General features: G+C 37.3%; 5 protein-coding genes across 5 annotated transcripts; 3 read left to right on the plus strand and 2 right to left on the minus strand.

Annotated features, from left to right (window-relative positions):
* The first annotated feature begins 2,844 nt into the window (after window positions 1-2,844).
* Window positions 2,845-6,645, plus strand: LOC114821366 (uncharacterized). Its single transcript, XM_070812858.1, has 8 exons — window positions 2,845-3,138; window positions 3,374-3,445; window positions 4,196-4,266; window positions 4,881-4,995; window positions 5,071-5,128; window positions 5,598-5,735; window positions 5,792-5,926; window positions 6,275-6,645. The coding sequence occupies exons 2-8, from the start codon at window positions 3,394-3,396 to the stop codon at window positions 6,351-6,353; spliced, it is 648 nt and encodes a 215-aa protein (XP_070668959.1). The 5' UTR covers window positions 2,845-3,138; window positions 3,374-3,393; the 3' UTR covers window positions 6,354-6,645.
* A 1,949-nt stretch (window positions 6,646-8,594) lies between these two features.
* Window positions 8,595-11,503, minus strand: LOC103407202 (probable xyloglucan endotransglucosylase/hydrolase protein 6). The gene is made up of 4 exons (XM_029093885.2): window positions 11,096-11,503; window positions 10,817-10,917; window positions 10,528-10,724; window positions 8,595-9,268 (listed from the first exon to the last, which is right to left on the minus strand). Exons 1-4 carry the CDS (start codon window positions 11,289-11,291, stop codon window positions 8,878-8,880), a joined length of 885 nt encoding a protein of 294 aa, XP_028949718.1. The 5' UTR covers window positions 11,292-11,503; the 3' UTR covers window positions 8,595-8,877.
* Window positions 11,504-22,706: 11,203 nt separating this feature from the next.
* LOC139191833 (uncharacterized) lies at window positions 22,707-25,588 on the plus strand. Its single transcript, XM_070812859.1, has 3 exons — window positions 22,707-23,062; window positions 23,567-24,192; window positions 24,834-25,588. Exons 1-3 carry the CDS (start codon window positions 22,707-22,709, stop codon window positions 25,586-25,588), a joined length of 1,737 nt encoding a protein of 578 aa, XP_070668960.1.
* A 15,831-nt stretch (window positions 25,589-41,419) lies between these two features.
* LOC139191834 (uncharacterized mitochondrial protein AtMg00810-like) lies at window positions 41,420-41,892 on the plus strand. The gene is made up of 2 exons (XM_070812860.1): window positions 41,420-41,549; window positions 41,660-41,892. Exons 1-2 carry the CDS (start codon window positions 41,420-41,422, stop codon window positions 41,890-41,892), a joined length of 363 nt encoding a protein of 120 aa, XP_070668961.1.
* A 12,195-nt stretch (window positions 41,893-54,087) lies between these two features.
* LOC114821687 (ubiquitin-conjugating enzyme E2 1-like) lies at window positions 54,088-56,727 on the minus strand. Its single transcript, XM_029094785.2, has 6 exons — window positions 56,406-56,727; window positions 56,244-56,328; window positions 56,046-56,138; window positions 54,577-54,665; window positions 54,394-54,479; window positions 54,088-54,298 (listed from the first exon to the last, which is right to left on the minus strand). Exons 1-6 carry the CDS (start codon window positions 56,469-56,471, stop codon window positions 54,256-54,258), a joined length of 462 nt encoding a protein of 153 aa, XP_028950618.1. The 5' UTR covers window positions 56,472-56,727; the 3' UTR covers window positions 54,088-54,255.
* Between the last annotated feature and the right edge of the window lie 15,362 nt (window positions 56,728-72,089).

Raw genomic sequence — 72,089 nt, forward strand, 5'->3', positions numbered from 1 at the left:
CCAAAGATCTTTGACAAAGTTTAGACACATAAATTTTGAAGGTCCAGCTACCCTACTATTACCCACAAGGGTAAAGGAACAGTACCACTGGTTGATAACTAGAAAGTCCCAATGTATGTCAACCTCCGTGCTCCGTGGTAAGGCAGACTGGCAAAAATGCCCAACCTTTACTCACATTTGAGAAAACACTCCCAACAAGATTGCTTGCTCAAAAATTGAAGAGGCACCACCCTCCGAATCTCAAGAGCCAGACTCCCAACAGGATTACTTTCTCAAAACTCGAAGAGACACTGCTCTCCGAATCTCAAGAGTCAGACTCCCAACAAGATTGCTTTCTCAAAAATCGAAGAGGCACCGCTCTCTGAATCTTGAGAGCCAAACTCCCAACAGGATTACGTGCTCAAAAATTCAAGAGGTACCGCCCTCCGAATCTCGAGAGCCAGAATCCCAACATGATTACTTTCTCAAAAATCGAAGAGACACTGCTCTCTGAATCTCGAGAGCCAGACTCCCAACATGATTGCTTTCTCAAAAATCGAAGAGGCACCGTTCTCTGAATCTAGAGAGCCAGATCCCCGACAGGATTGCTTGTTCAAAAATCAAAGAGGCACCGCTCTCCGAACTTCGAGAGCCAAATTTCCTTCGATAAAGCTTGTCTGCAATCTTCACACGCAACATCAGCTTTCCAGATACCACAAACCACTTTTTCAAAGTGCTATGACAAAGTTAAAACACGTGAAGCTTGCAGCTCCCATTACATTATTATGACCAAAAAGGGTAAAGGAATAGCACTACTACTTGTTGTTAGGGAGACTCCTATATATGTCGACCTTCATCCTCCACAGCCAGGCAGACCTGTAAATAAAAAAAATGCTCAACTTTTCTTCACATCCGAGAGGGCACTCTCAGCAAAGTCTCTCGAAATACTTAACTTCTTTTCCTCCCGATAATACCTCTGCAAACAAGCCACACCAGAGCAAAAGTATCTCATATCATCAGGGTTAAAAGTAAGAGTATCCCATATCATGCTTTTTCCCTGTCTTTTTCTTTGGCCTTGTTCTTACCTGCAAGACAATGAGAAAAAGAGCAATCAGTCAGCACTTGGAATCAAGCTTCCAGTCAGAAACTAACTGCCTGGAACCCCTTGCCTGATTACTTACCTGGCATTGCTCTCGAGTACTCATCTTCAACATCTTATGCTTCTAGAGAAGATACCACATCTGCCTGAGGAACAGATAGGGCAAGTGAGAAGGATACAAGGAAGCATGTGGAGACAAGCGTAACAGAACACGTGCCGATACATCCACTACTTTGTCAACAGCAAAAGTATCCCATATCATCATGGTCGAATGTACTCTAGATTTGATGGACTTGTTTTGACCCTCAAATTCTTGAGTCGGCTTTATACTCTGGAGGAAACCAGAAAACCCTCCAGCCCAGTTCAAGAATAAGCCTGTGGAAAGTTACTTCTTCAAAAGAAAAAGTATCTCATATCATCTCTTCTCCATTTGCTTCTCCTTATCCTTGGTGCTGTTTACGACACAAGGAGAATGAGAACAATCAACCGGAAGCCGAAGTCGAACCTCCGATCTAGGTTGCTTGCTTGGAAGTCTGATTGCTCACCTTGTTTGTTACCTCTTTCGGCAAATCTCCTAGCTTGGTGACTTAGGAGACTCCTACTATAGGGTTTGTATCGTACTTGACCAAGCCCGAAACTACAAGTAAGCTTCAAGTGAAATTGATACATTACCTTGTGCATCTTCATCAGTTAAAGATACCACCCTTGGATGGAAGAAAAGTACTTCCAGAGAAGATGCCACATCTACATATGAGACAGATAAGGCAAGTGAAAATGATACCACACTTTGGTACTTAGAAGTTTCATGATTACTCAATAGCTTGGATCTTGCAAGTCCCCAACCGAGGAGCTTCCCTCACTCGGGAACTTAGGGGAGCACTGTTTGTACCATACTTGACCAATCCTGAAACTACTGAGCACTGGTCAACGTTATACCGTCAATCACAGTGCGACACGTGTCAACATCAGAAGCCAATCATAGCGCGACACGTGTCAACATTAGAAACCAGTCACAACACGACACGTGTCAATGTCAGAATGAAACTAGAAACTCTCTTCTATAAATAGAGATCATTCTCTCACAATATTTCCGAATGTCATTTGTACTAAATCATTCACTTGTACTCACTAAAGGAGAGCTTGAACCTATGTACTTGTGTAAACCCTTCACAATTAATGAGAACTCCTTTACTCCGTGGACGTAGCCAATCTGGGTGAACCACGTACATCTTGTGCTTGCTTCCATGTCTCTATCCATTTACATACCTATCCACACTAGTGACCGGAACAATTTAGCGAAGGTTACAAACCTGACACTTTCTGTTGTACCAAAGTCCTCGCTGATTTTGTGCATTAACAATGACAATACTTTTAGTAACAGAAACACTTAACATCTAATTGAAGAATTTCAAGATCATAAACAAAGCATTTACATGTTTCATATCGGATGTTTAGAGATTGACTCATTGTTGAACATTCACATGTCACTACATAAACCTAAGCGATACACTCAATAACCTTGCCTTTGTGATGTAGTGTAGAATTACAGAAGTCAAAAGCCAATCCACTGACAACAATGACTGTTCTCAAGTCTAAGTATTAATTTATATTATTGCAACTAATGAGTCACTCGATTGACATGTCGATAGAACTTCATGCAAAGACTCATTGACTGTGTTCATTGTTATTAATCTCATGACCACCTATATATTTATCTTAATGTCATAACACTTATGGCAAGAGACACACCATTCACTGTCTAAAACAATATTAGTATATATCGATCCGTCCAGATTATAGATATCCATTCATATAATCATATTATCCGGAATTGTTTAGGATAAAACATAGCAATAAAGGCTCTATCACCTGGATTTCTAAGGCTTCTCCTCCTAACTAATTTGGGCTATCTCTATCTATGTTTGGGGTTATGCATGGACCCACTTTTCCATATAAATTTCTTAATCTACATTTAGTTCTTTGGTTAGCCTAAAAATTTCAACAATACATCAATTTGGTTGATGGGAACGCTTGGGCTATATCTCTCTCCGAACCAAATGGTACTTCTTCTCCATTTAGCTTACAAAAATGTATTTTAAAAAAAAAGAAGAAAGAATATGCTCACCAAGTGCTTGCTAAAATTCCCCAATGATAATGTTAAGAAATCCGAATTTAGGATAAATTATTCATCCGTTGAAGCCAATGTCCAGTATAACATGGATGCTGTACTGTATTTGTATATGGGTTTATCTGTCTATATATAAATGGATGTATCCCAAATGTTATTGAGCGCAGGAATGTGCTGAGCAAAGGAGATGCAGAGAGCTGGCCCAAGCATCAACCTTTTACCGTGCAGTGTACTCAGTGGTGAGTATGCTCCCTTTATCTCTTGCCGGTCATTTAGAAATTCCTTGAACGAAGAATATTTTATTTGCAGGATTATCACATCTTTTGCTAGACTTTTTTTTGAAGTAATTATGTTTTAAATGTTTGAAATTTCTAAAATATGTACTTTCTAAGGACCAAAAGTAAATTTAAAATGCTATTGGTGTTTGTGACTTGGAAAATGATTTTCGCACCTCATTATTATAGATGCACTCACCTTGTTAATTACTATCCATTGATTTATTCAATTTGAAAGCAATAAACAACGAGGAAAGGTTAGGGTGTGCGGAAATCACTTTTTTAACCCCAATTTAAAGGACAAACCTCTCCTTTTGGAGTAAAGGCTGGTTTCAGAGAGGCCAGGCACACACATTTCAGTTATTTTTTTTTTCATTGCTTCAACTTTTATTTCCTTTTATAAAAGTTTAATTTAATTTCCCATTGAAACTAGGAAAACACCAGCACTACGCATAAGAATCTGCTTGAAGTTTTGCTTGCAGCAGTTAATAATTATTATTTCTTCACATGAACCTGTATCTTGATGTTCTAACACTAGCAGCTATGTGAAAGCCGTTGTGGAATTTATTAGCAACGACTGGGTTTACATTCATTTTTAAATTTGGTTACGTATGAACTTTCGCTTCTTCATTGATATTCAGTGGCAGAATGGGTTTGTCACTATAATGTTGTTTGGTTACGATCCTTGACTTGATGGTGATCCTATAAATGCAGATAGAGGAGGTTGGATGGGAGAACCTGGCGAGGTTCAGTGGAGATCTAACATCTCCCAGCTTTTGGATATTGTAAGATATTCTTATTCACATTCATCATCCACAAAATTGTTTACTTGATTCATTTTGCTTATGCCAAAGTGGAAAAAGAATGTGTCAGCAGCACTTAAAAATTTCTACTTTGGATATGTTGAGAACTTATATACAAAGGTCAGGGCTATTTGGTTTCTAGTATTCCAGATAAATTATAGTGATTTGAATATAAGAAGGAAGTGGAGATGCGTAGTTGTCAGAACGAATTAGTGCTAGCAAACATGTTTGTGTTATGTCTCAATAAATTGTTTATGCTATAAACACATTACAGAATCCTATATTTATCAAAAGTTTGAAGATTATATGTATCCATGGACTAGAAAGCTGTAAAGAATAGTAAACGTGCTTTATCTAAAGAGAAGTGTTGGATACTATTTCCAGGCTACCGAGTTCAGAACTGTGTTAATCTTCATCCACAAGCTTTTTCTTCTTGATTTTGCCTCAACCTTTTTCCTTTCGTGATATCAAGGAAATTATAAAAGGAATATTGCATACTAAATGTTGCATCAGATATTGTCTATCTCAGTAGTCGAGTTATTTTATTGGGTTCGGACGCTTTCTAAAAGCTATCAACAATTGATCCTTGAACTCAGCATCTGGAGACGCTTCAGGCATTTTGGTCTACTTTGGATGATATCGACAGGTCCCTTTGGGTTGTTGATCCTAAACAAGCATCCCCTGATGTATCCTATTGCCAAATCATTATAGGTGAGTTCATACGTACTGATAATTCTTCTCCCCTTTGTTTCTTGTGTTAAATCTGTTGAGGTTTTTGTTTCTCAGGAAATGATTGCTGCATTGTGTTGTCCATTAATTCCGTTGATCCTAGAACTTTACCAGAGTGAGATTGCACCTCAATCAGTTACTAGAACTCCTACTTTCTATCATTTTCTTTTCATTCGATTGTGAGTATCAAGTTGTGTTAGATGTCATTTTATTGGTTCAGGCATTTGTGAACTTGTTGAGAAACAGATGGCGAAGAAATAGCAAAAGATGGTAAATCATTGTATCCCTTCCTTGTCCTTGAATCTGTATTCTGGCTTTGATACTTGTTTTGAAGGTAGCCCAAATATGAATTTTGTGGTGGTGTTACTTTTGAGTCATCCTTTTTGACGAATCTACGTATCAGTTTGTACACTTAAATTTGTATAACATCCCCTCTGCTTTTCTTCACCAGTGAACTCTGCATTAGCCTTAGACTAAAGGTTGGGAATCAAAAATAACTTTGCTATAATGGGAATATTGTTATAACACTGCTGTCTTTCGAATTTACGAGGAGAACACTGAAGAAAATAAAAGACGAACTGATAATGTATTTATCTATCAATTATGAATTATCTACTTGAATGTCTTCTGGAGACTCAACTGCCAACGCCCCCTGATGTCGAGAAGAATGACCAGATGGTTGAATGTGGAATTTGTTATGCTCAGAGTCTTCCCATCGGTAAGTCTTTGTATACATTCTTAGGTATTTACCGAGTTTTTTCAGTCATTGACTTGGCAGTTCTAATGTTGATGATGAGCTTAGAGATAAGAGTGGAACTGGAACTGACTATGCATTCGATAATACCCGCTGCAACAAGGCTTTCCACAGCATATGTCTTGTGGACTGGTTGCGCTCTATCACCACACGAAGGCAGTATGTTTAAGTTTCTTGCATCATGGTTAATCTTTTCTGTATGCATGAGTGTTGCTTTACTTGCCATTTGCAATATTTGATAATATAAATTTTCGGTTGACATTCTACATGGCATGTGCAAACATTTTCACTGTCAGATGATCAAAGAAAATACATGCACTTCCAGATTGAAACCATCCCATTAAAACGTTCTGTTACGAGGACAATAGCAATTGTTTTAATCATCGCAACGTTTTGGAATTCAGAATTGTTTGGGTTGTATCTGTCAGTCGTGAACTCTTTAGTGGCAAACGCGGCTTCCTTTTATGGTTACATGATTTGTGATGTCTGTGTATACTTGCATAACAGGTCATTTGATGTCTTATTTGGAAGCTGTCCATACTGTTCAGAACCAGTTGCGGTGAAAATCAACAGCGTTAAGAAGTAATCTTCGTCTTCTAGTCCTCCTAATCAAAGATCTGTTGATGCTCTCAGTTTCCCGGAGTGTTCTTCAAATGCGATGAAGTTCTCACCGGAAGAGCACAAATTTTGGATTAATGTTCATAGTAAATTTTGTAGCAGTGTGGAAATGTGAGTACTAACACACAGAAAGCTCTACTGTAAGCAACATCCGAATACGTTTGAGTCATATCACTTCTAGTACCATCCTTATCCCATCAGAGCTCAACACTCAATCATTTGTACTACCCATCAATTGTTGGAAAGTAGCTTCTTATCCATTGTGCTCTGTCTAACCCTTATCCATTGGTATGTTCACATGATAACTACGCGCCTGCTTGGTAACTTTTTCGGTTTTAGTTTTTTAATATTTTATTTTTCTTAGAGATAAAAGAAGAAATACGTGAAGTCAAATAGAAATGAATGCACGACTGAAGGAGAGTGAAAGATAATGAATAAAACAAAACCTTAAATTAAAAAACTTCAAATTATTTTCAATTTATAGGTTTTAATTTCTTCCGCCTCTCTCGTTTGAGAGACTTTTCAGTATGACTGTCACACGAAATGGTACATCACGTGTCATTACATAAATAGTGAGATATGTGTGTCAAAAAGTTAATAACTTAAAAAATAAATTTTTTTACTACTTACATAAAAACACGTGGTGTACCACCGTGTTCCCGTCACAATTAAAAAATTTTCATCTTCCTCCACCCTTCATCCCTCACTTTTCCCCATATATTGTCTAGTTTTTAATTTTCTTCCTTCACCCAACGAAGTTGAGTTACTGTGCAAACTCAACGTCTATAAAAAGTTTAAAAACTAATTAAGCGGAAGATTTTATTGAAACCAAAATATAAAAACTGAAAACGAAAAACAAAAAGGAGTACGAACTTTTGTTACCCTTCCGGTACATATTGCCTTATCAAATGGACTTTCTTGTTGCTAATTAATTCACCTTTTTATACCGACAGTCGGGCCATTGGGTTGAATTGAACCATCGTGGAATGCAAGGCAACCACGTCCTGCTTTTAGGTACTTTGTTTGGCACAATACTTGTGGACCTAAAATGCATGGTAACTAAATCAAAGGAGATGAGCCATGCCCGAAGCCAAAACATCATTTTACACCATGAATTCTGGACTCTCTTGCTTGGTTCATCATAGCAATGGTCCCTCTTTTTAATAGCTTAAGTTCAACGAGTCCCTTTTTAATGCCCTCTTATCGATACAATCGAGATCAGACATGTCCGTGTGACTAGGATAACACATCCGACTAACCATTTAGTCTAATAACATTCAGTTTTACTTTCTTGTTCCAACCTAAAAATTCGACGCAATTTGAAGTTTTGCCATAATCACTTAATTTGTCAAATTTCTATGTTCATATTGGACTTTAAAATTTGTTTTAGTTTACCAAAGAGTGACCATCGAAATGGCTAGTTCGTTCTACTTCGTTGATTTTGCTGAAGGGTTTATTCTTTGAGCATTCTAACATAAAAATTCAAGTTTCGCCTTATCACTTTAATTTGTCAATTTTCTGTCTTAATAATGGACTTTAAAATTTGTTTTAGTTTATTGACCAAAGAGAGACCATCCAAATGGCTAGTTGGGATTATCATTTGCGAGTGTAAAGTGATTGAGCTGCTTGTATATTCAGAAAGTAGACAATATTTCTCACAGTCTACAACCCTACATCTACATGGATCATAAATCTGACGTCCCAATGGTTACAATGCTCGTAATCGTGACATGTTTCAGGGCCATGCGTGCAACCACTGATTGTGACTCTGCTGATTAACCTGGGACCATCTCTGTGGTAGGTAATTATGGCTTATGCTAGCTAAGACCAAGGTGCATTACCCCACCTGAGACATTTCAGTCGAAGTCAGATCATACACTTACTGTCCTTAAACGTTAAACCGTTAAACACGTTCTTGGGCAGTAAGATACATGCACTCAGAAGTTTAAATGAAACTGGACGAGAGAAGTATAAGGATGGATGAACACCCGTTGCACAAGTTCTCGTGTTACATATATTCGATTCAGTCGGAAGAGTTGAAAACAGTAGTACTCAACGAAATCGACCGATCATTTTGTTTCCTTCCATTTTTTTCTTTGTCATATCGTGTCAGTATGGACCAATTGCTTCTTTCAACAGCACAAAACAAGCGAAGATTTTTTCTTCAATATTTCGAAAACTGATAGGGTTTAAATTAAACACATATCCCTTTCACAATAACGCAGGAGCTTTATTGGTACAATAATGCGAGCTGGATACACACACATACAGCCACTAATAGATATCGACATTCGCTCACTTCTAAAACAGACTCGGTCTTCCATCCACATATACACACTTACATTTGCACAAGAATTTCCCATATTTCCCAATATACCCTTTACTGTGCATGGCTCTTATTACAGTTAATGTACAAGGGCATGTTGGTGATAACAAGTATGATATATGGATGTACGTACAAACAATCATTGTTTTTGGCAATTGGAGGCCACTTAGAAGCCGGCGGTACACTCTGGTGGGGCTACTGGGTACCGGGATCTGTCGGTGCAGTAATCGTAGATCATGTGGTTGATACGAACCCACCTGTATCTTCGATACTCAAGGGCGTTGAGGGCTTGGTATGAAGCGCCTTCCCACCAGTTGTTGGTGCTTGAGGCACATGAGGCTGGTCCTGGCACAGGGCATCCCTCAATGTCAAAATCTTTGTAATATGAATAGAAAGGGGCTTTGCTCCAGTCGATCTTCTCAAGTCCTCCTCTGGTAGCCCAATCGTCGGCCTCCCACAATGTCGAAAACACCCCCATTGGTTGGAGCTTTGGGTATGGGATTCCTCTGGCTTCATTGTTCTTGTACACCCTTATAGGCACATCATCCACATAGAAGCTGCACCACCAACAATATAGACATTCACACCAAATTCTGACCACACGTTTAAATAAAGTAAAAATAATGTTTAATGTAGTGAAATATCTTCGAAGGAAAATGATGAACGTACACCCATTTTAGCTTTTTACACACTCATATTTAATCTTGGTCATTGTTTCAATTTGATTTATTCAATATGACAATAAAATAAAATAAAAAGATGTTTGAGAGGCTGAAACGGATGTGTGAAAAATCATCTTCCCTCCTCGAATAATATTATGTTGTCAGATGACTGTGAATAGAGATGGGCAAATACTCATTGGTTATGGGTAACCGCGGTTACTCGCCTATTTAAATTAAACGATTACGGTTATGGGTAACCGTTTAGATAAATAAACGGTTATGGGTATAACCGCTTACCCGCGAAATTTAAATGGGCGGTTATGGGTATTAACCAAGGTTATAAACGGGTAACCGTTTACCCATTTATTTTATATATGTAAAACTAACACAAATCATGTTCTCGATCCAATAATACTTAGTACCCAATAAATTAGCAAGGAATTCATCGGTCATTCTCTCAATAACACTACTACAGGAATGATGATTCTCATCATTAAGGAATTGGCCAAATTAATTTAAATTCCTTGCAGGTAACCGTGAAATTGACAGAAATGTCTTCTAAACAATTTTTGTAACCCAATAATACTTAGCAAATATCATATTTACCTTCATTGGTAAAAGTTAAAAATATCGTCCGTAAACTATTATTTCAGTTATTGAAATGGTATAAGAATTTAAAAAATTAAAATATGGAAATGTATGATGAATGTACCTATAATGGTGTTTAATTGTCAAAAAAAAAATTTATGACAATTTTTTCAAGTTGTTAAAAAACATGTAGACGGGTGAAAAAAGGGTAATGGTAAAAACAAAGATAAACGGGTTAAAAATGATGGGTAAATGGGTATTAAACGGTTACGGTTAAATGGGTATGCGGTTATGGATATGGTTAATCGTTTATAAACAGTTATGGGTATGGGTATAACCGTTTAGGCAATTACCCAACAGATAAACGGTTATGCAGGTATGAGCATAAACGGTTATGAATAAATTAACCGCGGTTACCTGCCCGCATAACCATTGCCTATCCCTAACTGTGAATCAAAACTGGTCAAATATATATGTGACTTATTCTTGTTTAACACAAGTAAAACTATCTGACATCACAACATGTTAGATATCTGGTGAGACAGACTATAAACTTGTCAGCTTACACAATATGGTGATGGTTCCAGAGGATAGTGTAAGTGTGGAAGTCTGCAGCAGGGTCAAACCAGAGATTAACCCTTTGCTCCCTATCGCCCTTCCCATGAGCATAGATATTGGTTTGGACTGTATAAGGCTGTCCGGTCCGGTTCCCCAAGAATTCAAAATCTAACTCGTCACGAACTGTATTGGTGTCGGAGTTCATCTGCCAAAGAATTTCAATGCAAATCAGATTAGCATTTCATAGAAATCAAGAAACCCAGAAATCTATTCAGGGTTTTGAAGCCGTAAAGTTACATAAAAAGCGGTGACGGTTCCAGCAGAGTCTCCAGGGATGAGCTTGATCTTCATGCTCACACGCCCAAACAAGTACTTGTGCTTGGAGGCAAACCCACATCCTGAAAAAATAATGTATCAAATTTAGCAAGCACTCATTACTTTGTCATATTTTGTGAAGACAAACAATACTCGGATCGAATCGAACCTTTTTTTTTATATTCTTTTTATATAAAAATAACTATATTATTAGTACTAAAAATACTAAAGTTGACCCCACGATCGAATAACTATGTTTACCAGAATTTTGGTCAAGAACGAGTTGGATGGCCCTCCCTCCATCGATTTGCCTGATATGAGAATCGGACCATGTGACTTGGAAGTCCTGAAGAAAAGTGGCTGGTCGTCCAAAAGCTGAGAGAGAAAACAAAGAAAGAAAACAAAAGCAGAAAGAAGCAACGACAGCCCTCCAACTCCAACTAAGGTAAAGGGCCATGACTTTGTCTATGGAATTAATAATTTGAATGTGATTTGGATGATGAGAAGATGTGGGCTATTTATACATATTTAGTTAGGGAAGGGAAAGAAGACTGGCTTCCCAATGGAAATTCCATCACAACTTTGCTTTCCATCCAGCTAATGGCAAGCTTTCAGTTAGGTCCTACCCAACAGTTTGTATTCATCTTTCGCGCTTCTTCTTTCTTAGTTAATCCCCGCGACGTAATTAAATACCATCACTCTCTTAATGAGAAATTTTTTAAAATGTCATATGAACTTATACACAATTTTTAATTGAGAACTTTAACGAAAAGCATCCGGTACTGTTCACTTTAATGAAAACCACATTTTTACACTAAAAAGTCAATCCTGATATTATTCACTTTACCCTTTATTTTGTCCTTATCATTAAAACTCAAAGTTTTCAAGCCCTTTTAATTAGTTTTTCTTTTTTAATTTTTCATATTAATTAAAATTTTAAACAATTTGTCATATCAACTACGTTAAGTTTTCCATAAAAAAAAAATTAAGTGCACATGACTTGTATTAAGGGTTATTGTAGACTTTTGAACTCCTTTCCACAAATTATTTACTTCTCTTTAGTACAAACTCTTTAATTTTGGCTAGTTAAAAGCGTGTTGTGTTCGTTTAAAAAGTTTAGTTATTGTGAACTACTGAAAAAATACGTTAAGCTCACTAATATAGAGTTGTGGCTAATTGCAAGCTTTTAAGTCCACAACATTTTCTTGATCCCAAAAACAATTTATTGGAGGACCTCAATGACTATCTTTAAGGAATTCTAGGTTTTTCTTTCTTTTTCTTTTTTTGTTTTGTTGGTGGAAGGCAACTTTAGAAAGGGAGTGAGGTGTTGACATGCCGAAAACAAACATGAACTTAAGTTATGTGCAAGACACATGCCTTATTTTGAATTGAAAACTTTACAAAGTTAGGATAAGATGACAGGTTAATGATTTTGAAAGTTGACATGATAATTGGCTTAAAATTTTAGTTCATATATGGCAAATTGAAAATTATGTATAGGTTCATATGACATTTCAAACATCTTTCCTTTTCTTCATCTTAATTTTCTACTATGCTAGTCACCCTTGGCCTCCCTTTTGAGTGGGGTGAAATTATTTTTTTATTTTTATTTTTTTTTCTATGGAGCTAAAAATATTTCAAAATTTTTTGGAGCTGACACATGGATTATCCTCAAGCATCATTACGATATTTCAACATCTTAAAGATATTTTTCTAATGCATCCAACAAATGACACATTCTGGCCAATCGGACCCCAACATGTAGCGTGAGCTTCCCTACACCCCATGGTCGGGTACTAGCTCCTACAAATACCCAATCATATATTCATTCTTTGGTAAGTTGTTTCTATACAATTCAATTCAAAATCTCCCTCTCTTCTCAAAGAAACTGATTTAGACATCAGAGGTTCATTGTTCAAACCCCACCCCTCTTACTAGGCAAGTGTCTTCAATAGTAACTAAAGATGTTTAATTTGTTTTGTAAGTACAATTTCGTCAAATTTGTAGTGGCATAATTTTGCTACCATAAATTAGTGCTTTCATTGAGAGCTTGATTCAAATCTCAAAGAAGCTCTTGCAATTCTTTTCGAATTTATACCTCTTTGAATTTTTCTAACACACCCAGTCTTAGAATTTTTTAATTCTTTGATTCACATGCCCTAGATAAAAGAAAACATGGTTGGAAATTCTGAAACCACGACGAACGACACTCCCTACGTGCCTGAATTTGGACCAAAGAATGGAACTAACGGGGAGGTCCCAACTCTGGCCTCACTCTTCCACTCCTTGTGGGGGAACACAAAGCCTGGGTGATTGCTTGGTACTGGTTCGATCCCACCCCATCTTCTTCTCCATTAAAGATTAACAATTTAACTCACTAGCGGTATCATTTGTCAAAAAAAAATCACTAGGGGTCGATATGGAGATCCACAAATGAAGCAGCATTTTGATTATGCAAAACGTGTTATTTATGTGTATTTCCCACATAATAGTAACAAGTAAAGCTTATAAGTTACAAGTATGGTAAATTACACAAAACGACCTCAACTATGGGTCTAACCACAATCTCATATCTCATCTTACGAATTTGTTACAATGTCAAACATCCGTCAGTTTTTTTGTTAATTTCTCTGTTAAATGCTTCATAGCCCAACTCCATTAAAAAATTAATTAAATATTAAAAAATAAATATTATATTATTTAAACATTTTTCCCAATAAATATGGGACCCACCCCTACAAACCTACAACCCTCACCCTTCTTCCCCAGTCCATCTATCTCCCCTAGTCCACCTGTCTCCCCAACCTTTATTCCTTCACCACCAAAACCAGAGCCCCTCCCAAACCTCCGCCCTTACCCGCCAATCACCACCTTCTCTCCCTGGACCACCCAGCTCGAATGGAGTCTCAGTGCACCACCCAGCTCGACCTCCTCTCTTACCTCTAATCCTAAATTGTCCCCTCCGCCGCTCCCGGACCCCAAACTCAACCCCACAAACCCGATCAAACCCATTCTCCCTTTGACCCCAGAACACCAGCGCATCCGCCTCCTGTCCCTTGAGGAAGATGAACACGAAGAAGACGAAGAAGCCTTAAAGCCCTTCCAAGCTTATCGCCACTCTAAGGGCTGGTTTGGTATTGCTGTGCTTTGAAAAAAAATTGCTTCTGCTGTGTTGTGAGAATAAGTAGCTGTGAAATAAAGCAGCAAAGTGTTTGGTAAACTTTTTCGTAAAAGTGCTTTTGAAAAAAAAAAAAAAGCAGTATTATAGTGTTTGGTAAATTTTTATGTAAAACAGATGTGAAAAAGCTGATTTTTCAAAGTTGGGTTTTGCAGCTTTGTGTTTTTGGCTTTTTTTCACCCAAAACTGTGAAAAAAAGCTGAAGCTGATTGTTTACCAAACACAAAAAAGCTGCCAGCTTTTTTTGATACCCACTTTTTTCAGAATCACCTCAGTACCAAACCAGGCCTAAGTCCCTGTGGGAGTTCGTTTCCTACTCTGAAACAGTAGCCCAAGAACATGCTCGCTGGTAAGGCTGGAAAAAAAATCTCAAAAATCCCAAACTGAACCGAAAAATTCCTGAAACCAAACCAAAAAAATCTCAAACCAAAATTCTAGAAAATTTCGGTACCCAATACCGAAACGATCCCGAAATTTCGGTACGGGAATCGGTCTCAAGTTTTTGGGATTTCGGTAATCCCAAACCGAACCGAAAAATATATATATTATTTAATTTTTAAATATATATTTAGAATTTTAATAGCCGTTGGATTCTGTTGAGATTTAATCTCAACCGTTGCATATAAATTGTGTATGATTTATCCTTCCTGGTGTGAATGTATATATGTGTGTCTGTGTGTGCATGGGAAACACGAAAAAGTTTGGCATTTGGCATTGTAAATGACTAGGACAGATAAGGAGGGAAGGAGGAGTGAAATGCACGCTAATGACTAATGGGAATTTTGATGCTCAGGTCCTCCATGAAATTTAATCTGTGCACAGATTAAGTTGTAAGTTACAGATTAAATTTATATTTATTGTAACAGATTGGTTTGGTTTTATACTTGTAACTTACAATGGCCTATGAAATTTATTAAGAAAATTTAGTCTGCAACAGATTAGCAGCCCAATATAAAAGGTTGAATTTTAGCCCAAAACATAATATGTCAAATTTTAGTCCAAAGGCCCAAAATTATTTCAGGATTCACGATTTGTCACGAAATCCCGAAATTATTTCGGGATTCCCGAAAATTGGGATTCCCAAAAAATTGGTTTGGGATCGGTATTGAATTTGGATTTTCCAAAAATTTTAGTTTGGGAATCGGGACACGGATTTCGGTTCGGTATCGCATACCGAACCACTACTACTCGCTGGAGCACCACCTCCATCAATTTCAAGATTTCCAAAGCCTTGCAGCAACAATCAGCCCCCAGCGTCATTGCCCAAGATGATGCTAGCTCTGAATTTGAATCTAAACCCGAATCCGACAAACATGTATGTTTCTTGTTGATTTTACTGAAAATTTTCATTCAATCAGTTCAATTTATATAAATTTATTTAAATTAATCGTTGTGGGTGTTGGTAATTTAGGAAGATTAGGAAGATTGTTGTTGTTGCCTAAGATATCCCCAGTGCCATTGCCCAAGATGATGCTAGCATGATTGTATGTGCAAAGACTGACAAACATGCCACCACGTGTTTGAAATAGAAGGGAAAGAAAAAGATGGATACACGTGGATTTGCTTGTGGCGGTGGCAGAGGTGTCAAAGGGGCGTAGCAACAGAGCCCACCTAGTTTGCAAAATTTCGGGATTTGATTTGTTTGAGTAAATTAACAATATTGGGGACCAAAATGGTAAAGTAATAGGTAGTTAAAAATTTGGGTTGAAGAGCAGGGAGAGAGGGTGGTGATTGGCGGGTGAGGGTGGCAAGGGAGTGGATTCTGGTTTTGGTGGTGAAGGAAGGAAGGTTCAACAAAGATGGATAGATTGAGGAAGAAGGGTGAGTTTGGAGTGGTGGGCTCCGCATTTTTTAATAAAAATATTAAAATATCAAAATGATTTTATTTTTTATTTTTTATTTTTTATTTTTTATTTTTTATTTTAATTAGGCTAGGAAGTGGATTCCGCCTCAAGCCATGTCAACATTTAACATAGAAATTAACAGAAAAAATGATGGAAGGTTGACATTACAATAAATTTGTAAGATGATGTATGACAGTATAATTTTTAAAATATGAGGTATAAAATTATATTTTGACTTATAATTGAAGTAGTTTTATGTAATTTACCCGTACAAGTAATATCTTTTATGTGAATGCAAATGCTGCCCAACTCACCCGGTTGTATCTATATATCCCATGAGATTCTAAAAGCATAGTAAGGTACTAAGGTTGGTGAGTGTGATTTTACAAGAGTGGAATATTGATATGATTTTACTTGCACCTAACTCCATGCCCTAAGATATCAGTGTTGTGTATAAAAAAAATTAAAAATACCACATGGCACCCTCTCTCTCTCTCTCTCTCTCTCTCTCACACACACAGAGTCAAGTGCTGCCACTAAAGTGAAAGCCGTCCAATGAAAATTCGGCCTTATAAGATATCAATGTTGGGAAAGAATCCTCTCTCCGGATCTCTCTCCAAAACTCAAAATTAAGTGATTCCGGTTTTTGAAATTTAATCCAACGACTAAAAATAGAGAAATTAATAAAAAAATTTAAAAACTATAATAATTTTTTGTTGTTGAATTAAATTTTAAATGCCCGGATTACTTGATCCCTGTACTTTGGAATGAGAGATTGGAAGATGGTCTCTTTCCGTTACAGCCAATATAAATGGATTGATATGGGATGAGTTCTACCGATGGACCCAATGATGTGGCTCTCACTTTACAGGCTGGGATTTTTGTCTTCAAACACATTTTAAGGTTATTGTTTATGGTGTCTATCCTCAATAGATTGTAATTATATCATTAGAGGCAATTATTTGTCATGTACATTACAAACCTAGCTCAAATGTTTATCATCGTATAATTGTGATGAGTTTTGGCTCAACTGGTAAATAACTTTTAAACATTCACAGCAAGAATCCGAATCTGGTCCTTCCTTTCCCTTGAATAACATTGAACTCTTTAAAATAATACTTTATAAAGAAATAACCTTCTTAAGGTCATAAAAAATTTCGGTCCCAACTTGAGATCAGTTATGTATAGGAATTCCACATTATAATAAGTTATAATTTTTCTTGATCTCATCTTAAGGAAACACACCCCACATAGTTATAATTTTTTTCTTAAATTGGATTTGATGCTGTCTTATAATTTTTTTCTTATAGTTGGGGTTTGATGCTTTCTTTTTGCACAACTCAACACGAATAGTTTCAGTTAACTGATTTTTCATATTCATCTTGGGTGGCATGGTTAATTTGATAGAGAAAAATGAAAGGTATCCAGCACCCTTTACATACACAACGAGGCCTTAGACATATTTGTTTTGAGCTTCAGAAAATTAACTTTTAAAGTTTGCAACGAAAAATTAATAGATTTGCATCAGTTGTATTTTATATAAAACTCATACTATTGATTAGGAAGAAACATTATAGTTGGACTGTATCGTACTGGTTTAAGTTTTCTTTAAGACTTATATGAAGAAAAGTAATGTTGAACAGACTAAATTTGTTGATAAAATTTGCAAAGTAAATGATATATCACCAATAAAAAATGAGTACGTATATTAATGTTTAAGTAATAATTCAATCATCAACTTTTATATAATTTATTTTACAAATTTTTTATGCAAATTTAATTTCTATAATATTTCTCTACCAGAATGCTATGTAATACTCCTATGACAAACTTACTAAAGCTAGTTGGCACTAGCACAAAATTGACGACTGGCTACATAGGCTCATAGCATAAATGACGATTTTGATTCATGCCACGTGGCTGATCCGACGCCAATCAAAAGCCTTGTCGTGTTTTGGATTATAGTGGTGTCGGGGCACATACATTGACAAGAAGGCTGTGGAAACGTAGGACCCAACAGAAACCTACCAATTTGACGATTTGAGTGAATGAGAACTACGGACTCAGATCCTCTCCTGAGCCGTTGCCAACAGGGCCTAGGGATCAATTGATCCCAGCCCTTCAAATTCATCCTGCGGCCAAGAACGGCCAAGCAGCTTTCAAATTTTTTTCACGCAACCCAAGGCAATTTTGTTTGCCTTCCCTACAATTCCCGCTCCCCTAACCCCTAATCTCCAGCTTCCTCAAATCCATATCTACTAATATTAACTACAAACAAATCAGCTACACACATGACTCTAATCCCATCTCTCATCACCGGAAACCCACCGTAATTCGCCGGATAATTTAGTCAAACTCGCCGGGCCAGATTTGCATGCTTCGACTCCCAACCCCGTCAACGACGATCTCTCTCACAAGGCTATTCTCAGCTTTTGCTTATCTTCTTCCACCTCTCACTGCCTCTCACTCTCTATCCCTCTCTCTCTCTCTCTCTCTCTCTCTCTCTCTCTCTCTCTCCAACCCTGTCTCCTATTTTGGCCGCATGATGAATTTGAAAAGCTGGGATCAATTGATCCCTAGGCCCCGTTGGCAACGGCTCAGGAGAGGATCTGTGGTCCGAGAACTACAAGACGAACAACTCCCTTTTCCTCTTGCCAGTTGGCACAGTGCAAGACTCCTTCTTGAGTTGGCTTTTGGAATTTAATTTCAGAAAATTTGACCAAATACTTTTCTTTTCTCTCACATTAACAAAAAAAATCACATTTTTATACTAAAAAGTCAATCATGGTACTATTTACTTTACTCTTTATTTTGGCCTTATCGTTAAAACTCAAAGTTTTCAAACATTTTTCATTAGTTTTTCTTTAAAGTCTTCTAAAATAAGACAATAGTAAGCTTTGGACAATACTTTCCTATTTATTGAGAAGGAGAAAATTCTTCATTTTCATGACATTATTTTACCGTAAAAATATTATGAATTAAAAAAAAAATCATTCATTCTTGTATAATTATCTGTTATTATAAATTTTTTTATTGGATTTGAAAATTGTTTAGTCATTCATGTGTATTGAACAAATCAACAGTTATAGAAATAAGTGACAAGCTATAAATTTATTGTTTCATATGGATAATTGAACAATTTCCAAATCAAATGAATTTTCTTTAGATGATGACAAATGAAATAAACGTTTTTTTTGCTATAATGAGTTTATGAATATATATTGATGAGACAACATATGAAATATAGTGTATAATAGTGTTCTTCAATGAAAGGTTGTTTCTTAAATTTTAATATTTTCGGATTTTATATGATTTTACAATATTTTTATCGTTCAAAGACGCCAATGGATGTTATTTAGGGTAACTTTATTTGAACTCATAAAAGTACTAAGTTAACCGAAAACCATTTTAATTCAAAGATACGAAGATCGATCCTTGTGTCACTGGAGATAGATCCTTGTGTATGGGAGCATGCACAATTACAGGGGATGTTTAAGTACCGATTCTTATAATACTGTTTGGGTAGTTGATAAGCTAATTCTATGAATGTCTATTTGCCGGGGTTGTCCACCTAAACCGGAGGCTGTTATAGATACTATAACAAAACTATTTAAAAAAAATTCACTAGAAAGAACAGAGTTCTAAGATTTCATGTTCTAATGAAAAACAGAGATAAGGTGCTCAGATTGTCGGAGGAATGAATGGTAGAGCTACAGAAATAAATTCCTCATCTACCAAATATGAAATCGAGCAGGGAGAGATCTGAACACCTTATCTCTGTCTTTAATGTGAAGGAATTAGAACATGAAATCTTAGAACACTGAACACCTCATCTACCAAATATGAAATCGAGCAGGGAGAGATCTGAACATTCATCGGAAACAATTGAATGGATAGGGTAATGTTAGCTTAAACCTAGTCTAAGCTGTTGTTAATGTGAAGGAATTAGCATTATTTTAGTCTACTAAGCTGTTGTTAAAGTTTTGGTGTGCAGCAGTGTTATTGTAGTGCAAAAATAGAGTTGCACATCAAAGAGATAACAACATAATATAAAATTTATATGGTTCGATTCTCATATTATTGAACTATATATTTTGTGATAAAGCTCAACACCTAGTAATAAGTGGTTAAGTTATGAACAATATCGGTGATGTTGGTTGATGGTTATGTTGGGCCTAAAAAGTTTATTATGGTATCAGAGTACGTTATTCTTCCGACACGACTTGAGTTCAATTTCTTGAGCTTGAATTGACTTCCTTAAGTTGAGATTTCAAAAAGTTGTGCTAGCTCCAGCTTAAGGGTATCGAATGAATACTTGGACCTTCAAAAATAAGTGTTGGCTCTGGTTAATGAATTATCACCGAGCCCTTGATAGTTTGTGGTAACTCTAGCCCAATAAATTAACCAGTTTCAGATGTGGGAATTGGCTTCCCGTGTGATCATATGTGGGATCACTCGTGAGGGGGTGTATTGGAGAATAGAGTCTCACATCGGGAATGATATATAACAAAGTAATATACAATTTATCTTCTAATATTGCCAAAGCTTTTGTGATAAATCCTACACCTATTAATGAGTGATTAAATTAAGATATCAATAATGTTAGTTGTGAATCACGTTGAGTCTGAAATGTTTATCATGTACAGATGCTAATTTATATTTTAGTTTACATTTACATTTACATTTCAAGTTGGAATCAACGTCTTTGAGAGGAATAATACAAAAACCAACAAAATAGAACTAAAAGTTCACTTAAATAGACCCAACTACCCTCAAAACTAAAACTTAATTAGCCCTAAAACCAAAACCTAATTCGCTCTCCAGTATCATTGCTTCCATATTGAGATCCAAAAGCAGCATCATAAACTTGCATAGATTTTGGATTTGAGTCGTCATATATATGATTCTCTTCACGTAAGAAGCCAATCACCATAAAATTGATTCAAAATATTCTCATCTTCGAACACACTTTTATGGAGTGATGCTGCAAATACCTTCCTCCGTCTCCAGCTTTTTCTTTTCATCTTTTACATATCCATATTAAAATTACTTCACTGGTTGTGCATATTATGCTCGATTTTATCACATAATTAAATGCCTAAATTGGGCAACCCTCTGTTTAAGAGCTCATGTGCAGAATCATGAGATCATATAATCGCAATTTTCAACAAAATGAATACTTGCATAATACTCTTAAAAAATATGCAGAAGTTATAGTTCTAATTTTTTTTTTAAATACCAATTAATTATGACACAAGATATTCAAAAGTTGTAGTTATGTGAAATTTTCATCATCTGGATTGTAGGCATGTAAATTAAGGAATGAAATTGATAATTTGAATGACTTAATTTCCATGAGAATAAATACATCTTCATGAAATGTTTAATTTTGTCATGCTCCTCTTTCTACCTTAAACCATTAAAATGAAAAAGAAGAAAGAAGAAAGAACATAAAGAAATTTTTTTTGGTGTTTTGTTTTCTGTTTTGAGGCTACTTCGATAAATCAACGTGAGGTTTTGGCTATAAATGATAATGATAATATTTTTCAATTTAAGAGTTAAATTTCGACTATAAAGGATAAATTCTTGTAACGAACATGGTCATTTTCAATATAATCGAATAGAACGCTTTGATTGTCCACATCCACTTGGGCCATATATCCAATAATTTGCGAATAATTTTGGGCTATCAGATTGTTGACATTTCACCTATGTAGCTGCTCCTGCATGAATGATTATTGGTCATGCATTAATTTCTTTTATCATTTTATTGAGCGAGGGAATGAAATGAATAACAATGGAGCAAAACTATAAAAATGTATTTCTTTTTCAATCATTTATTCAGGATGCAGATTTTGTCCTCCGAAAAAATAAATAAATAATCAATTTCTGCCAGTAAATTACAAATATTGTTGAAAGATCGAGAGTGCAATATCTTTCAGCTAGACATGCATCTGAATTTTATGATGTTCATTTGTTTGATATTTCATTTTAAAAGAGTCGAGTGAAAACATATGAACCATATGTGCTGAGGATTAAATTTTGTAAGAAAGCAGATTTTGGAGCCTCACACATAAAAGATACATTTGTACATGCAACTGTTTCGGTCCATAAAAGATACATTGTATATGTGCATTTGACAAGAAATTTTGGTATACTTTGATGCAAAAGCATGAAATTTTTATTTAGGGTTTACGGTTAGGGTTAGGGTTTATGTTACTCAATGCAAGCCATGCATGCATATACAGTACTCCACAACAAACTACGACATCTATAAAGGTAGACGGTTCACTATTGATATCTAAAGCCTTTCTAGATATAGTAAGGTCTCGATAAATTAATGTTCGATAAGGTAATATCTTTGGTTAAATAATAAAATCTTCTAGTCCTAACTCGGGCCAGTTACTAAAATAATAACGTCGCTAAATGCATAAGACATTAATTTTTTTTCTGAAAAATCCTTAGAGACCTATTGGAAGAAGTTATCTGTCACTTATCCTAGTTGGTAGGTAGCATGGGTGTATGCATGGGGTGTTGTCTAACAACTTGAGTATGACTGTCATTCTCACTAATTCAAGGGATTGCTGACCTTGCTTTAGTTGTTAGTCTAGTTGCTGCCCTTGCTTTAGTTGTTAGGTGATTAGGCGTAAATCAAGGAAGGAAGATTGTTTTTTGTTCCTTGTTTTTCTCTTCTTCCCACGCTCATATATATGAGCTATCTTTGTACTTTATTTCTTCATAATAAAATATACACCTTCAAATTCCAATATGGTATCAGAGCAGTGATCCTAATCGACTTGCTTCTGAGTAGTTTCTTGAGAGATCTGTGAGCTTTTCCTGATTCTCTATCATGGCTGAAGAAAATTCAGTGCATGGCGAAGAAGTTAGCTTGCATGCTGCGCCATCTTCATTTCATTTAGATGTTAATGTCAACCCAAATCAACGTCTCAATTCTGTCTTACTAAATGAGTTCAATTATCTCCCCTGGGAGAGAGCAGTCACTCTTGCCTTGGGAGGACGATCGAAACTTGGTTATGTTAATGGTGTTATTCCAGTGCCTGATGTGTCCTTATTAGATTACAATGATTGGTTGTGCAAGGACCAGTTGGTCATGTCATGGCTACTCAATTCTATGGATCAAAAGATTGCAGAAATTTTCAGCTACGCTGAATCCTCTTGCATCATTTGGAAAAATCTCAAAGAAATGTATGGGAATCAGAATAATGCAGCTCGAGTGTTCTAGTTAAAAAAGGATATTGCTGGTTTACAACAGGAAGGGAACTCATTTGTGCAGCACCTTGGGAAGTTAACCACCATGTGGAATGAGTTGAATGTCTATCGGCCACACACCATTGACGTTGCTGTGCTGACCAAGAGAGCTGATGAAGACAAAATATTTCAACTTCTTGCGAGTTTAAGTCCTAAATACGAAGATCTCAGGAGTCATGTCCTCATGAATCTTGATCTTCCCTCATTCTCAAGTGTGTGTGCCACGATTCAAAGGGAAGAAACTCGCAGAAAAATCATGATTGTGGAATTAAAGGAAAATATGCCAGAAGCTAGGGTATATCTCTCTAACCACAAAACTAGTGAAGAGAGGGGCTACAAAGGAAAGAAACCTATTGTAAAATGTAGCTAATGTGACACTGGTGGACATACACGAGATCATTGCTGGATTCTCCATCCTGAACTAAGGCCCAAATTTTCTAGGGACAACTACAAGGGTTTCCCTAAGGGTTCACACAACTCATCCTACAAGGCAAATCATACCGCCACCACTCATTATGAGGGAGCACAGAAGTTCACCTCCAATCCAGCCATCGTGATCAATGAATTTGCTGCCTTCCTCCATAAGAAACAAGGTCATAGAGACAATGAAGGATCAACTAGTCAAGGTGACAACAAACAAGCTGTTCAACTTGGGCAGTTTGCTGGTTTTTTGGCTGAAAATGAAGGTGTGACACAACAAGATATTCCAAGTATCTTACAATCCTTCTTAACTGCTCTCAAAGTAGGTAATGTGCATGATTATTGGATTATAGATTCAGGAGCTATTGATCATATGGCTAACAAGTCTACAAATCTGAATAATTTTGAAAAACTCTCTTGTCCATCTCAAGTGTCAGTTGCTAATGGCAAGGGTGCTATGGTTGTAGGGAGAGGGAAAACACATTTGATTTCTATTGATGTCGAGTCTGAGGCTCTTTATGTTCCCTCATTCCCTTTTCAGCTCTTATTTGTTGGAAAAATCATAAACTCATTGAACTGTCTTGCTATTTTCCCCCAAAAAACTGTGATTTTTCAGGATATCACCACCAAGAAGACGATTGGTGAAGGTTTTTTTTCTTAAATGGCCTCTACTACCTTTCCAAGCATGTCCAAATTCCCAAGGTTTTCCAAGTCACTTCAAGCCTGGTTCAAGAACAACAACTTTGGCACTAACGACTTGCACATCCTTCTGATAAAGTTCTATCTTTTTTGTTTCCAAACCTATGCAAAGTTACAAGTTCCTGTGATGTTTGTCACTTCTCTAAGTTCACTAGATTACCTTTCACTTCCTCCTTGTCTAGGGCTAGTAATCCTTTTGAAATCGTGCATTCTGATGTTTGGGGACTAGTCCTAGAGTCCTTTGACGGATACAAATATTTTGTAACTTTTGTGGATGATTTCACAAGGATCATTTGGTTGTATCTTTTGAAATTTAAAAGTGAAGTGCTGGAAGTTTTTCAAGATTTTCATAGACTTGTAAACACACAATTTTCTTCAAACATTCATGTCTTACAATCAGATAATGGCTTCGAATATATGTCCCATAACATGTCTCACTATCTAAGCACACATGGTATATTACATCAAACTAGTTGTGTTGGAACACCTCAACAAAACGGGGTAGCAGAAAGGAAGAATAGAGATCTACTTGAAAAAACTAGAGCTCTTATGTTTCACTCGAATGTGCCTTAAATTTTTTGGTCACAAGGTGTCCTTACTGCTGCATATCTCATCAATAGATTGCCTAGTAAGATATTGAACTTTAAATCACCTTATAAGGTCTTGAAAGATAGACAGATCAATCTATCCCATTCACGAGTTTTTGGATGTACTTGCTTCGTTCACATACAAGCACCAAATCGTGACAAACTAGATCCAAGGGCTGCCAAATGTGTTTTCCTAGGCTATTCATCCACTCAAAAGGGTTACAAATGTTACAATCCAACAACTAGGAAAATAGTTGTTTCAAGAGATGTGAAATTTGAAGAAACCATGCCTTACTTCACTCAACCTCTGAACTATTCTAGAGAGGGGGAGAATTTGCTTGATTTGTTCCCAATACCATATCCAAGTGAAGGAGATACAATAGATATTTCAAGGGACCAGGTATTGAATGAGGTTGATTCTCACAGCCTGCAAAATTCTCCACCTGTGGTTCTTGAAGAACCTATCTCATCAGAACCCTCAAGTAGTTCTTCCAACCAAGAAACTTCTCAATTGCCGGCAACTCAATCTCCCACAGTTCGTCAAAATCCTCCCTGTGAGAGGAAACTTCCATCCAAGGTACATGATTATGTAACTTACAATGCCAGGTATCCCTTGACTTCTGTTATTAATTACAGCAAAGTTTCATCCTCCTTTGCTACATTCCTCAGTGCAATTACTGAAACCTATGAACCAGAAAGCTTTCAAGAAGCTAATTTACACAGTGAGTGGAGAACTGTTATGGCAGAAGAGCTTTAAGCTCTTCATGAAAACAATACTTGGACTATAGTGAGACTTCCCAAAGGAAAGAGGGTTGTGGGAAGTCGTTAGGTATACAAGACCAAGTTCCATTCAGATGGCACGATTGAAAGGAACAAGGCTCATTTGGTTGCTCGAGGATTTACTCAAACCTATGGAGTGGATTACAAGGAGACATTTTCTCTAGTGGCAAAGATGAACAATGTGAAGGTGCTGTTATCTGTTGCCATTAACAATGCATGGCCTTTTTTTTCAAATGGATGTTAAAAATGCTTTTCTGCATGGTGAGCTTGAAGAATACGTTTTCATGAAATTGCCTCCAGGTCATCCTCAATCAAACAATCCAGAAATGGTGTGCAAACTTCATAAATCCATTTATGGTCTCAAGCAAAGTCCATGTGCATGGTATGCCAAGCTCAGTCATGTTCTAGAAAGAGTTGGTTTCTGTCGGAGCAATGCTGATTCTTCCTTATTTGTGCGTTCAAGCACATCGGGTAAACTTGTGGTGCTTATTTACGTTGATGATCTCATTGTGACAGGTGATAATATGTCAGAGATTAGTGCTCTTAAACAATATCTCAATCACAAGTTTGCTATCAAAGATCTCGGCATTCTTAAATATTTTCTAGGGATCAAGATGGCATATTCTCACAAGGGTTGTTTTCTAAATCAGCGCAAGTATGGTATTGATCTTCTTCATGAGGCCAACATGACAGATTGTAAACCTGCTCGCACACCTTTGAATAGTAACTTGAAGCTGCAATATCAGAGCTTGGTCGGCAAACTCATTTATCTAATTATCACTCGCCCTGATATAGCATATGCTGTGAGTCTTGTTAGCCAGTTTATGCATGCTCTAAGATGGACCACATGAAGATTGTTCATCGTGTGCTTCGATATCTGAAAGGATCCATTGGTAAAGGGATTCTCATGCGCAACAATAATCACACTCATATCTCAGGATATACAGATGCAGATTGGGCAGGGAACGCTCTCGATCGTAAGTCTATCACTGGTTTCTGCACTTTTGTAGGAGGTAACCTAGTCACCTGGAAGAGCAAGAAACAAAGCATGGTTGCGCGCTCTAGTGCAGAAGCAGAATACCGTGCTATGGCTTCGACTGCTTGTGAACTTATTTGGCTCAAAAATCTGTTATTGGACTTAGGGTTTCCTCATCAACAACCTATGTCTCTCTACTGTGATAATCAAGTTGCGATGCACATAGCATCGAATCCTGTCTTCTATGAGCGAACTAAACACATTGAAGTTGACTGCCATTATATTCAAAATCAAGTGCAGTCCAAGGTGATTGATACACACTTCATTCGTAGTTATGATCAACTTGCAAATATCTTCACAAAAGGATTACCGTTTGCTATTTTTCATCACCTCTTGTCCAAGCTTGGATCAATCGACCCATTTGATCCAGCTTGAGGGGGAGTATTAGAAGAAGTTATCTGTCACTTATCCTAGCTGGTAGGTAGCATGGGTGTATGCATGGGGTGTTGTCTAACAACTTGAGTATGGCTGTCATTCTCACTAATTCATGGGATTGCTGACCTTGCTTTAGTTGTTAGTCTAGTTGCTGCCCTTGCTTGAGTTGTTAGGTGATTAGGCGTAAATCAAGGAAGGAAGATTGTTTTTTGTTCCTTGTTTTTCTCTTCTTCCCACGCTCATATATATGAGCTATCTTTGTACTTTGTTTCTTCATAATAAAATATACACCTTCAAATTCCAATAAGACCTCGCAAATATATAAAATGATAATGAAATGCATCAAAGAAATAACACAAAATTCATGATGATACTTCAAAATTTTTTACTTGGCAACTTCTATTTATTCTATTCCGCTATTTCTCAAAATACAGTCGTTTGCATTTTCTTTGTACGTCCTAATCTGAACTGACCTTATCTCTATTTTTTTGCAATACAAACACATACATTTGGTATATTTTATTTCATTTGTAGCAAGTAGGTATTCAAGGTTACTACCGCTCGAAAGGCTCTTTTGAAGAAATACTTGATCTTTTACATTTGCTAGATTTACTTATCCCTTAAATTAGTATCCCAAATGTAATTCTTGATGAGTAACAATATGTGTTTGTAATTTGATTTTAGTTGTTCTTTATATATCCGCGTTGGATTTATTTGTTTCTCTCCTGGGTTGGGCTATTATTTCTGTTTGTTCATATTTTAGATTTCAATTTGGAGATCTAGGGTTTTGGGTTTTTACTCAACGCATTGGAAATCGGCAGGCAGGAAAATCTCCAGCACAAGGTGTTGGCGAGGTGTCGGAGTTGGCAACGAGGTTGATTTGGGCGACAATGCATTGCAGTTGCAGACGATCTAGGAGAGATGGGATTATAGGTGGTCTTAGCAATCCCATGGTGGAGCACGAGATCATAGTCCTGTGTTAGCAAGGACTCTAGTCTGAGTGAGTCCCATCTAATCTCATTTCCTTTAATCCAAACCCACACCAAACATGAGACTATTGTCTTACTTAAGCCAGTGCCACTTTAATAACACGTAACAAATGGAGCCTTTTAGTACTAAAGGGATTTAAGAAAGATCACAGGTCTTAAAACCCACTACATTAACTAGATTTAATTTACTTTCAAATGCAGTATTGCTAGCTCTGAAACACCTGAAATACATTTGCCTCTAATTAACTAAGTCAGAATGTTTTCTTCCGTTGAAGTCAATCTAGTTAATGAAAAAACAAGTTCTCTATAATTAAGCTTTGAGGAGCTGAGCTACGCTAATAATTCAAAGGACAAAAGTGGTAGTCCTATTTTTTCCAAATCAAATCACATCAAATATATTCAGGGTCGTTCCATTATTTTGATCTTTGGCTTTAGGTAGCCCAGCAGCATTTCGATAATTTTAGTTTTGCCGGTACTTAGGGTGGCGAGATTTGACTAACCAACAACGTTAAGACTTATGTAATAGGCTTCTAATAACAAAATTTCAACGAAAGCTGAGAACCATATATGTATATTTTTATAGGAGTGGTTGACATGATGTTCGAATTGAAAGGTTGGTGCTTGACTGAGTCCCAAAAAATGAATGGCTCTAATGAAGAAATGACCTTGTGGGGTGTGCTATTTAATGGGTGGTTAGCAAGTGCCATACTAACTTGCTAAAATTGGTTAACGTTCAATTACTCATGCATATTGGTGGTATATGCACATACATATATATGGCGAGCTATGTTCTTTTGCCATAGTTATATTATGAGACTTAGATTTCTGTTGAAAGAATTGTTCTCATGCTCAACCCTATTCACATGGGCCACATTCTTGCCTGTTTTCCTAACTCTTGGATTTAGTAACTAAATCGCAATTTAAGGGATAAAAAACGAAATAAGTGTAGGAGAAGAAAATGGGAGTGTGAACTCACTCACTCAAAAAAATCTCTCTTTCTATTTAGCTTAAAAGATATGGGCTTCCTTAGTAATGATTTCTGCACAATAATGTTATTTGATTGTAGAATCTGTGTACATTCGAAACTATCTTTTATTCTTTCAACTTATCAATTAAGATAACATATATATATATATATATCTATATATATATATATACATATATATTAACTATTAAGAAAGAATTCCATATTGATAGGAGGAAGAACTTTGCATGAAACTATAAGTAAGTCGGGCTAATCCTCAAATTGCCAATTAGTTTTATGGTGGAACCTCAACTTTCTTCATGGTATCAGAGCAGGTTGTCCCACGTGTAAAGCTCAACGACCACACATGTTCCACATCACTAGATTTGTGTTGTTCACGTGTTAGGCTTGAAAATTCGCCACACGTGATGATGCACGTTGAGAATGAATCCCACATTTATGAGAGAAGAGACCTTGCATGAGCTTATAAGTAAGTTGGCTACTCCTCATACTGCCAATTAATTTTATGATGAAATTTCCATTTTCTTCATCACCTTATGATTAAAATGGCAAAGTCCAATGATCACAGAAAGCGCAAGTAAATAGTTATGAAATATTGTACACATTTTAGAATTGCATGCCTACATTATAAGCCTCTCATGCATGTCTATTGGTAGTTAATTAGGAAAGGCTAAATAACCAAAATGGTCCCTGAGATTTGTATAACTCATCACTTTGGTCCCTAACATTTCAAATCGATAAAAGTGGTCCCTGAGATTGTCCACTATCTATCATTTTGGTCATTCCGTTAAAAACTCCGTTAAGTGTCCCGGAGCTCTTTGCCGGAATTTGGGCAATTTTCAAAGCTTCGTAACTCAATCATTTCTTAACCAAATTCGACCCATAATATATCAAAATGAAGATAGGAAAGTGTAGAATAAGATTATACCTATTTGGAAGCCCAATGGCTGCCAGAGATGACCGGAAAATAGCCTCAAAGTTGACTGGTCAGAAGGAAAACTGGAAAACTCGTTGGAAATTGGGTAAACTTTAAATGTTCATAATTTCTTCAATACTCAACGAAATCAAGTGATTCAAAAACGAAAATCATACTTCTATATGAGGCAAAGAGAATGGTACCTTTGTAGATGGATAAATCACTGTGGTTTGGCCGAAAAACGGCTCGAAAGTGGCTAACTTTAGACCAAGACAGCCACTTTCGAGCCGTTTTTCGGCCAAAACACGGTGAGTTAGCCATAGTAAAGGGTAGCATTCTCTTCATCTCGTTGAGAAGTATGATTTTGTTTTTGAATCACTTGATTTTGTTGAGTATTGAAGAAGTTATGAATGTTTAAAATTTACCCAGTTTCCAGCGAGTTTTCCAATTTTCCTTCATACCAGTCTACTTTGAGGCTATTTTTTTGCTATCTCTGGCAACCATTAGGCTTCTAAATAGGTATAATCTTATTCTACACTTTCCTATCTTCATTTTGATATATTATGGATCGAATTTGGTAAGAAATGATTGAGTTACGAAGCTTTGAAAATTGTCCAAACTTCCGGCCAAGAGCTCCGAGACACTTAACAGAGTTTTTAACGGAAGGACCAAAATGATGGATGGTGGAAAATCTCAGGGACCACTTTTATCGATTTGAAATGTTAGGGACCAAAGTGATGAGTTATGCAAATCTCAGGGACTATTTTGGCTATTTAGCGATTAGGAAATCAACTGGCTCTTAGCTAATAGTACTTTCTTCATTCACGTTAGAAGAAGTATCGAGTTCCAATACTCTCCTTGATATCTACCAAAACAAATAAAAATAAAAAACATGACAACTATGGAATCGTGCAAAAAATCAACACATACACATAGCTAACTAATGGAATTAACATGACTATTCAATGAAGGAGGAGTTTCTCCTCAAGATGCATCTTTGCTGATTCATAGAACTCTTTGAAGAGATAATCTTTACAAAATGATTTATAATATGAATAGTTCTGATCATAACAAGAAATTTTGTAAATCGGTCAGAAAGTTAAGGAGGAACTCCTCCTCAATCTTAAGAAGCCAATCTTTCATCCTAACTAATCTGTCTAAACGCTCTCACGCATGTTCTCAATTGAATTATCCTCTTTATATATAGGAATGTCGGGTAAGAATTATTGTGAGTATCAATAACTTGTCAATTAAATCTTGATTATGTTGCAGTTTTATTAGATTAGGAATGTGATTGTGTAAATCCTAGTAGATATGAGAATGTATCTTATATTCCTATTAAGAGTAGATTACCTATTAAATGTTGTAATCCTAAAGGGAAAGGTTTTTACCTATCCTACTACTATAAATAAAGGCACAATAGGGTGGAATAACGCACACCCACAATTACACATCTCTCTCTTTCTCTCTATCTATGCTGCACCCCTCTCTCTCTGATGTGAAAGTTAACTTGACACACAAATTAAACCCTATTGATGACAATTGTAGTAAAGATGTACGTAGGGATCATTCTAGACCGGGGATTAACTAGGGATGCTAATCAACACAAATAAGACTTAAAAACACTAAACTAGACTCTATAGACTCAAAACAGCAACAAACGATAAAAAACACTCAATTCTAGACCTAACAAGTGATTTGGACGAAAATAAAACTTAACTTGACTCCAAAGACTAAAAGAAAACAGATTATGACTCAACTAACAAGACTTAATGAAAGGGGGATTGTTTTTGACTAATTTTAAACTTAAAACAGAAACTTTGCATAAAACACTTTAATAAAACGAATTTGATGAATTGACAAGGGTAAAAGGCAGTTAGAGGGTCATTCTCCACACATGACATATGCAAACATAAACCAATTTCCAGTATTGTTCCTTTAAACCATGAATGATAACACCCCAAGTTAACCATGACAGCACAAATTAACCATCAGATTTTCCTTATTTCATTGAATTGGACGGGATACGCATCGCAACCAAATTATCCTTCTCAAGTCCCCTAACTATGAAAAGCATGATAGAAAACATATCAAAGGTCATTAAGTTCTTTGAAAATCATAAGTATTGACGAAGCATTCGTAATTATGAAAAGCATGATACTCCTGCCAAGGATTTACTTAACACGATTGTGACTAGCAACCTCCACTACTTATGAATATAAGTTCATAACGATTAGGTGAAACTCCCTTATACTCTAGCATCAAATTCATGCATGCAAATTAAGTGTCGACCCTCAATTAACACACATAAACAAGTTTTAATAACTCATATAAGCAAATCACATTCAAGACTCAAGAAACAATAACTGGATGTAATCAATTCATATAAAGCATATAATCATGGCTTCGAATTCACCTCTAACTAAAAGAAATTAGTTCCTCATGTCTTTGAAAACAAAAAACCAAATTAAAACAAACATTGAACTAAAACTAAGGATAGAATACACCTAGAAATGTCCAGCAATCCAAGCTTGAATGGCAAGGCACGACTCCAAGGGTCTCCTCTCTTTCCTTCCTTGCAAATCTACTCACAAATATGTATTTTCTGATGTTTTGGCTCTTGTATGTGTGGTGCACGAAATTGTGGTGGATGGTGGGGTGATTTGATGGTAAAGGGTGGTGTATTATGAGTGCTGCAACTTTGTATTTATAGGGAGAGAGAAGGCACAACAAAAAGGGTTGAATTAGAACTCCAAATCAGCAAAGAACAAGGACAATTCTCATCAGATTCCAAGGATGAAAAGGAGTAGGAAATTCGTCAGATTTCTAAGGGGAAGAAGGATCAGGTTATTTGCATTATTTTAGGGCTTTTAGAATCAGATATTAGGCATTCTAATGTGATAAGGAGTCCCCCTTGCAACTGGATTTAAGGCATGATAAGATTGGGATAGGATAAGATAAGATAAGGTTGGATAAGGTTTTGGATAATGTTCTTCCTTTTGGCTGATTCCTTATTTTCTTTATCTTGGATTTACTTCTTCACTCTTTTCAGCATATTCCTAGCCTCTTGAACTTCAAATTCGTCCATCCATCTTGCTCCACTCATAAGCTATCCATTTGGTGCCCAAAACTGCCTCAAAATGCTCCAAATTGCACTTTCTTGCCAACTTTGTCATATGGACCTACAAACACACGAAAATAGCTTAAAACACTATAATAAACACAAACTAACTATGAAAATACACGAAAATAAGCTAACTAAGTCGCATAAATATGCATCTATCACTCTCTGGCCTCCATAATTGTTCAGTAAATTATGCCTACAACACGTTATCAGCACGCTCTTGAAGCTGCGCTAACAAGAGAATTTATTCTTTAATCAGGGGAGTATTACGTTTTAATAATTCTTTTTATGATTAATTTATTTTATTAAATTGATCTACATGTTATTGATTCAATTTAATTTTTCTGTGTTAAACATGATACAACGCATTGGAGATGCAATTTCGGCTTTCCAAGAAGGAACTTCTACAAATTCAAAGGCTTTTGTTGTTTTCTGCCAATCAGGTACGCTTAAAATAAAGTAAGATATTTGAAACGACCATGAAGCATGAAAACATTCCCCATGATGCATGAACCCCCTACATTTATATTTACCTTCCGATATATATATTGTATATGTTCATATATTTGTCAATATATATATTTGTTTCATGCATTATGCAAGTATGCTATGTGGAATTTGAGAGTCAAAGAATTAAAATAAATTAGTAGCATATTTAGGGTTTTTCCTAAACCCTAAGGGATTTTGAAAAAAAAAAAAAACAAGGGAATAGGATGTGGTGCGGCATTCCACCGCACCACCACTGTGCATGCCATCATCAAGCCTCGGCCTGGGATCAGTTTGGGGGGCCTGAAGCCCTAAACTCGTTTGTACCCTAAACCTGTGGCCTGCTGCTATTTCTATTAAACACGTGATTAGGTAGGAATGTGGGAAAGTTTGGTGTATGTTTTACTTATGGATAATCTTATTGATATTGTCCTCGAATATGAGTTTAATACATGTGACCGTTTCAATTAAACACGTGATTAGGTAGGAATGTGGGAAAGTTAGTTGTCTGGATGAATGCGTACTACGCACACTAACTTTACACCTAAATCACATCTCTAACAACGACTTCAGGTCTATCCAACCTGATTAAGAGCATTGGCACGCTCCTCATTATATGAATGGTATTGAATCACCATTTAAGGGACCTTAAATTCTCCTTGACATTGAGTTTTTAAGGATATTCAAGATGATAATGATCATAAATGAAACCACTGAAGAAAATAGAGTGAAATATCTTTGCACCACCTCCAACAATGAGCCTGAAGCTTTGATTTGGGGCTAATGGGTTGTATCCTAACTGGGGCACACGACACATATGGCCGGCCTGTAGCTGAGTGATTGAGCAGTTTACTTGCTTTGGCATGACCTTTTGGGACACTTAGGTCGAACAATGATGCTATAACGCATCTCTTGACCCGAAGTAAGGATCTTGTGCCTACAAGCACACTTTGCGAAGCTTGCTCATTCGAAAAATTGATTTTCTATATCATTCCTTGCAAAGATACAAAATCACCCTTTTTTCATAAGTGGATTCAAGGGAATATATGTGGACTAATCCAACCAAAATGCAGACCATATAACTACTTATGGTTTTGGTTGATTAATCGATAAACTGGTCACATGTTTGTCCATAAACATTATTGCTACACCTCATGGCCGATTAAGGGTTCACCACCCTACTTATCCCTTAAGGTCCGGGATACTGGATAATGCCGGATAGTTTATATCGACAGTTTTTGATAAAGTATTGCATGTATTTTGGGTTTATAATTGAACATCGAATTCCCATGTTCACCCCAAACAGCCTCGCCTAGCGATAATAAAGCGCAATTTACATGATCGCCCGATTTTTGGTAAATGTACCACGTTTTTGGTTTCTGCCTAGGGCTATGCAATCCTTGTACGCAGTTATGTTGGTCCGCCTTGAGGTCTATTGCCATCCAACCTATATGATGTTACAGTTGGTTAATGGGTACGAACCTAACGATTTTCATATTTACGCATTTAGGTGTGCATTCCATGTGCCAAGTTGTGCTGCTGCAATGTACCACCATGGGTCCTCAAAGAAGGATGTGTATCTTTTGTCGATCATGATTCTCTTTCACACTAGCTATTTTCGAGCCCTTGCATGTGATCTCTTTACCGCTCATTTGAGGGTTTTCACTTTACTGAGACAGTCTTCCCGCCGTTAGGGGGAGATAATAATGTCAACGTTCCTGGAGAACGACACGAATTTACGTGGACGTTACCCACTATGTCTCATCTCGATTCCCATATAGCACAAGTGTGATAAGCAAGTGCCATGAATTCTAGCTTTCAGAATGTTGCTTCAAACGCATTCCTCTGATCTAGCTAAAGTGACAAGATCATATACTAGCTGCAAACATGTCTGCAATGATAGACGTACTTAACGAACGTCGAGTTAACATCCGTGGAGGGTGTTTCCCCCTTGTTGGACGGTTTGGACGCCCCTGTTGGACGGTCCGGTACACCGGCGGATAGCCAATCAATCTATCTTGGCCTGGAGCACGATAGATCATTCGGTTCGTAGGATTCACTTCCCTAGAAGGGGAAGATACGGCACAACAATGAATCTAAACTTGATCGCTGTCTCAAATCATTTCCATCTCATGAGATTAATCTGAATTTCTTCCGAGACATAAAGTTCTTGGTCCAATATACTAGTTTGGATGAGCTAAATGGAATTGAAGTGAGATTATCATCAATGATGTTTTAACTTATATGGTAGCTATCGATATAAATGAGAAGTGACGATATCGAACCGTGTTTCGTTGACTAAGTAACAACGTAGAACTGATTGGACAACCGAAATTACAATCCAGGTCAAATTCCTTACCAAGTGTGTATTGGACCAGTCGTTCCTACACTGTCCAAGATAACCATATTGTGTTACAAGTGGGAAAGGAAGCGTTATGCGATGAATGAAATAATGCAATATGATGCACGCCGTACAGCGCAAGGTTTCTCTCAAATGTCTTGTGATTGCTAGCAACATTATGAAATGTGGTTAGTGTTTTCTCCATGGGGATATAGATAGGAGATTTACAGGTAAGTTCCTGAAGAATTACATGGACTGTTTCAAATAGTTCCAAAACCACGAAACACCCTCTTAACTTATTTTGAGGTGTTCACTTATGGATTGAAAAATCCGACGGATGTGGTATACCCTTCTACATGATTATTTGATCAGTCAGGGATATGAATCATGCCCTTGCATGTTAAACTATGAAGTCTTATTCCAAATTGCTAGAGTTACAGTTTATGTCGTTAACACGAATCTCACTAAGACTCCAGAAGAGCTTGAGGAAAACTGCCTCGCACCTGAAGATGGAATTTGAGATGAAGGATCTTAGGAAAACTCGTTTATGCCTTAACCCGAAGTTGAAGCATTGTTCTGATGGTATTTTGGTCTACTAGTCGAACTACACCCTGAATGTGTCATCTTTGAGTATACCCTTGATCGTACATACATTATATGCAAATGAGACCCTTAAAGAGGTTATGGAATCCGAAATTCCATATCTAAAGATAACTTTACGCTTCGTTGTACTTAGCTTATTGTATTTAGACAGGACATCTCTTTCGTTGTTGATCTTGGTAAAGATGTAGCATCGCGCCTACACGCAACCACTAAATTGGTATTAAAAACTACCCTGAAGGTACTACATAGGCAAATCCCAACGCATCTTAGCGGATCCAATCCCCCTGATCCTCGAAAAGATGCTTGCCTTGTTTGTTATGCTAACACAGGTTACTTATCAAACCCGCACAAGGTAAAATCCCCAAATGGTTATGTCTTTACCGTTAGGGATATCGCAATATCTTGGAAGTCCACGATATGACCTTACTTGAGAAATCTTCGAATCATTCCAAGACTAACCTCACTTCACTACGCCACAAATGAGGCATGGTTAGGAGTTATTGTTGAGCATATTCGAAGTACTTGCTGTGTTTTCATCCATCGTTGAGTCCCTATGACGATCCATGAAGATTATGCCGCATGTATCAACCTGACCAAGCCATGATACATCAACAAAGTCAACACTAAGACATATTGCGTCTACATCTACATCAGTAAAGCATCAGGAGATTGAGGTCATGCAAGCCGATCCTAGACAACCTTACAGACCTCTACACGACGTCCCTGCCGAAGTCAACCTTCTAGAAGCTTGTCCAAGGAATTGGTATGCCTAACTATTCATATGCAATGCTTGTAGTTCTCATTTGGAATTTATGTCAAACTCAGGGGGAGTATCCCGAAGTATACTCACTTGATCTTAATGTACTCTTTTTCCCTACGATTAGGAGCATTTTTTCCACTGGATTTTTGCTACCTAACTAGGTTTTAATGAGGCACCCATCTTGGGCTGATCATACCCTTGTGAGCTATTCTACTTGCATCCAAAAGACGTATAGTTTTGACTTAATGCAACTTCTCACATTTCTTCTTAGACTATCGGTTTTTCCCTACCTTGGGTTTTACCATAGTGAGGTTTTGTAAGTTTTACTTTTTATGCATTCTTCAGTTGATCTGAGACTCGCATTCGCACATTGTGCCGACGACTTCATCAACTATACTTGCTTCATCACTGAAGACTTGATGCGCCATTTACTTGAGTATTTACACATTCAAGGGGAAGTGTTGCAGTCCTATTAGATTAGGAATGTGATTATATAAATCCTAGTAGATATGGGAATGTATCTTATATTCCTATTAGGAGTAGATTACCTATTAAATGTTGTAATCCTAAAGGGAAAGGTTTTTACCTATCCTACTACTATAAATAAAGGCACAATGGGGTGGAATAATGCACACTCACAATTACACATCTCTCTCTTTCTCTCTATTTATGCCGCACTCATCTCTCTCTCTGGCCTCCATAATTTTTCAGTAAATTATGCCTACAACAGAGTACTTATTATTTGACTTGGTATTTTAGTGATATTGCAGCCTAATATGGCTAGAATAATAGTCTTAACTCGATTAACAAATTGTGTAATCCCTATTTGGTGAGATTTGATATGGTAGGACAACAATTTGATATAATATTAGTGATTTGGTGTATCTCTCTATTCACTATAACAGGTGATTTCCTAATCACTGTGTACATGATTGGCCATGCTCTCACATATGTGTTCTAAGTTCTAACATGTGTTACAAGAAGATATAGTTTGGAAATACTAGTAAACATTCTTATGCATGCGCTGATTTCTCTTCTACAGATAAATTAATTGTAATTGGTTTACTAAATTTGTGATCCTAATGTCTTATTGTTACTATGATTTCAAAATATATCTTACATGTCAAACATGCTTATTACAATATTATACCAGTAAGAACAATAGTACTAAATTAGGTAGTAACTAGAAACAATTGTGAAATGCAGGGCATTGATTCTAACATCTTGTCGTGGGGTCTGGAATTTGAGCTATGAAAGTGCAGATTTAATTAGCATCTGACCCTAAGTCATTGTATTTTTCCAGATTTTCGATGAGCATGGACAACCCCACATGCTCATGTCTTTTTTTTTAGACGTAAGGAATTATCAAATTTGAAAGAAATATACCAGCCATTTGTTTTCGTTGTGAGGCTGCAGCTGAACCTGTGTTAATTGCATGTTTTGATATTTCCATGTATGAATGGATAAGATGGCAAGGTTACCTAGCTAGAGCTGGCTTGACAAGTTCTATCGATTTTGCATCATTGTGATGCTTATGGAATAATCACCTTAGTTATAGTTATAAGCTTTTATTTGGATGGTTTTTGATAAACCTATTATTCCTACATGTACTCCAAGTCAGCAATCCAGATCCCTGCAGTTTGAATTACTTAAGTCCCGCTCACCAAGTCAAAGTCATACAATCCTTGCATTTTGAATTCACATGGGGAAGATGTTTTTCCACGGCCAGAGTAGAAATGGATTCTACCCCTTCTCCACTGATTCGTCATGCAATAAAGGAGTCTCTACATTCATAGGTACTAAAGTGTCCAACTCTATTTGGCACTCTAGATTAGGTCATCCATCTTCCTATGTTTTGAAAAGTTTAATTTCTAGGAATAAGTTGCCAATCAATGGCGTTGGAACCACTGATTTTTGTCAGTCATGCCCCATGGGCAAGAGTCACAAGTTACCTTTTAGTTTGTCTATTTCAAAATTGTCTTTTCCTTTACAATTGATTTATTCGGATGTATGGACTTCTCCTTCTATTTCTATTAATGGATTTAAATATTATGTCGTCTTTGTTGATGATTTTTCTCGATATTCATGGTTGTATCCCTTAAAATTGAAATTGGATGTATTTTCTACATTTGTTGATTTTAAGAAATTGGTTGAAAATATGTTTAACACCACCATCAAATCATTTCAAACTGACGGAGAAGGTGAGTATCTTAATAACAATCTCAAGGCTTTCTTGACTCATCATGGTATTAATCATCGTTTAACATGCCCACATCATCCCGAACGAAATGGAATTTCTGAATGCAATAACGGACATATTGTTGAAACTGGCCTTACTCTTCTTGCACATTCATCGTTACCCACATCTTTTTGGGATGAAGCATTTCATAAGGCAAATTATTTGATAAATCGTTTACCTACTAAAGTCTTAAATGATGAGTCACCACTTCAAAAACTTTTTCACAAACCTCCTCAATATGATTTTCTAAATGTTTTTGGGTGTGCATGTTTTCCATATCTTTGACCATACAATACTAATAAACTTCAATTTAGATACAAATGTTGTGTTTTTCTTGGCTACTCCTTAAATTAACAAGGTTATAGATGTCTAGACAAATGTACATGAAGAATTTTTTTGTCTCATCATGTTGTATTTGATGAAAACTCATTTCCATATAAAGAATCGATTTCTACTGTGTCCTTATCATCCCCTATTTCCTCATCCAATATGATATTAGATATAGGTCCATCCCACCCATACTGTCACACCCCAAAACATGAGGTGTGATAATTTGGTATTAGAGCCAATCCCTGGCCGGATGTGTGCTAACGAGGATGTCGGACCCCTAAGGAGGGTGGATTGTAACATCCCACATTGCCCAGGGGAGTGGATCCTGTAAGCCTTATATGTATATTCTCATCTCTACTTAGCACGAGGCCTTTTGGGAGCTTACTGGCTTCAGGTTCCATCAGAACTTCGAAGTTAAGCTAGTTCGCGCGAGAGCAATCCCATGATGGGTGACCCACTGGGAAGTTCTCGTGTGAGTTCCCAGAAACAAAACCGTGAGGGCGTGGTCGGGGCCTAAAGTGGACAATATCGTGCTACGGTGGAGTCGAGCCCGGGATGTGGTGGGGGTCCGGGCCGGGACGTGACAGGCGATATGGGATGTTACACATACCGCACACCATCTCCTACTCTTATCCTACCACAACTTCTTGCCACCAATCCCATCCTTCGCAACAACGCCAACCCTCCCTCGCTAAACCTTACTTCATTAGCCTAACCATCTTCTGCCCATGCCTCACCTACCCCTCCCTTAGTTTTACCTATCCCTAATCCTACCCTTCCCACTATTCCTCTAGGACCCACGGATGCAAGTCAAGTTGCTTTTACATCATCTTCATCTCAGAGGACAATTCAACCTACTCACTTTATGATAACATGTGCTAAATAAGGGATCCACAAACCTAATCCCAAATATGCGTTTATTTCCACTGTAACTAATGATGTGGTTGAGCCTATTTGTTTTACATAGGCTAACAAATATCCCGAATGGCGACAGGCAATGGGAGAAGAGTTTAATGCTCTTTTGCGTACTGGCACATGGTTCTTGGTTCAATTTCTTCCATCCATGAATGTTCTTCCAAATAAATAGGTATATCGGATCAAACGGCATTTTGATGGTTCTATACAGTGGTATAAGGCTCGACTAGTCGCAAATGACTTTCACCACCAAGAAGGTATAGATTACAGCGAGATGTTCAGTCCGGTTGTCACTCTTGCAACAATCAGACTCATTCTCTCCATTGCACTTCACTATAATTGGCCTATCCGACAACTTGATGTTCAGAATGCTTTCTTACATGGTTATAACTTATTTGGCAGAAAAAGTTTATATGCGATAACCTTCAGGTTTTGTGGATCCTCAGTTTCCATCACATGTTTGTAGATTGCATTATATGGTTTGAAACAAGTACCTCGTTCCTGGTTTCAATGTTTCTCCCAACATTTTGAAGAACTTGGGTTTCAAGCCTTAGTAGCAGATTCTTCGCTGTTCACCTTCTTTAATGGATCCACAATTATCTACTTGTTAATATATGTCGACGACATCCTTGTTATGGGAATGGAAATTCAATAGCTTGGCCAAAAGTTTTCTATGAAGGATCTAGGTCATTTGCATTATTTTTTGGGAATGGAAATTACATGGACATCCACTGCCATGTATCTTTCTCAATCTAAGTACATCCTGGACCTTCTCAAGAAGACCAAAATGTCTGATGCAAAGCCTCTCACCACTTCCACTGCAACTGGCCATAAGTTGAGTATATATGAAGGAGAACCTTTGTCAGATGACACTAATTTTTGAAGTATAGTTGGTGCTCTCCAATATCTTCTTTTCATGAGACCTGATATAGCTTTCACTGTTAATCAGGTTTGTCAATATATGCATCACCCACTATTGCTCATTGGGCTGCTGTCAAACGCATGCTCCGATACTTGAAGGCCATTCATGATCAGGGCATTGTCTATAAACATAGTCCTCTCATCCTCACTGCATTTGCCGATGCAAACTATGCTAGAGATCCTGATGATTGGCGCTTCACTAGGGGCTATTGCATTTTCTTTGGAGATAATCTCGTTTCTTGGAGCTCCAAGAAATGGTGATGGGTGTCTCGCTCAAACACTGAGGTCGAGTATAGACAAATGGCTTGTATGGTAGCCACTTTATCTTGGTTTCGCCATATCTTTCATGACATGCACCTTTCTCTTTCTCCACCAAGGTTATGGTGCGATAATATTAGTGCACTTGCAGTAGCTTCTAATCCTGTTTATCAGGCAAGGATGAGACACTTTGAAGTTGACTATCACTATGTGCGAGAAAAGGTTGTTCGCAAAGAAATTCAAGTTGGTTATGCGCCACTACTCGCTTAGCTTACGGGGGCGTGATAAACCTATTATTCCTACATGTACTCTAGGTCAGCAATCCACATCCCTGCAGTTTGAATTACCTAAGTTCTGCTCACCAAGTCAAAGTCATAGTTTGGATAACTCAATGACTTTTCACCAGATAGAGAACCAACACATTCCTATCTCTTCTTAGACTCTAACAGTTTATATTTGTAATTTGAATTCACTTGTAATCCACCATATGTTTATACTGTAACAAACTTATCTTGTAATCTCTATATAATGAAGTCAAAACCTCACTCATCATTAACTGAATTGAGCTTATGCAATCAGTTTTTACAACCCTAGCTTAAATTCTTTTAGTTTTGGTTTGAAGCTTTCTCCATTTTTTAATCAAAACTCTCTAAGTATGGTTAATATTTAGCTGTAAGTGTACTTGCATTGCACGTCATGATAACTAATAAGAAAGCTTTAACTTAGCCAACCCAGTCTTCCCTCCACTAGAGAGAGAGGCTAGAGTTTTTATTTTTATTTTTTTTTGTCAAAGCTGAAACTTCATTAGCAACATAGCGAATTACACAAACGAATGCCCATAAACAAAGGCAGTACAAAGCATAAAATGGGCCTCAAAAGCTAAACAAGCCCAAACCAATACAGGGAATAGGGCCCAAAACAATAAAATACACAACCGAAAACCCTACCAGTTGAAACCCTATTCTGCTGCCAGAGCACAAACCAACCAACACGACCTCGCACCTCTTAACGACACTAGAGATCAATACACATAAAGCCCCAAGAGTGAAAATGAAGATAGCTCCACCATCCATTAACACCACCCACAAAGATCCATACCAGAACTCCAAAGAAGCCAGTGAGAATAGACATCCCACTAGCAACAGCGCCAACATCGGCAAGCACAAACAAAGAACCAAAGAAGCACATGAGAAGAAAACTCCCACAAGCAACATCGTCGACAAGGGCGAACACCGGGTAGGACTAACAAAGGCCAACAAAGGTGGTAGTACGAGCACCTGAGCGAAGCTTTACTCACCCTTCTGTAGATCTGCGACAAACCACGATTAAGGGAGCCGAAATGGATCTGATAGTGAGCCAAGGGATGATGGAACCAAAAGAAGGATAAGAAATGATAAAGGATGGAGGACATAAAGGGATGAAAAATCCCACAGACGGCGCCAAATGTTGATGCACAAAACCGGAGCGGTCTTGGAACAACGTAAATCCGACCGTGAATCTGCACAAACGCTCAAGAACACGAAGAACACAAAGAACACAAGGATTTTATCGTGGTTCACCCCAATGTTTGGGCTACGTCCACACTGTAGTTGATTCTGTTTCTCTGTAAGTGTATGGATACAAGTGTTTGGGGGAAGTCCCCCAAAGAAAGAAGAGAAGGGAGAGGAGAGCCTCGGTGGTGTGAGGTCTCTCCTGAATGTAATGAGAGCTTCTCTTAGCCTTCTTAGGCTTGGCTCTTTGCCTCTCTTAGAATGAGGGGAGAAGTCCCCTTTTATAGAATAAGGGGCTCCTCCTCTTTTACAAAGTATGGGCTTTAGTGTGAGGCCCAAATACAAGGCCCAAGGCCCAAATATACGAGGCCCAATATATGGTACCAACAAAGTAAAAAAAAAAGAGTGGAGAAAATGAGAGGGGCAATCGGAGTAGAGGGTTTTCTGATCTAGGGCGAAAAAGGAAAGGATAGGTGTAAGAGAAAATTAAGCTGGAGAATAAGGAGAAAACACAGAGAAACCAAAAAAAAAAAAAAAACTGGGGTTGTCACCGACCCTTGCCAAAGTAAAGGCTGGTGGCAGAACAATTTCGTTAATCTGAAGACTCACACATACACACAGTGAAAAGAGCTCTCACAAGGACAGAAAAACTCTCAGGAGGAGAGAAAGCTATGATCGAGACAGGCTAGAGATTTATAGGCAAAATGCACGTCACAGATGATGATTAATAAATTATGAGGATAGATAATATAATATGACAATTAACGTAATATCTATATTATTATTGAGAAAATTCTCTTTGTCAACCAAAAAGGACCAATTACTATTATGTCCATTTTAAGTTAAAGTTTAATAAGATATTTAATACTTAAGGGTGATATTGTAATTCTAAAGAAATATAATAGCTGAATTTCTTCTTGTTATTGATAGAACTAGGGTTACAACATTATATAGGGTTGCACACTAATTTGGATCCTATACCAAAGCCTATAAACAAGGTAGTCAAGATACAAAACAAGTAAGTAAATAACTAATTAACAATTTACAATATTTACTTAATCAATTATGTGATTCCTTCCTTAACACTCCCCCTCAAGTTGGAGTGTATGTTAATCACACCCAACTTGCTAAGTAGTGTTTCAAACTGTGTTGAACTCAATGCCTTGGTAAAAATGTCAGCTGGTTGATCCGATGTCTGTATGTAGACTGTACGAACCATTCCTCCTTGAATCTTCTCTCTTACCAAATGACAATCAATTTCTATGTGTTTCGTCCATTCATGAAATACTAGATTCGAAGCAATGTACATGGCTGCTTGATTGTCACAAGACAAAGTGACTGGTTGTGGATGATTCACCTTCAAATCTTTTAAAATGTTCTTCAACCATGTAATCTCACATCATGTAGTGGCCATGGAACGGTATTCTGCCTCTGCACTGGAGTGAGATACAGTAGTTTGTTTCTTTGTTTTCCAAGAAATCGGTGCTTGACCAAGCTGAATGCAGTAACCCGTTATTGATCTCCTCGTATCCTTGCATCTAGCCCAATCAGCATCACAAAATGCCTTTAATTGCAATGATCCTGTAGAGGGTAGGAAAATACCTTGTCCCGGTGCATTTTTGATATACTTGAGAACTTTGTGTGCTGCTTCAAGATGTGGTTGTCTAGGCTTTTCCATGAATTGACTTAGCATGTGGACGACATATGCTAGGTCCGGCCTTGTTATAGTCAAGTAGATTAATCTTCCTATAAGCCTTCTGTATGGTGATGCATCAACTAACAGCTTTCCTTCTGTCTGTGTGAGAGAAATGTTTTGCTCTACAGGAAATCTTGAAGGTTTGGCACCTAAAAATCCCGCATCATCTAATATATCCAATGCATATTTTCTTTGGCACAAGGTTATGCCATGCTTGGACCGCGCAACCTCTATCCCCAAGAAATATTTGTGTTTGCCCAAGTCTTTCAATTTAAATTGTTGCGAGAGAAACTGCTTTGTGTCCTCAATTTCTTGCAAATTATTTCCGACTAGTATTACATCATCAACATAAACTAGCAAAGCAATGAAGTTACCTTGACGATTTCGGACGAATAGTGAGTAGTCAGACCATGACTGGTGAAACCCAGCAGCCTTAAGAGCATTGAAAGTTTAAGGAACCATTGCCTCGAAGCTTATTTTAAGCCATATAAGGATTTATTTAACTTGCATACTCGAGTCTCCCTATTTCGTCCGAAACCAGGAGGCAAGCGCATGTAAACTTCTTCATCGAGGTCACCATGTAAAAAGGCTTTATTAACGTCGAGTTGATGTAAGTGCCATCCACGAACAGTAGCCACACTAAGTAGGACACAAACAGTGGTCAATATGGCAACATGAGCAAAGGTTTCTTTGTAATCTACACCTTCGATCTGACTGTAACCTTTCGTAACCAAGTGTTCTTTATAGCGCTCGATGGTCCCATCAGGTTTCAATTTCACTCTATAGACCCATTTGCAACCGATTGGTCGTTTGTGGTAGGGTATAGGGACGAAAGACCAAGTGTTGTTGGCCTGAAGAGCCTCAATTTCGTGCTTCATGGCAGCACACCAATGTGGATTTTGGACAGCCTGCAAAAAGGTGGTAGGTTCTTAGATGGCTGTGATGTTAGCAACAAAAGCTCTGTGGGTGGAAGAGAGACGGTGGTAAGATAAGAAGTGAAAGAGAGGGTGAGAGGTACTTGATGACTTGACCACATTCGTTGAAGATGAAGGAGCAGGTCTGGACAGGAGAGAGTTCTCAACGTGAAAATCCTGCAAAAAGGTGGAGGTTTTGGTAAGGCGTGTGCCGCGTCGTGGTGCAGGTGGTATAGCAGCCACGTGGCAAATGAGGTTACGGTAGATAGGTGGTATTGGTGACGGGGTGCTGTTGTCCAAAGGGTGAGAGGACAGTGGTAGTGTAGTGGATGGTGAGTCGGTGGAAAGTGGGGTATCGGTGGAAAATGGGGTAGCGGTGGAATTAGGATGATGCATGGGAGTTATGGTGGAGTCGGTGGGCGGTGCAGTAGGCATATCATGTGAAGGGGTCAGGATAGGAGACGTGTCATAAGACAAAGATGGAGGTGGGACATCCATATCAAACTGTGACGGTGGAGAAGGCAGTTTGGGCAAAGAACTAGGTGCAGCAAAAATAGTGAAGGTGTGGTAGGGAAAATGGTCCTCAAAGAATGTGACATCCCGTGACATAAAAACCTTTTGAAGTGTGATATCAAACAACTTATAACCCTTTTGTGCATAAGGATAACCAAGAAAGATACACCGACGTGCACGAGGGTCAAATTTTGAAGGTTTTTGTGCATGGGTGGACGCAAAACACAAACAACCAAAAACACATAGGTGTGTGTAAGTTGGTTCTTTGTGAAACAATTTTTAATATGGTGTTTGCCCTTGAAGGAGAGGAGTAGATGTGCGATTGATGAGATAGGTCGAAGTAAGGATGGCGTCCCCCCAAAATCGTTTAGGAAGGTTGGCTTGAAAGAGTAGGGATCGAGCAACATTAAGTAAGTGGCGATGCTTGCATTCAACGACACCATTTTGTTGTGGTGTGTTGACGCAACTGGTTTGGTGAATGATGCCTTTGAGAGTGTAAAATGTGTTTAGTTTGAACTCGGGACCATTGTCACTTCGAACAATTTTGACCTTAGTGTTGAATTGATTTTCTACCATGTGAATGAATAGAACAAGGAGATTTTGGGTGTCAGACTTGTGTTTCATCAAATAAACCCATGTGCATCGGGTATAATCATCTACAATGGTGAGAAAGTATTTGGCACCAGAAATAGACGTAACTTGATAACCACCCCAAATATCAACATGAACTAATTCAAAACATGACTGAGTAGAGATAGAACTTAAGGAAAAATATGATCTTGTTTGTTTGTCCAAAGGGCAAATGAAACATTTATTTGAATCACAACATTTATTGAGCAAAAAGGGAAATAACATGGACACTTTGTGCAATGGGTGCCCAAGGCGTTGGTGCTAAAATGTAGAAGGTAAGGTGGTAACGGTGTTGCATGTTCCTTTCTTTGGTGGGTCGAGATAATAGAGTCCCTCCCGTTCAAATCCGGTCCCAATCATCTTCCCCGAGCGTAGGTCCTGTATGACACAAAATTGTTTTAGAAAAATGGTAATGTACAGGGAATCATAGGCTAATTTGCTAATGGTTATCAAATTTATCTTAAAGAATGGTACACATAAAACATTATCAAGAACAAGATTGGGAGAGAAAACAACTTGTCCAACATGAGTGACCGTAGCAAGGGATCCATTGGGTAACTCAACAGTACGGTTTTCAACAGGTTTCGAGGATGTAAGAAAGGTAGGACTACATACTATGTGGTCTGTGGCTCCACTATCCAAAATCTAAACGGTTTTCTGTTCATTACGTACAAAGGAGAAGGCTTTACCTGAAAGTTTTTCATGGTTTGAAGAATTACCCACTTGGTTGACGAATGAGGAGGATTTGCTCTTGTTTAACAATTGTAGAATCTGCTTACAATCCTCTTGGGAAAAAGGAAAGTTTGGCAACATGTCTCTTTTATCATTTGCCATGACTTGGTTGCCTTTGGAAGGACGACCTTGTTCAACCTCAGCAGCCGCTTTTCGTTTACGACAAAAATCAAAGGTGTGACCCTTCCATCCACAAAATGTGCACTTGAGATGCGCCCGACAATTTTTGGTGGTGTGGTTTGTTTTATTGCACTTCCTGCATCAAGTCCCATGATCTTCATACTCGGCTTCCCGATTTGTAGTTTTCACGGCAAACACTGCTGCCTCTGGTTGGGCAGCACCTTTCCCATTAGAGACTTCCAGTTGACTCTCATGACGAAGAACCAAGGAATAAGCTTTGTTCACCGTGGGCAGTGGCTCGAGTAGAAGGGTATTGCTACGAACAGTGGCATATGAGTTATTCAAACCCATGAAGAATTTCATGGTTTTTTGAGTCTCCACATAACAAGCAATCTTCTTCTTCGTTTCAACTACAAGCTGGGATTGAGCATAGAACATCTCGTTCGTCCCAAAGACTTTTCAGTTTGGTGAAATAAGAACTCACGGTCATGGTTCCTTGCACACAATTGTGGATTTCATTCTCTAAATGGAAAAGTTGTACGATATTCACATGAGAAAATCTTTCTTGCAAGTCAAGCCACATTTGTCGAGCATCCTTACAATTGATAACACTTCCTGAATTGTTGCATCAATTCCATTGTTGCAACTCTTCGTGTTTGTCCTCACTTGGTTTCTTGATTGTGCCATCAACAAGTCCAAGTTTGTTCTTGACCGTTAAGGCCATTGTCATGGACTGAACTCATGTACCATAATTATCTTCCACTAATGGTTGCGGTACGAGAACTGCACCAGGCTGGTCCGAATGGTGAAGATAGAGTGGGTGGTTTGGATTTTCCCACTTTAGATGTAAGGCTATGCCTGAAGAAGTTATTTGTGTTTCTGGTTTGTCACCCATGGCTGTGTCGGCTTGGGTGGCTTTTTATGTTTTGCTGTGTTTCCTAGATCAACTCTCTGGTACCATCTAAAGAAATGTAATAGCTGAATTTCTTCTTATTATTGATAGAACTAGGGTTACAACATTATATAGGGTCGCACACTAATTTGGATCCTATACTAAAGCCTATAAACAAGGCAGCCAAGATACAAAACAAGTAAGTAAATAACTAATTAACAATTTACAATATTTACTTAATCAATTCTGTGATTCCTTCCTTCACAGTAATTTAACTTACTTACTTTATCTCTCCTCACACCTTTTTAATCCCTCTTTTTCATCTACAATAACTTTCATCTCACGTGCATAGCATGTGCAATAGTTACTAGTATACATAATGTGATATGAAATTGAAACCCCTTTAACATTATTAGTACATTTTTTTAACTTTAAAGCCATAAATAAACATTGAAATTTACTAAGATTGTTATATCACAAATATAATAACCACTCAGAAGACTTGAAAATTTTGTCAACCTACATTCCATTGCTTACACAACTACTTTTTTTTTTTTTTTTTTTTTGAACAAACGATAGTTTACATTAAAGGGGTGGGGGAGTGAGATAAGCCTTACACTACGCCAGCCATAATAATGTGGTTCAACTTCACCTCTGACGAGAATCGAACCTAAGACCTCTCACTTATTAGTAAAGAGAAATACTACTAGACCGTAGTGCTAAGTGTGTACACATTTTTAGGCTGTTAGATTTAGATGCCATGTTACACTATTGTTTTCAGATTAAACATATATGTTATAGATATTATGTTAAAATGTGATTGTGTAAATTGTAGATAAATTTGGTTACTAGTTATTTATTCCCTACTAGAATTATATTGACTTGGAGGACAAGGAATTTCCCTCATCTTTACTACCATAAATAAAGGCACTGTGTAGGAGGAATACCACATCTCATACACACAGAGAAATCCCTACACTTTCTCCACACACACACACACACACTCTCTCTCTCTCTCTCTCTCTCTCTCTCTCTCTCTCTCTCATCTTTACTACCATAAATAGGTCATAACATGTTATCAGCACACTCTTTTACTGCGCTAAAGAATCTGGTTGGAACTTTCTGCTACAAACCGTTCATCAATATCATCACGAAACAAGTTCTTCCAAAACAACGATTTCAATATTTTTTTAGCCCTGATAGCATGAACATTTACCATACTGCATGATCCAACTTTACATTTAAGCCTTGATAGCATGAATATTTTCCATAATGCATGACCCAACTTTACATTTACGAATTTTAGATTCTACATAAATTGTCTATGCATTATATTAATTGATGAATTTTGTGAATTGATATTGTGATCATGCATTGAATTATATATACTCATTATGCAAGAAATTTAAAAAAAAAATTATTAGGGTTTCCTTTTTTGAAACCTAGTGAGCAGTGGCTTCGAGCCTCGCCGCTGAGCCTTGAGACGCTAGCACCAGGCTAGCGGCTTGTGTGGCTAGGCCGAGCCTTAAACCCAAGCTAGAGCACAGACGATCCCTTGGAATTGAGAACCCATGACGTCGTTTCGACATTATCCACCCCTAAATTAATGCATGCATGGCCTATAGCCATACCCAGCCACCACAACTGCGATCCCCGACGACCAGATGTCGTCCCCGTCATGATCTTGGTCAAGATTCATACAAATCTCATTGGATTTCGAAAATCCTAACTTTAATCCGAGGGTTTCTTGAATTGTGAATGTCGAGATTTAACTGTTTGTCACCCAAAAAAAAAGGTTCTATGTTGCACCATGACTCGCCACAAGGTCCCCGACCTAAAAACACAACCCCTAGAAATGGCGGCACTGGTCTTTTCTCCAAGGAGCGCACCCTGCAACAGCTGGAGTGTTTTTGGTCCACCCAAGCCCCATTGGGCTCGAAGTCTGATAAACTAATTAATTAATTTAATTTAATTACACTTGTAGTTCTAAATGCTTTTATATATTGCATGTTTTCTGTATATATTGCGTTTGCATGCAGGAACCCATGAACATGAAGTTCATATACTTTTCAAAACCTGAAGTTTCTGAAAAATATGCCTTGAAAACCCGAAGTTTTCTTAAAACATGACACTCATGAAAACCTAAAATTTTCATGAAAATTTAAACCAATATATGTCTAATAAAACATGAATGTTCTACTCCTATTTGATAGATTGATTTTGTCTCCATTGCATAAACCATAGTCTTGTCCAATTACCTTGTGATAGAGATATGTTGAATTTGAACAAACTCGACTTTAGGTCTTCGGAAGAAACTACCTCAAGCGGGTTCAAGATGTGAAGCTCCATCTCACCACTAAGAATTTTAGAGCATCCATAGAAGCTGAGATGGATAACCTGGTTGGTGAAGCTGAGAAAGCCACTACCATGATCTTCATTTGAAGACACATGCATGATGCATTGCAAATTGAGTACCTCACTGAGGAAGATCCACAAGCTTTATGCATCGCTTTGGCAGATCGTTTCAATCATCAAAAAGGCATCTTCTTGCTTGAAGCAAGATACAACTAACAACATTTGCAAATCCAAGACTTTAAGTTTGAGAATGAATACAATTATGAAGTTTGTTGAATCTGATCATTTCTTAGGTTCTGTAACGAGGACTTGACTGAAGATGATCTCCTAGAGAAGACATATTCAACCTTCTCTATGACCAATAATGTCATGTAACAATAATATAGGGCTTAGAAGTTCACAAAGTTTTTGAATTTGATCTTTGTTTTACTTCTTACTGAAAAGAAAAATCAATTGTTAATGAAAAATAATCAAACTCGACCTATTGGTGCTACCGTTGTGCCTGAAGCACACAATAGAATGCTACACATATCTCACATAAGTAAAGGTTTCCATCTACACCCAGTACAAAATTACATAAAATCAAGGTTCTAAAAGGCGCTAGGCGCTAGTTGGGCGGTGGGTAAGAGCTTAGCACTTAAGCGTCTAGGTAGGGACCTAGGCAATTTTTTTCAATTTTATTTAAAATTATTACATTATATATAAATAAATGTTTACTTATACTTCAAAAAAATATATAATTATAGTGGGATACATAAATTGCAAAATAAAATGACATACAGATTATAAAGCTTTAGAACATATTGAAAACACGGGGAACAAGCATATAATGAATGTTCATCCAAGTACTCCAACAGTCTCTTACAATTTGTTGAAAAAATAAAATGCAAAAAAGAAAGTTATCTATTTTCTGCCTAAGTGACAGTCACTATCTAGACAGGTGTCTAACGGGTCCTGGCAGTTTAGGCCCATTTTCTTATTTTTCAAAAGCTTAGAGATTAATCAGAGTAGTCCCAGCCGCTTAGCTCCTAGGCAGGGTCTAAACGACGTTAGGTGAGGATTTTTAGATCAACACAAGTAATGAAGAGAAATACACAGAGATCTAGATAAGCTTCCAACACCCTAGTTGCCACAAATTTCTCAACCAAAAGCAAATACACAAAAGAAAAATTTAATGCCTCGAACCAAGTAGAACCGAGAAAGGTCAAGTAGTGTAAACATCTAGTCAAGGAGATCATCGACTTTTGTATGGGTGGTAACATATAGTCGTCTAAGTTCAAAGAGGTGCCTGGGTACTACGGTGAATCGATGTCGAGATGAGACCTGTCAAATCTAGAAAGGATGGTAGTGATGTGTGAAAGGGTGGATGATTGATTTGACAATGTGAGAGTATGAGCGAAAATCCTCAAAGTAGAGGGATAAATGAGAGGTGTTAGGTTCGATTCTCGTCAAAGGTAAGAACTCCATTATTGCTAGCCCATTGTGAGATTAAGCCCATTTCCCTCCCCGTTGGTGTAAAAAAATATAGTTTGTTAAAAAAAATTAATAGACATAAATCCTATGTGGAAGACTAAGCTCCATCCACACCACCCATAAAGGGTGAGTTACTCTTGATAGAGTAAACCCTAGTTGGCTTTTTAGCCAAAATAGTCCTTGAGATTTGCATAACACATCACTTTGGTCTTTGAGATTGAAAATCAATAGAAATCGTCCCTGAGATTGTCCACCATCCATTATTTTGGTCATTTTGTTAAAAACTCTGTTAAGTGTCTCGGAGCTCTTGGCCAGAAGTTTGGGCAATTTTCAAAGCTTCGTAACTCAATTGTTTCTTAACCAAATTCGACCCATAATTTATTAAAATGAAGATAGGAAAGTGTAGAACAAGATTATACCTATTTAGAAGCCCAATGGTTGCCGGAGATGGCCTGAAAGTAGCCTGAAATGAGACTAGTCTGCGGGAAAACTGAAAAACTCGCCAGAAATTGGTAAACTTTAAACGTTCATAACTTTTTCAATACTCAACGAATTCGAGTGATTCAAAAATGAAAACCATACTTCTCAACGAGACGAAGAGAATGGTACTTTTCTCGATGGCTAATTCGCCGTGGTTGGGCAGGAAAACAGCTCGAAAGTGGCTAACTCGAGACCAAGACGCACACACACACACAAAGGGTGAGTTACTCTTGATGGAGTAAATAGTAGTTTAATAGAAAACCCTAAGCGCACGCGCGCGCACGCAAACATATAACTAGTTTGATACCTGTCGAAGACATTGTAGTAACCGAAGAACTTCTACTCACCAAGAGACCTTTATAATCTGATGGTGATAGAGCCTATATCACAGAACATGTGCTTTGTGAGCAAGAAATTCTTGTACCTATAAAAGCAATGACAACCAACTCCCATTTATCGTGCAGGGTTGGTTAGTTTCCTGTTGCCTCAAATCCCCATCGTATAGTAGCATATGTGATTAGTGCTTATTTTCAAATGCATGTTGGAATTATATTCCTCAATTATAGGATGTAGCCTTACATGCATCCAAACTCTAATTGATTTGTATTACCAACCTATTACCAACCTATTACTTCTCCTTTATCATAAGTTGATTCCATATAAAATTCTTACAGCTCCACCCTTCCCTAACAGGAATCGAAGCCTATCGCAGGTTCAGAAAAGAAGGGAGGGCAAGAAGGGAAAGGGGGAAGAAAGGGAAGGGAGAAAAGGGACATAAGGGTTGATTGTCACCGGCCTAAAGCAATAAATTTTACAAGTGCAAATGAGTGGAGCCGAACGCTCTTAAATAAAATGATACTATTTCTAACTAATGTTTACATTCCTTTGCTATTATGTGCGAGATTGATATCAACTTTGAATAATATATATGAGCAGGAGAAAAAAAATTCTATATGATTACATTCAACAATACGAGCGAGATAAACGAGCTGCTGCGGATGGGCATAAAGCAGTACTAAAGCCTTCTCCGAAAGTGTTAAAAAAGTAGACGTGAATAATTTCAAACAGCTACTACAAAGACTCGATGGAATGACGAGCAGAACGGCGTACCCTCCTACAAATTACGAAGAAGAGTCAGTTCAAATAGGCGTACATAGAAATAAACAGATTCAGGTGAACTGAGAAACAAAGAACCAAATGTTCACTGACTTGTTGTAAGCTTGTATGTCATGCTGATACATGTGAGCAGCATCAGGGTTTGCTGGACTTGCAGCGTTTGGATCGGTGAGAAGTGACTGCAACAATTTGTTTGATCAGTAAATTAACCAACATGGTCGCCATGTAATATGAATGTAGGAGAGAAGGAAATGAGTTGTGAGATTTGAAAATTACTTGAACAGATGTCAAAATCGTAGATACATTGTGGCATGGTGACCATGCATCCTGAATTATATCCATGCACAGTGTACCGTCATGATAAACTGCACAAACATCATAAGTAATGAGTTGGGTTCCTTTTTCTTGGTGAAGAAAAGGCAGAAATGTAGAACTGTAGAATTGTATCAAGTCAATAAACTGGAGCAGAGTACAAATCTAGAAATCAAGGGAAAAAAAATAATACAATATGTTTACGTTGATAATACATGAACCAATATACTGAAGAGACAATATAGACTATAAGCTCTCAAATTTCAACTAAGATATGAAGCTTTTGGCTTCCATTCCTTGGTTTCTTTTCTTCTTTTGTAGTTAGATATCTTCCTCTGTAGCAGTTCACCAGCACTCATGTATACTAATAATTTTCAGAAACCCTCAGATGTATTGAAACCGATATACCCCAACTATCTTTAAGCAACTTAACCAAAGATGATATGATCCTTACCCACTACCAAATCTCTATCCCACTACCACTGTTCTGCTTGTTACAATGACGAGGAAAATACATATCGATGTATACAGGTGGGAATGTGTGGGCATAAAAACAATAAGAGGGCGATGGTTAAATAATCTCAACATCATCATGCCATGCTCTTGAAAGTTTAAGTAGCAGAACAGCATGCATACCCTATATCCAATCTAAATATAAATTGTTAATAGTGGTCATGTGTTTCCTTTTAACAATGGATCTTAACATCGCCTCCAAGGATTTCATTTGATATCACAAGAGAAATAAGAACAGTGGTCTTTACTCTTTAAGACTACTGAAGATAAATTGCGCCTCGCACAACCATAAGTTTGCATATTTGTAAGTTTGGTTGCAGTACTGCAAACAAGGATATGTATTCAGCCTCTTTGGTCGCATGTGAAACTTCAAACTAGGGAATTGAAAATTGAAATGCTATGCAACAGAACAGAGCATTGGTTGCTCGCCATTGTTAGCTCGATATGGATTGTTGTTTCAGACACTTTCTTTGTTGTTCCTAATGTGGAAATACTTAAGTTCACAACCTAACATTTGATCTATCTATGCAGGTAAGACCATACTGAATAATCCTCGTCTACAAGTAAAATTGATCTCTAACCTCTTGATCAACACTACCTAAGGTTTAGAATTTAGATACCGTCAAGATTATCTGAGATGAAATGTTGAAGTGGTTGTTTAACATGGTATCATAACTTCGGTTACAATTTACAAGAGACCCGTTATTGACACCTTCAATTGTTTAATAATTTATGAGATTAAAAGCTTAAGCTTTTGAGTTCGGTTGTTGCTAACATTTCATATATAAGAATCGAATTACTAACATTTGGTAGATAAAAATACTAATTCAATTCGTAATTTAGTAATTAAATGAACACATAAATACAGAAAGCAATTCACTAGAAAGTAGATAAGATATGATTGATCAAATCAAACTAACCATTTGGATGGAAGATTTCGGAGGTGAATCGAACCCGAGGTGGCTTTTCGGGATAACGTTCACTAAATGTCAACCTCAAACTAAAAACACCACCTGAATTTTTCCAAATTTAACATTAAAACAATCAAATTTTTCCAAAACCAAATCAACAAACAAAGAAACACACAACAAAAAAAAGGAAACAGATCTCCCGACAACCTTCCCATGGAGTCTCGTCGGGCCCAAATATGGTGGCGCTCCAAACCATCAGGTTATCGTCGGACAGAGGGCTGGCGCTGCAACCCTGCAAAAACCCAGATGGAGATCAGTCATTCTGATCGGATTTGATCGGAATTTGAGGTTAACATGATCGGAATATACCTCGGGAGGCTCATTGATGATGGTTCTGAGATCGGACATGAGCCGGAGCTGTGCCGACGACGCCATCTGAGATGCAAATCGCGGCGCTTAGAGTCCTTGCGGATCAGAAGCTGGGTCGATCATAGAATATATAGTAAAGCAAAAGAGGCACAGATTTTGGATGACTTTGATTTTTGGATACTTGTTTTTAAATTAATAAAAAAAAATGGTAGGTGGGGTCTGGGGAAGGGAGGATGAGAATGAAAGGAATGGGAATATGAAATCTGACAAAGAAGAAAGGAATCGAAACTTACCTTCTGTTTCTCTCTCTGTCTTTATCTTTTTTGCGTGCATGCATGTCCAATGAGATAACCGTAGTTATATCCAATTCAACGCAATTATAATACGCCATCAACATTCATCTAAGTCGAACATGGAGCACTCACTTAAATGAGATTAAGCTCGGAAAGTTAGTTAGAAAACTCATTACTTATGAGATGGAACTAAACATGGATGATAGTGTCTTCAAAAAAGAAAAACATGTGTCTTCAAAGTATCGAGAACAACAAAGTTTTAAGTGACACATGTGAACTTGCGGATGATCTTGCACTATTTGTCAAGCAATTCAGAAGAAGTCTCAAAAACAAAGGAAGAGATGTCAAGTGGTTTGAGGGGTCATCAAACAATTGTGGAAAACTTTTCTCTAGTGAAAAATCTAGTGATTCCTCAGCAAAGAAAGACAAAAATCCATCAAAAGTTTCTAGTTCTTACTATGCATGTGGTGGAAGTGAACACTGTGCTGCTGAGTGTGCCAACACTAGACTTCTTACTCAGAAACGTGAAAATGCTATGACGGCCACTTGCAGTGGCAGTGATGATCAAGATTTTGTGTCATCAGACAAGTCGTCAGATAATGAAGAAGAGGTTGTTGCATTTGTTGCATCTGTTGATGGAACGTCTTCTAGTGAAAAAGATGTGTTGGTAGATGATACTAATGTGTCATCATCTCAGGAGTTGTCAAGCTTATATGAATCTTTGTTTGATGAGATGTGTGTTTCAACATTGGATAATGTTGAGCTTACTGAAAAGGTATTTGTGTTGCAAGAAGAGGTTGTGTCTCTTCAGATCAGACTTGAGTGACAAAATCATACGGTTAGAGGATGAACTTCACAAGCTAAATGAAAAAGGCTCATTCTATGGTGATGATGATGAAAAAGGATGACTTAATCGCCTCTCTTGAAGATCATGTTCAGAGTTTAATGATAACACATGAAAGTTTGCTTTGACACATCCATTTACTGGGAAAACAATGAATTGTATCGGGAAGATAATTTGAAAATGTCTTCTAAATTGAATGAGGCTACATGTAAGTTAAATTGTCTGTCCATGGGTGCTGACTCATCAGAAAAAGTATTTGTTATTGAAAATCAATTTGATGGTGAAGATGTGGTTGCTTGTGATGAAAGTAGTTCAAGTTCTATGGGTGTCAACTTGCAGGCTTCTAAGGAACTTCTTGTTATATATCCTTTAGTAGACTCCACTTTAGGATTTAGATTCGTTCTCAAGTGTCATCAATGTGGGGATCTAGGCCATATTAGACCTTGGTGTAGAAAACTACATCTGGAAACGAAAAATGATCTAAAGGAACAAGTGGATCGTTTAACCATAAAGGTATGCAAAATGTCCATTATTGTTAATTCTTCAAGCTCAAGAAATGTAAAGATGCGTTCAAATGGTTTTCAACGTGGTTTTGGGAAGTGTTTGATTGCTCAAAGTTGAACATCATTTTGTAAGCCTGACATCTGACACTTTAACAGTGGGTGCTTTCATCACATGACTGGTGACAAAGATGCTGTCAGGTCTTTTATATCATTTAAAAGTGGTATGATTTAGTTTGGTGAAGGAGACAAAGCCGAGATTGTTGGAAAATGAGTGGTGGAAATTCCTGGACTTCCTATGTTTGAAGATGTTTACTATGTGACTGGGTTGTCAACTACTCTTATTAGTATTGGTCAACTCTGTGACATAGTGGTCCATGAAGTCTGTTTTTCCAAGACAAGTTATAGAATTGTTGATAGACATGGGAAGAACATATTGGTGGTGATGATTGCTCACCAAGACAAGCTATTCAATTGTTGCCTCTGGGTGTGATGATTGCTCAAGTTGGAACACTAATTCTCTTCATCAAATGGTTCAATGTGAATAATTACAAGTACTCATTTCTGAATTCTACTTGTGTGAACCTTGTATTTTAGGAATGCATCCTATTATATCTCACACAAAGGGGTATTGCTCTGAACTTGCCAAAGACTATTATCCAGATAATGAAATTCTGATCACTCAATCTATATTGTTGATTCATGGTGAAATGCCTCTCATTTTGACTGCTGGAGATATTGCAACATCAAGGTATGTTTCTTTCTCTTTATTGAATACAAGCTCTCCATATACCTTGTTTGATTGCATCTCTGCTTTATGGTTTGTTCTTCTATTTGATTATCTTAATTTGATTTATGGTGTGCATTTTGATCAAGATTATGCATTAATTGTTTGGATAGACACTTCAAATATTTAACCTTCAAGTGGTTTAGGAACAAACATTTGTCTCTTAAGAGATTCTTGAAAAGAAATGTTGTTGATATAAACTTGGTGACATCTAAGGAGCAGTTAGCTGCGTATTTCATAAGTCTTTTAGGAAATCGAAGAAGCAAAAATCTTCGATGGTCTATTGACTTATGTGCCTTTGACTAAACAGGTTGAGTAGCCTTGCTTCCATTTTGTTATTCTTCTGCGTGTTTCATTTCTTGTTCTTGTGTCTGTCTTGTCAATCAACTCATCAATTAAGTCTGTTTGTCAATTTGTGCATTTCTTAACTGTCTCACTTGTTGACATTTTGTAGATTAACCTTGGTTAATTCTTCCTCTATGATGTCAGAGGTTCTTCCTATTATGGCTAATAACTTCTGAAAAATCTTTGTCTCATTTGACAAAAGCTCTTATTGATTTATGGGTTAGGCTTACTTTGGTCTAGATTAAGGTGTAGTGATAATTCTTCTATATAAATTGGGCTAAGTGTCTTTTCCAGTGTGAAACACCACCTAGTTTGTCTTTCATTGTGCTCAGACCATCTCAAGAGTAAAATCATATATCTGAGTTTCATTCTCTACATTCATGAGCAAAGCTCTAAAAATTCAAAAAAAAAAGAAGGGAAAATTCCAAAATTCTTAAAAGTGTTATCTCATGCAATGTCATGAACGTTCAATTTTTTTTCCCTATCTCAAGGACTCAAAATGTCTCTTGGATTGTCCATATGCAATTCTTACTAATCCTATCAATGATCATGTGATCCATTTCACCTTTGCCAACTTAAAAGTTTTATTGGGATGGGGTCTTCATTGTGAGAAGTTTTGTGTTTAGATATTAGCTCAATTTATGTTGCAAGGATTGTGTCTTATTCTCAACGGGTTATTAAAAGTTTTGGTAACCTTTGAATTAAGTCTATCCAAAGTTTCTGGCCCCTGTTTTGCGTGTGGTGGAAGTGGGCACCGTGTAGCTGAATGTGCCAACACCATACTTCTTAGTAAGAACCGTGAAAAGGCTATGATGACTACTTGGAATGACAGTGATGAGCAAGATTTTGTGTCATCAGATGAAGATGAGATTGTTGCACTTGTTGCATCTGTTGATGAAACATTAATCAGAGGAAAAGACAAAGTATTGGATGATACCAATGTGTCATCATCTCAGGAGTTGTCCAAATTGTATGAATCTCTCTTTGATGAGATGTGTGTTGCAACATTGGACAATGCAGAAGTTGTCAAAAAGGTATCTGTGTTACAAGAAGAGCTTGAGTCTCTCTGTCCAGTTAGAACAAAACTGAGTGACAAGTCACACGGTTAGAGACTAAACTTCATTTGCTAAATGAATGAGGCTCCTTATATGGTGATGATGATGAAATGGATGACCTAATCGCTTTTCTTGAAGATCATGTTAAAAGATTAATGATATCGCATGAAAGTTTGCTTCAACAAATTCATTTGCTACGGGAAAACAATGAACTGTATCGGGAAGCTAATTTGAAGCTAACTTTTGAATTGAATGAGGCTACTTGCAAATTAAACTGTCTGTCTATGAGTGCTGACTTATCGAAAATAGTATTCGCTACGGGAAATTAGTTTGAAGGTGATGATGTGGTTACTTGTGATGAAAGCAGCTCAAGTTCCATAGGTATGAACTTACATGCTTCTAAGGAATTATCTGTTATATCTTCTTTGGGTGACTCTACTTCAGGGTCTAGATTCGTTCCCAAATGTCATCGTTGTGGTGATCTTTGCCACATTAGACCTACGTGTAGAAAACTGCGTCTGAAAAGAAAAATGATCTAAAGGAACAAGTGGATCGTTTAACCATAAAGGTCAGCAGAATATCCAATAATGTTAATTCTTTAAGCTCAAGAAATGTCAAGCCAAGTTCAAGTGGCTTTGAACGTGGATTTGGAAAGTGTTTGTTTGCTCAAAGTTCAACATCATCTTCTAGTCCAGACACCTAGTACCTCAACAGTGGTTGTTCTCATCATATGACATGTGATAATGATGTTTTTTTAATCTCTTGTACTATTCAAAAGTGGTATGATTGTGTTTGGTGGAGGAAACAAGACTAAGATTGTTGAAAAATGAGTAGTGAAGATTCCTGGACTTTCTATGCTTGAAAATGTTTGCTATATGGCTGGATTGTCAACTAATCTCCTTAGTATTGATCAACTATGTGATGAAGTTGCTAATAAAATTTGCTTTTCCAAGACAAATTGCAAAATTGTTGATAAACGTGGGAAGAACATGTTGGTGGTTCCAAGATAAAAGGAAAATTTGTTGCCTCAAACTGTGATGATTGCTCAAATTGGAACACAGATACTTTTCAGCAAATGGTCCAATGTGGAAAATTACAAGACTTCATCTCTAAATGCTTTTTGTGTGAACCTAGCATCTTGGGAAGACATCCTCTTGTATTTCACTCTGGGGAGTATTGCCTTATCTTTGCCAAAGTCCATCATCTTGAGAATGAAATTCGAAATTTTCACTCTCCAACTCGATTTCGTGATGAGCTGCCTCTCACTTTGGACGCTGAATGTATCACTTCACTAAGGTATGCTTCTCTCTCACTTATGAATGTAATTTCTCCATATGCCTTGTTTGTTTACATCTTTGCATCATGACTTATTCCTCATTTTGATAATCTTGATTTGGCCCTTGATGTACATTCTGATGAAGTTTATGCACTAGTTGTTTAGTTGAGTGTTGTAAATTATTTAATCTCTAAAGGTCTTAAGAACAAATATCCTGCTCTTAGAAGATTTATGTGAGGAAATGTCTTTGATATAAACTTGATGCCATATGAGAAACAACTAGCTGTGAACTTCATAAGTCTCTTGGAAATCGAAGACATAAAAATCTTTGAGGGTCTATTGAGTTTTGTGCCTTTGACTGAATAGCTTGAGTAGCCTTGCTTTCATTTTGTTATTCTTCTGCATGTTTACTTTTCCTGTTCTTGTATCTATCCTACAAATCACCTCATCAGTTAAGTCTATTTGTCACTTTGTGCTCTTCTTAACTATCTCACATGTTAGCATTTTGTAGATTAACCTTGACTACTTCTTTCTCTGTGATGTCAAAGGTTCTCCCTATTATGGCTATTGGCTTGTGAAAAATCTTTGTATCGTTTGACAAAAGCTTTCGTTGATTTAAGGGTTAAACTTACTTTGGTCTTGATTGGGTTGTAGTGTCAACTCTTCTCTATAAATTGGGTAAAGTGTCTTTTCCATTGCAGAACACGACCTAGTTTCTCTCATTGTGCTTAGATCCCCTCAAAAGTAAAATTATGTATCTAAGCTTCAACTTATTCACTCATGAGCAAAGTTCTCAAAATTTTAGAAAAGGAAAAAAATTCCAAAATTCTCAAAAATATTATCTCATGCAATGTCATGAAAGTTCAATTCTTTTCTCTCAATCTTCAGAAGGGCTCAGAATGTGTCATGGGTTACTAAAATACAATTCTCTCTAATCCTATTATTGGTCATGTGCTCCATATCACTTACCAATTTAAATGTTCTATTGGGTTGGGTTCATCATTGTGTGTAGTTTTGAGTCTAAAAAGTTGCTTAATTTATGTTTTAAGGCTTGGTTCTTAATCTCAATGGGTAATTAAAAGTTTGGTGAGCCCTTGAATTAAATATTTGCTTAGTTACATGAAACTATGCTTTTTCATTGTTTGTCACCAATCACTTTCCCATACCTGGACACATCATGGTTGTAGTATGAACAAGTGTTAATCTATGTTGTGCTATCGTTGTGTACCTGTAAAGATTTGTTTCTGAAGTATTATATTGCATGTTTCCTTTCAAATGTACTTGCCTTGTCAAATATTTTTTTGTATCAAAGTTGTCTTGTAAGCTTGGGTATTAAATCTGTTTATTTTGGGTCTTTCTCTATGAGATTCTCAGTTGACCATATCTCGAATGCTACTAGGTTTGTAACCGTAGTTTGTTTTCTTTTGTGTGTGTGTTGTCTTCTCCATTGGTTACAACTTGTTGCATCAATGTAGTTTAGTAGTGGTTTTATTCATCAATCTGACTAGTCAAATGTCTTAATAAAAAATGTAAGGTTCATTAAGGGCATTCCTATCTTTGCACATCTGTTTTTACCTTAAGCATCTCATCCATTGGTTTTCATTGCACGGCTTAGTTGTCTTCACAGTATCCTAGGTTTTAACCTCATCTAACCCATCTAGGTTTGCACCATACCTCATTTTGTGTCGTTTGCTTTGAGTTCTCTTTCCTTCCCCTCTCAAACTCTCAATCCATTTCATAAAAAAAAAAATTCTTTACCAATGGTTGGCAACATTGGTTCTGCCCGTGCTCAGCCATCTCATCGTTTAATGTTGCAACCAGTCAATATGTGCCTACCATCGTGAGGCTTATGCTGATCCATCTATTGCTCTTGTTAAAGTTCAAATCTCAAAGTCTTACCTCAAACCCTTTTATAGGATTTGGTCTTACTTTATCTGTAGAAATGTTCTCGGTACATCATCAAATGGTAACCCTACCTTTGAGTCATTCTAAGTATTATTTGCCATGTTAACTCACTGTGATGTACCTTTTGGCTTTCTGATTTTCAAGTCCATTTTGTCCAAATCCAAGCATGCTAGAACCTACCATAGAAGGTCTACCATTCACCCTTGTCTAATCACTCAGTTATATGAGCTTGATGGTGTTCAAAAACGTTCTGATGATCTGTGTCTTAGAACCACTAAGGACCTTCACAGAAATATGATGAATCTCAATAATGTCATGTGTGTCGTAGCTCAAGGTGATCCTGGACCAGTCTCGTCATCAATTGCCTCCCAAGATAGGAAAATAGCATATCTTGAGTCTGAAGTCAACTCTCTTAGAAAACAATTTGTTGATTTTAAGTCTTTAGTTGATCAATAAACGTCTTCACCACTTGTTAATAACTCATTCTCTTCATAATCTATAAGTCAAACCTCTCTGAATCCTCTATCATTTGTCCCCGAGCCTTCTCTGCGACCTCCAAAGCTTGTCCTTCATCGCCATGTGGATCCTTCATATGTATCCTATCACACCGCTGTTTTCTCCGACCATTCTAGTTTCGTTGCTGCCAAGATGGCTGCTATCTACGCTGCTAAAGGAAATGAAGTGTCCATCAATGTCCACCATCATTTCTCTTCTACTCTTACTTCGAAGGACAAGCACATCAGGTTCACATATTCCTCTGATGAAGATGAAAATAAAGAAGGTCTTGGTCATGATCCATGCCCTGAAGATGTTCCTGTTGAAGATTCCATTACTGTTGGATCTCTTGTCGGCTTAGAGGACTCATCACAATCAAATGAGTTCTAAGTTTATTGGGGAGCTCTTGTAGGGGTTTTTAGCGAGAGCAAGTTTTATGGGGGAGTTCTATTTTGTTATCTATTGAACAGTGGTTGTTAAAATTGAAACTCAATTTCCTTTTGGTTTCTGTTGTAATTAATCTTGCTAATCCTCTTTATCTTACTCTTGTGTCTTTTGAACTTAAATTTGTTAGATATTATCACTTTGATTCCAAACTTTGCACCATTGTGTGCTGTTTTGTTTCTCCAAGTTCCATTGACCCTTCTTTCTTGCATGTTATGCTTCACTTTTTATTCCTTACTATGTGTTGTGCTTAATTATCAATTTCTTCCTTTGTCTTACCATGACAAAATGGGGGAGAAAAATTTAAATCACTTTTCATTGGAATAACTTTTGTGGATCATGCAATTTGTGGTGCCATTTTTAACTTGAGTTACGCTTTCATTATCAATTTCTCACATGTTGGAGAATTAGAGTTACACTTTCCTTTCTCTCTTGCCAATTTATCTACCTAGCACACAATTCACATCTTGGCTGTAAAAAATAACCAATGTGGTTCGAACAACTCAACTTTTTATTCGGAGAGATATTTTAGTGTGCCTATAATACGAGTCGGCACATTACATGTCACGATATAAGAGGAAATATATTTTTTTTATTACCTCTCCGTTTATAATATGACATTTGATAAATTAGCTCGCATTCAAAAATTATGATTTTTTCATAAAATCTATGTCACCTCACAATTTAACATCAATTTTTATATAAATATTAAAAAACATTATGCATAAACATGAAATGACAAGAATCCATAAAGAGTTCTACAAGATAATCTCCTTACCATTTCTCGGTTACACTTCCATGATTCATGATTGAAATTGTGTGAGAGTGTGAGAGAGAGAGAGATGGTGTGATTTTGTGGTTCCACTGGTGTTGATCAGCTTCAAATTAACTGTAAGGGTGGTTCGGTATGGGATACCGAACCAAAACCCTTGTCCCGATTTCCAAACTAAAATATTTGGGAATCCCAATTTCAGTACCGATCCCAAACCAATTTTTCGGGAATCCCAATTTTCGGGAATCCTGAAATAGTTTTGAGATTTTGGGACAAATCGGAAATCTCGAAATGGTTTTGGGCTTTTGGGCTTTTTGACTAAATTTGACATATTATACTTTTGGGCTAAAATTCAACCTTTTATATTGAAATTTTGAGCTTTTGGGCAGGCTGCCAATCTGTTGTTGGACTAAAATTTGAATTTGTGCACAAATCTGCCAATCTGCCAATCTGAATATATGCAATCAGCCTATTTAATTTCTACTAATAGTATCTGTGATCTGCCTATTCAATTTCTACTACACATGCATGCAATAAAAATAAGAGAGTTTTAATGAAAAGCCCGCGGCACTGTTCACTTTAAAGAAAAACCATATTTTTACACCAAAAAGTCAAACATGGTACTATTCACTTTACCCTTTATTTTGTCCTTATCGTTAAAACTGAAGTTTTCAAGCCCTTTTCATTAGTTTTCCTTAAAAATAAATTAAGTAACAAATGTACTTCTCGTCCTGAAAACATTCCGAGTCCCTGACAATTTTTCCTGCAAGAAATTTCCATGTGGCGCTGAGCAGGATGAAAGTCTCAAGAACCAACTGGATATACTTTGTTTCTTATATGTGTGTGTATAGAAAACAGAAACTTATTAAAATATCTAAGGTACAAGAAAAGTGGAGTCCACAACTAAAAATACTAAATTTAAAGTATCAGCCTTAAACTAATGAAAAAATAAGACTACAGATAAGCTTGCATATTACAAAACACCTACTCTTTAAACAGAACAGATAACAGAAAAATATAACTCTCTAGACTTGAATCTTGATGCAGTATATAGATGCCCACAAAGAAGACTAAAATCAAATTCCTATTCTATAAAAACCCAGCTCCTCAATGGAAACAACCTTGAAACACTCCTATTCTCTATAATTGTCGTTGAAGCACAACTTTAGATGTCAATAATTAATAAAGTACCATTTATTGAACAATTTCTATAAACTATTGGATGTTAAAGAATAAAATCAAACGAAACAACCAAATATGCAAAACACACAATCTCAACATAACCAACTGCCCTTTCGGGCTTTAACACAAGAACCAATAACTCACAACTCATAATTATGTCCCAGTTTTTGAATTCCAAGAACTCTAAGCAATGTAAGCATACCCAATTTCCCATTAAATTCCCAAAAAGCAAACAGATAAATTTACGAGTAAGAAACACGAAAGTTACGAACTTTTTTACCTGAGGTGGAGGAAGAAGAAGAAGGAGAAGAAAGAAAAGGATGCCTGAGGTGGGTTGTGGAAGGAAAGGCCGAGGAAGAGATATCGCGAGAGAGAGCGGTGGCTGTGTGGTGAAGGAAGGAAGACTGGAGAGTTAGGTGTGGTGGTGGGCCGATAAATGGCCATAATTCAACACAGAGAGATGAGATGAGAACTCGGTGAGGGAGGCTCAGGGGCTGCGCTTCAAGTTTGATTCGACTTCGATAGAATCAATGGAATGGAAGGGAAATGGGATTCTGATCTGAAAACAAATGAACGGCATAGATTAAATCCAAAACAATGAATGGTTGACATAATTCTCTTATAATTAAAATATATATATATATATATATAATATTTATTTTCGGTTCGGTATGGGAATACCGAAAAATGGAGATGCAAAACCGAATACTGTACCGAAAATTTTGGTTTGGTTTGGGATAACATACCGAAAATTTCGGTATGTCAAAAAACAACTTCGTTCGAATAAAAAATAACACTTTTTTGGTTTGGTTTGGGATCGAGATTTTTTTAGTTTGGTTTGGGATTTTTGGGATTTTTTTCCAGCCCTAACTAACCGCAACAAGAAATCCCAAAAAACAACTTTCTTCGAATAAAAATTAACACTTTTTTCCAACAAAATAATATAAAATAAAATTTCCACTGAAAGCGAAAACCCAAAAAATCCACAGCTGTAAAATCCATGTCCTTTAGCGCCAACTGATCTCATCCCTTCATATCTTGTGGGGTTAAACTTTGTCTCTGGATTTTTTGTTGTTTGGGTTCTTTGTCCTCCATCCCAAATCTCTCCCTGCTCTGTTTTGTTTTTTAAAGGTCCGGTCCTTTCTTCCTCCAAATTTTTATAAAACATTTATTTTGATTTTACAAGACTCCCAAATCGAGGTTTCAAGTTATTCCCTTTTCATACCTTCCTTTTACTTGATCCTCTGCCATTTTTCTCATTTGTCCATCCAAACAAGCATCCATCGGCATCCACATTCACGTTCCATCACCTCAAAAATCCCAATAATTTGATGCTCCTCCAGAGGCACATCAAACTTATATATTACAGGGTTTCTGTCCCTGTTTTCTTTATTCACGTCAATTTTTCCCTCTTAAATTTTCATAGCCCATTTCATTATTTAGTCCCTCTCTCACCTCCAAAAGCTTCATCTCAATTTCCACTTTAAAGGGTTGCTTCCACTTTTACTCGATTTCCCTTGTGTTTCTCTTGATTCTGTGCCCAACCCACTTCAGATTTTGTACCCAAACGGCTGAAAGCAGAGAAATTCACAACAAAGTTGCCATTTCCCAGGTGGGTTTTTAACTTTTTATCCAGTGGTCTTACAGTTCAAAGCTTTCTCTGAGAACTTTCATCAAACACCTTTGATTTGCACCCAAATGTCCTGATTTGTCTAGTGTTTTTTTAATTTGGGTAGGCAGGGAATGAAGAGAGTAAAGTGAATCTGAGAGGGCAGGTAGGTTCGAGGCCTCCAAGGTGTGAGAGAAGGTGCAGCTCCTGCGGCCGCTGTGAGGCAATTCAAGTGCCTGCAACTCCCCAAGCAAATGCAAAACCAGGCAGCAAAAACCCCTCCAAAGTTGTATCTGGCATTGCTTATGCCAGAGGTGATGAGAACTCCAGCAACTACAAGCCCATGAGTTGGAAGTGCAAATGTGGCAGCTCCATCTTCAATCCCTAATCATGATTAAAATGTTTATTAATTAATTAAGGTTTAAGTAGAGGAGGAGCTTACCCATTGTTGGATCCTGTAAATGGATGACAAATCATAGGATACTAATTCCAGAAAAAGAATTTAAATATTTGTTCCTTAATTAGTCCATGCAGTCTTGCTAATTAGGCCCTAATGTAATTTATGTAATTTCACTTCCCCTGTTTTTGTCAAGTCTTAACATCTTTGTAAGCTAATTGGTTAGCATACTGTAAAATATATACTAATGCAAGTAAGATTGTTTGGCAGCTTGGACCCTGATTTTCTTGTCCAGTCTTGTTTGTATGATGGAAAGTGACTGCTACTTTGCTACTGTGGACCCTGATTTTTCATTCGTTATGTTTTCTTCATATTTTTTGTGGGATGCAAAATATGGTTTAGTTTTAGTGGATATGGAAATTGGAACACATGGGAAGGAGAAAGCGTATTTGTTCTAACTAATGCAATGTTGCAATGTAGAAAAAATAATGGTTACTTTTTTTTTAATTTTTGGTTACGTTTTTTTAAATGGAAAATAACTTTATTGAAGAGAAAAACCTCTATAACAACATGTCTCAATACAATCAAAATTCAAAGCATTTAACGCCGAAGAAGGGAGGCAATAATCCCAAAAGTGGAGGTTAGACACCGACACCCCAATGCTAGCAAGCTTATCTGCCACAAAATTGGCTTCTCTAAAAATATATGCTGCCATTGGATATTGAGAAACCTACAAGCCAACCATTTGAAGGATCTGAAACATAATGTCGAAGTATCGAAACATGAAATACATTGTGCACCTTGGATAACTCTGGAGGAAACTCAAGCCTGTAAGCAACCTCACCGACTCGCTCGATGATCATATATGGTCCAATGAACCTAGGACTCAACTTTCCTTTCTTTCCAAATCGTACTACACATTTCCAAGGTGATAGCTTCAGAAATACCCAATCACCTACATCATATTTCCGATCAATGGCATGCTTGTCTGCAAAGCTCTTTTGTCGATCTTGGGCCGCTTTCAGGTTAGACTTAATTACCTGAACATTTTGAGTAGTCACATCCATAATCTCAGGGCCCACTAAAACTCTTTCGCCAGCCTCTGACCAACATAGAGGCGTATGACAAGATTTCCCATAAAGTGCCTCGAATGGTGCCATACCAATACTCGAATGATAACTGTTGTTGTAGGCGAACTCCGTCAAATCCAAACAATCATGCTAACTATCTCCAAACTACAGCACTGAAGATCTCAACATATCCTTTAATGTTTGAATAGTTCTCTCAGATTGTCCATCTGTCTGAGGGTGATATGTCGTACTATAAAGCAATCTTGTACCAAGAGCTTCCTGGAATGCAATCCAGAACTTGGAAGTAAATCTGGGATCCCGATCCGAGATAATATTAACTGGCACACCATGATACTTCACAATCTGTGATATAAATAACTTAGCTAATCGGCTTAACGAATACTTCTCCTCACTGGAATAAAATGTGCTGACTTCGTAAGTCGATCTACTACCACCCAAATGCCGTCATAACCATTCTGTGTATGAGGGAGGTTGTACACAAAATCCATAATAATATTTTCCCATTTCCATTGTGGAACGGGAAGTGGCTGCATCAACCCAAACGGCTTCTTTCTTTCAGCTTTAACCTGTTGGCAAATGGCACACCTACTCACATATTCGGCAATTTCCCTTTTCATACCTGGCCAATAATAAAATGGTCTAATGGTATGATACATCTTAGTGCCTCCTGGATGCATTGCATATGCTGAAATATGTGCTTCATCCAAAATTTCTTTCTTTAACTTTGCATTATTCGGCACATACATTCTGCTTTCCTACATAAGCATGCCATCAGTTTCTCAAATTTTGAAATCTTTCTTTTTGCCTTGATTTCTTGCTTGAATTATTTCCTGGGTCTCTTCATCATTCATCTGAGCTTCAAGCACACGATCAATTAAAACTGGTATAACCTGGAAATTAGCAAGCAAGGCTTCTTCTCAATCTTCCACTCCTAACTCCACTCCAGTGGACCTCAAATCTGCTAGAAGCGGAACATGACAATCATAGATGGCATTAAGTCTAGCTAGAGTCTTTCTACTAAGTGCATCCACCACTGCATTTGCACGACCAGGATGATACTCAATCGTGCAATCATAGTCACTAAGTAACTCAATCCACCTCCGCGGATGAAGATTAAGATATCTCTGAGTAAACAGATACTGAAGACTCTTATGATCTGTGAAGATTTTACATTTCTCACCATAAAAATAATGTCTCCAAATCTTCAAGGTAAAGATGATAGCGGCTAACTCTAAATCATGTGTAGGGTAATTCTTCTTATGTGGTTTCAACTGTCTCGAAGCATAAGCAATCACCCTACCATGTTGCATTCATACACAACCTAAACCACTCAGAGAAGTATCACTATAAACCTCATAATTACCGTCATCATCTGGAAGTGCTAGAACATGAGCATGAGTGAGATAATACTTCAACTGCTGGAAAATTTGTTCACATGTATTATCCCACTCAAACTTAACATCCTTTCGAGTCAACCTCGTCAATGGCACAACAATCACTAAAAATCCTTAACGAATCGTCTATAATAACCTGTTAAGCCAAGAAAACTCCGTACCTCGATGACAGTTCGAGGTTGCTCCAAACTCTCCACAGCTGCCACTTTCTGAGAATCCACTTGAATGCCTTGTGCAGAAATGACATGTCCCAAAAAGGCCACTTGATTCAACCAAAATTCGCATTTGCTAAACTTAGCATATAGTTGGTGTTCTCTCAAACTGCTCAACACCAATTTCAAATGTCTAGCATGTTCAGCCTTAGACTTAGAGTATACCAGAATATCGTCAATGAAGACAATAACAAACCTGTCCAAATATGGCTGGAATACTCAATTCATCAAATCCATAAAAGCTGCTAGTCCATTAGTTAACCCAAATGGCATCACAAGAAACTCATAATGACCACATCGAGTCCTGAATGCGGTCTTAGGGACATCTTCATTTTTAATCTTCAACTGGTAGTAACTTGACCTCAAATCTATCTTAGAAAATACACATGCACTTCTGAGTTGATCAAATAAATCATCTATACGAGGCAATGGATAACGACTCTTAATGGTTACTCGATTCAATTGCCTGTAATCAATGCACAGCCTTAAAGTTCCATCTTTCTTCCTCACAAATAAAACTAGAGCTCCCCAAGGTGAAGTACTCGGCTGAATAAAACCTTTATCCACTAACTCTTGCAACTGCACTTTCAATTCTCTTAATTCAGCAAGAGCCATTTTGTAAGGAGTCAAAGATATAGGATTCGTACCTGGAAGCAGATCAATAACAAACTCCACCTCTCTATCTGGCGGCAATCTAGGCAAATCCTCAGGGAATACATCCGGAAAATATCTGACCGCACAAACATCCTCCACACTACTAGGAGTATCATCATTCAATAACACATGAGCCAAATATCCTTGACAACCTTTTGACAATAGTCTCTTTGCTTTCATAGCTGAAATAATACCATGCCTCACCCCACTAGGCTCTCCTACAAATGTAACTTCAGGTAATCCAAGATAATGAAATGTGACTGTCTTCCCATAACAATCTATCTTGGCACGATTATAGTGTAACCAATCAGTGCTCAAAATCAAATCAAAATCCATAATATCTAACGGAATAAGATTAGCCGACATAATAATATCCTCTACTATCACTGGACATCTTGGATATACCCAATCCACAAAACATCTATCCAC

The sequence above is a fragment of the Malus domestica genome, chromosome 15 (assembly GCF_042453785.1).
Source record: "Malus domestica chromosome 15, GDT2T_hap1".
Classification (NCBI taxonomy): domain Eukaryota; kingdom Viridiplantae; phylum Streptophyta; class Magnoliopsida; order Rosales; family Rosaceae; genus Malus; species Malus domestica.

What these genes read in the sequence shown, in the direction of transcription:
- LOC139191834 (XM_070812860.1), top strand. Translation starts at nt 41,420, where the DNA reads ATGGAAATTACATGGACATCCACTGCCATGTATCTTTCTCAATCTAAG. An exon ending in TGCAACTGGCCATAAGTTGA is followed by an intron (nt 41,550 to 41,659) that starts GTATATATGAAG and finishes ACTGTTAATCAG; the next exon opens with GTTTGTCAATATATGCATCA.
- LOC114821366 (XM_070812858.1), top strand. Translation starts at nt 3,394, where the DNA reads ATGCAGAGAGCTGGCCCAAGCATCAACCTTTTACCGTGCAGTGTACTC. An exon ending in ACCGTGCAGTGTACTCAGTG is followed by an intron (nt 3,446 to 4,195) that starts GTGAGTATGCTC and finishes CTATAAATGCAG; the next exon opens with ATAGAGGAGGTTGGATGGGA. An exon ending in CAGAGTCTTCCCATCGGTAA is followed by an intron (nt 5,736 to 5,791) that starts GTCTTTGTATAC and finishes TTGACTTGGCAG; the next exon opens with TTCTAATGTTGATGATGAGC.
- LOC114821687 (XM_029094785.2), bottom strand. Translation starts at nt 56,471, where the DNA reads ATGGCGTCGTCGGCACAGCTCCGGCTCATGTCCGATCTCAGAACCATC. An exon ending in CGATTTTGACATCTGTTCAA is followed by an intron (nt 54,480 to 54,576) that starts GTAATTTTCAAA and finishes AAATTGTTGCAG; the next exon opens with TCACTTCTCACCGATCCAAA. An exon ending in GACATACAAGCTTACAACAA is followed by an intron (nt 54,299 to 54,393) that starts GTCAGTGAACAT and finishes CGTAATTTGTAG; the next exon opens with GAGGGTACGCCGTTCTGCTC.
- LOC139191833 (XM_070812859.1), top strand. Translation starts at nt 22,707, where the DNA reads ATGGCTGAAGAAAATTCAGTGCATGGCGAAGAAGTTAGCTTGCATGCT. An exon ending in TGGAAAAATCTCAAAGAAAT is followed by an intron (nt 23,063 to 23,566) that starts GTATGGGAATCA and finishes CAAATTTTCTAG; the next exon opens with GGACAACTACAAGGGTTTCC. An exon ending in CAAGAAGACGATTGGTGAAG is followed by an intron (nt 24,193 to 24,833) that starts GTTTTTTTTCTT and finishes TTTGGTCACAAG; the next exon opens with GTGTCCTTACTGCTGCATAT.
- LOC103407202 (XM_029093885.2), bottom strand. Translation starts at nt 11,291, where the DNA reads ATGGCCCTTTACCTTAGTTGGAGTTGGAGGGCTGTCGTTGCTTCTTTC. An exon ending in CGTTCTTGACCAAAATTCTG is followed by an intron (nt 10,918 to 11,095) that starts GTAAACATAGTT and finishes TTATTTTTTCAG; the next exon opens with GATGTGGGTTTGCCTCCAAG. An exon ending in GAACCGTCACCGCTTTTTAT is followed by an intron (nt 10,725 to 10,816) that starts GTAACTTTACGG and finishes ATTCTTTGGCAG; the next exon opens with ATGAACTCCGACACCAATAC.